Raw genomic sequence first — 72,089 nt, 5'->3', positions numbered from 1 at the left:
TTTGGACTCCGTAGAAATGTTGGAATACAGACCCTACGACTTATCTTAGAAGATAGATTAAGGAAAGACAAACCTACGCTTCTAGTATTTGTAGACTTAGAGAAAGTTTTTGACAATGATGGCTGGAATACTCTCTTTCAAATTCTAAAGGTGCCAGGGGTAAAATACAGGAAGCGAAAGGCTATTTACAATTTGTACAGAAACCATATGGCAGTTATAAGAGTCGAGGGGCATGAAAGGGAAGCAGTGGTTGGGAAGGGAGTGAGAAAGGGTTGTAGCCTCTCCCCGATGTTAATCAATCTGTATATTGAGCAAGCAGTAAAGGAAACAACAAAAAATTCGGAGTGGGGATGAAAATCCATGGAGAAGAAATAAAAACTGTGAGGTTCGCCGATGAAATTGTAATTCTGCCAGAGACAGCAAAGGACCTGGAAGAGCAGCTGAACGGAATGGACGGGTTTTGAAAGGAGGATGTAAGATGAAGATCAACAATAGCAAAACGAGGATAATGGAATGTAGTCGAATTAATCCGGGTGATGCTGAGGGAATTAGATTAGGAAATGAGACACTTAAAGTAGTAAATGAGTTTTGCTACTTGGGGAGCAAAACAACAGATGATGGGCGAAGAAGAGGGGATATAAAATGTAGACTGGCAATGGCAAGGAAAGCGTTTCTGAAGAAGAGAAATTTGTTAACATCCAGTATAGATTTAAGTGTCAGAAAGTCGTTTCTGAAAGAATCTGTATGGAGTGTAGCCATGTATGTAAGTGAAACATGGACGATAAATAGTTTGGACAAGAAGATATAGAAGCTTTCGAAATGTGGTGCTACAGAAGAATGCTGAAGATTAGATGGGTAGATCACATAACTAATGAGGCGGTATTGAATAGAATTGGGGAGAAGAGGAGCTTGTGGCACAACTTGACTAGAAGAAGGGATCGGTTGGTGGGACATGTTCTGAGGCATCAAGGGGTCACCAATTTAGAATTGGAGGGCGGTGCGGGGGGTAAAAATCGTAGAGGAAGACCAAGGGATGAATGCACTGAGCATATTCTGAAGGATGTAGGTTGCCGTAGGTACTAGGAAATGAAGAAGCTTGCAGAGGATAAAGTAGCATGGAGAGCTGCACGACACCAACATAAGGCAAACATACTCATGTTTTTAGTAATGACAGTGTGATGTTGTGACTCAAACTGATTTCACCCTAAGCAGTGAAGATGGACTGTGACAGAAACCGGTCGGTATTTGGCTTCCAAATAAAAAAGCAGCTAATGGTCAATCATTCATTTTATAAAGAACAGGGTGTCCATAATTAAAGATCCAGTTTCAAAATGCTGTATAAGGAGAATTACTACTCAGAATGACATCGAATGTGAACAGAGTTTTATTGATTCTGGGGGAAGCGTTGTGGAACAAGAAATTCAAAAATAAAAGAATTAACGAAAATTCTTCAATTTTTTAATTTCGAGAGGACAAAAACCGCGTTTTTATCAAAATGATATCTTTTTTTTCGTGATGGGGGTATAACCCGCATAAAGAGCAAAATGACATCAATTTTTAAACCTCCTGGGAAAAGCAAGATGAATCCGTTTCTAACTCTCGTGAACTTAACGCAAGACATTTTCAATATGCTCTCGACAGATTTTGGAACAAACAGAAATCGAGAAACAGCATGTTCCGCAACAGATCGGAATGTCTCGGGTATGGAGTTCAGAATGCGCTGCGCAATGCGTGCCTTCAATTCAGCTGCGTCCGTAACTGGAGCACTAAAAACCACGTCGTCCAAATAACCTCACAGCCAGAAGTCAGGAATTAAGTTCAGGTGATCTGGGCGGTCAGGCTGTACAGGAATTACGGCTGGTAACTATAGTATTTCTGAAATGCCTCTGCAGCAGCCGCTTCACTGGCTGTACAATATGCGGAGATGCACCATCTTGCATAAAAATTGTCCTACCTTCACGTCCACGCTGTTGAAGTGTTGGAATGACGTTAGAGCACGAAGACTCTGAAACATCCCCTTGGAAAGATTAATGAATTGGTGAGCTGATAAACCTCTTGCATTATTTGATTTTCGAACAGCTGAGCAGAACTGAACGTACTCAGACATTTCTCTCTTTACTTATTCTGGTCAACACTAAACTGACACACAATTTTTTTTTTTTTTTTCGCAACGCAGTCTGACTTTCAATAATCCCTACAAAAGAATGGCCCTGACTATCAATAACCTATACCTTTCATGAATCACTTACCTCACTAAAATCTTCGTTACTCGAACTACTGCAATACAGCGAGTTCCAATTCTGTCAGCTAAATAAAGACTCTAACTACTGAAGGCACTAACTACTGATAGGCATAGTTAGCAAATGAAAGATTTTGATAGAGAACAAACAATGTATTTACCTTAATAATATTCAAAAGTCATCGAATATATATATATATATATATATATATATATATATATATATATATATATATATATATATCAGTTCATGATATACAGTATTTCAAATTTACTTTTTCTGATGGACACACGTCCAGATCATCCGCTCTCAAAATTCTTCTATCTCTCTCCCCACATCCAATGCTGCTGGTGGCTAACTTCCAACTGCGCAACGATACGCGCTGTTAACATCCAAGTGACCAACACTACAATAGCAAAAATTCCAACAATGCAAATCACCCACAGACTGCACACAGCACAGTCAGTGATTTTCATACAGAGCGCTACGGGGCGTTACCAACATAAAAACCTAAACAGCGTACTTACAACTCATATAGCGCGTACCACTGACGGTACAGGTAACAGTACTCGCAGGACTCATCTCCTCGAAAAAATACGGTCCTACGATAAATGATGCCCTCAACCAGCACCACACAGCCACCTTTGCAGACTGAATTGGTACCGGTTGGGTTTTCCGTTGCCCATATTCTGCAGTTCTGCTTATTGACGCGTCCTTGGAGAAGGAAATCGGTTTCGCTCGTCCAAAGAGTGTTCCATGGCCATTCATTGTCCATTTCAGTGCTAGCAGTAAATTCTAGAGCAAACGTTTGTCTTGTTGCCAGGTCAGCAGGAAGCGACTCCTGAACTTGGGTGATTTTGTATGGGTAGGAATGCAGAAGGTTTCGTTGGATTTTATTCACCGTGGTCGTAGGCATGTGTAGCGTTCGGGTAGTTCCCCGCACACTGCACGTTAGCTCACCACATCTCGACACTTCCTGCAGTGCTGTGGCCACATCTCCGACAGGAGTCGGATCATTGCTTTCCTCCCTCTGCCACACTGCGCTTGAAAAGAACCTGTCTTTTCGAATCTTGTAATCATTTCGTCCATACCCTTAGCATACATCGGACCACTGCCATTTTTCGTGGCCCTGAGCCTGAACTTCCGCAAGCTTACTGGCGTGGCCACCGTTCTTGTAAAAGAGTTTTACCAGCGGTGCCAGATCCTTCATGGATGTCACATTGGGTGTCTCGGACGCAAACTGAGGCACATATGTGTGCTGCGGATCTGATGGCGTACACATTCTGACACTTACAAGGGCATCTGTTAGTCAAATATTCGTTAATTTTTTTTCCATGCGTCAATAATATGCTGTTCAAATTTGACGTTATTCAGAGCAGTGGTTCTCTTTCTACAGTTTTTGAAAATGGAGCTTCAGTTATGGACACACAGTATATTAACTTTCCAAAACATGATTACGCTCGATTTGACAGTTTACCAATGTTACAAGTACTGCAGAAGGTATCATGCTACTGGGCTTTGGGGTAGAAATGATTCTGTGACAGAACATCAGAAAGTAAATTACACATTATCATGGCAGATTAAGTGACTTTTATTGGATCATTTAGTACGCTTCAAAGTGACACAGATACATAGTCTTTGTAAACTACAGTCGGAAAGTTCTATCTATCGTTCAATACTTCGACAGCAAAAATCCGCTCCTAGGTCATTCGAGAATCGCCGTGAGAGCTAAAACGGTTATATAAAAATGTGTTGGTGATTAGTCTTATTTAAAATGATTGATACAGATCTACTGTCTGCCTAAATAAAACAAGGCCAAATAATGTAGTACTCAACTAAATGATACTGAAGACCATTGAATCCCGTTAACAGGACATTTAACTCTCCCTGTCACTACCTATAGCAAGCAAAACGATTAAAATGTCATGTGCTCTTACTAAATGTTTGCCTACGCAACCTGCAGTACTGTTTTCGCACATTCGTTGTCGGAAACTATCTCTAAAATCGATACATTTACAGTTTTCCACAGTTTCTCCAAAGTAATACATGCTAGATCGACGCTTGAGTTGAGGCTATCCACTCTTAGTCTCATTCCTGCTTTTGTTTATTACAGTAGACGTTAGATACACACAAGCACACATTCATGAGAACATATACAAATATGAAATGTCAATTCATGTGTAAATATAACTACTTGCATAGATGAACTGTTTCTCTAGGTTTTATTGAATAGCAGTCTAACAATATACTCGTATATTGACGACAAATCGCTGGAAATAGCATCTACCGTAAAATACCCATGAGTAACTATCCAGTGCGAACTTAAGTGGAATGACAACGTAAACAAACAACAGGAAAAGGCTATGCCAGACAAATTCAGAGGAAATATTTTGAGGAAAAGTAACTATTCCATGAAAGACTTGGCTTACAAGGCATTTGTTCGATAGATTCTCGAGCATTGTTCATATTTCTGGAAAAAAGCCTTACCAGATGGGAGAGATGGTGGAGACAGAGAGAGAAGACCTAACGAAGAGCGGCGCGTTCTGTCACGGGATCCTTTGTTGGCTCGAGAGCGTTACAGAGATTCTCAACGAACTCCATTGGCAGAAGCTACAATATAGGTGTTGTGCATCACGGAGAAAAGACTTACTATTGAAATTTCATTAAAGTACTTTCCGGGAACATACGGACAATATATTACTTCCTCTTACATGTTAAGAAATGACTAAGCCAGCCGGTGTGGCCGTGCGGTTCTAGGCGCTTCAGCCTGGAACCGCGCTACGGTCGCAGGTTCGAATTCTGCACCGGGCATGGATGTGTGTGATGTGCTTAGGTTAGTTAGGTTTAAGTAGTTCTACGTTCTAGGAGACTGATGACCACAGATGTTAAGTCCCATAGTGCTCAAAGCCATTTTTTAAACCAAGAAATTACTAAGATGAGAAAATTCGAGAAATTCGAGCTAATACAGTGGCTTACCGACAATCATGCTCCACACACGCCATTTGCAGATTGGAGCGAGAAAGGGGGGAGATCAGTTTGCTGTACCAGAAGTAGCCTCTGCTATACACCGTTAGATGGCTAGCGGACTATTGATGTTGATGTAGATATAGAGCACACTATTTAGAGTGTAGAACTAAAAGATTTACTTCGCAGTCTGTATTTTATGTGGTGATTTAAGTGAAGTTTGCCGTAGGGACTGCCTTTCGAAATATGGAAATTTTGCCTGTGGCTAAGTATGTTTTAAAGTTCTGTTTCCGTTGATTACATGTATGATTATCAACTACTGCATACGAATTTTGTTTATAAAACTCTTCCAAAATTAAGATATTATCTAATGCAGAAAAACTGAACTGGTTGTTCGGTTTGGTACATTACAGTCAAGCATTTACTCTGTGAAAGTCAATTTTGTTCTGTGACAAGAACTTTTAATGGCGAGAAAATGGAATGGAAATAAATTACGGAATGGAAACAGATTTCGTTATACCTATCCTGCTATTATTCTTATGGATGACTTGTTTTAAACTTCACTATCCGTTACATTTATCTAACTTTAGTTAATGTTCACTTGAAAATCTACTACGAGATACAATTTGTACGGAGCTGCAAAACCATGTTCGTTGCCAGAGATGACTTACTACAATGTTTTCTTATCTCACGTGCAATGCTGTTGCTGTAGCTGACAATCGCTGAAGTCGCAGCGTTGCAGATGTTCTTGATCAGTCGGGATATGTCAAAATGGCTGTATACTATCTTGTCAATGACTCGATTAACTTAAAATACAAAATACGGATGTACCGCCCTGTTACAAAATTATTACTCTCAAACTTCAGAACTATGTTCAAAAATAATGTGAGACTGGAATGTACTGAGGCTTAGAAACACAGTTTTATGGCCAGAACAACGGTGTAGTGGTCTAACGAGTTGCCTCTTTATTGATATTTTACCTTCGAAATTAATGTACACTGTGATCCTCGAGCAAATAAGTATAGCAAAACTGTTCACTGTTCCCTCTTCTCATGCACTAAGTAATCAGTGGCAGTCACTTTTTGTAATAACGGCCGTTTCACTGCTGAGGTTCAGAATTTTACTCCCCTTTGGGACTAAGTAATACCTTTAACTATTTGTTATCTCACCTCTGTTGGTGCAATGTACGGGGGCTATTCGGAAAGTAAGGTCCGATTGGTCGCGAAATGAAAACCGCTGTGAAAACCAAAAATGTTTTATTTGCAACAGTTAGCAACCCTTCCAGCCATTCCTCTTCTTAGTCACCGCTCCAATTTAAACTTTTGTCGTAACGTTGTACTAACTTTCCATATCCCTCTTCAAAGAAGGCAGCCACCTATGCTTTCCGCCACTTCTCTACGCTGGTCTGGAGCTCGCTGCCTGTGCCACATTGTTGTTTCCGTAGCCAACGGTTCAAGTGAGCAGAGATGAAACGCAATGGGAGTAAGTTAGAAGCTAAATTGTTAGTGATCAAACAAATTCCACCGAAAACGCTGCAAGAGCATAGTCACTGGCCATGTAGTGTGCTGCCGAGATTTGGCATGAAGAAGGAAACGCTTGACAACTGTGTTCAGTGAGCTGCATAAAATCAGAGGAAATCTCTCACTCTGCTCTCATACTTGGCGGGAAACACCATTTATCTAGGTATCTTTAGGGGCTCCCTATGCGCTCAGAACTGAAAAATGTGATGTGTTTCAACCGGTGGGCACAATAGAGACACTGCCCAACACATCTGTGTAGAGTGTCATCGGATTTTCGCTGTGGTTTTCATTTTGTGACCGATCGGACCTTACTCTCCGAATAGCCCTCGCATACTCGGGTTCTTTGGTGACGAATTATTCCTTCTCGTACGTTTGATTTTTTGTTAATCTTCTGATCTTCTACGTCGATCCTCAGCCCGATCATACAGTACCGAAATCTAGTCTCTCATGGGTCTTATTTTCATGCAGTTCTTCCCTTCTACGATTCTTCCTCTTCGTTGAAAGTATCAAATCGTATTTATTCCGAAACTTTAGCTTTTACTACAGCAGTGCTCTATGACAGTTTTCTGAAAGCTTCTGTGTTCCGCCCATTTAAAGTTGCTTCCTCTCGCGAGCTACTGCAATTCTTTCCCCCAAATACAACCATCTGACTTTCACCACAACGAAAACTCTCTCTCCTTCCGAAAAATTAAGATTTTCACCACCGACGTAAAACCACTTCACCTGTTCAGTCTTTACGTGACTCAGTCCCATCACCGACTACCTCCTTTTACTTGTCACTTCCTCGTTAGCAAAATTTTTCGCAGACATAACTTCTCCGACTGCACCAAGGTGTTTTGTTTACATATATGTGTTACATAACATTGTAGCATGTTTACAGAAAGCAATAAGCTTCATTTACACTTGAACACAAAATAAAGAAAATGGATTAATGAAATGGTTCATATGGCTGTAAGCACTGTGGGACTTAACTTCAGAGGTCATCAGTCCCCTAGAAGTTAGAACTACTTAAACCTAACTAACCTAAGGACATCGCACACATTCATTCCCGAGGTAGGACTCGAACCTGCGACGTAGCGGTCGCGCGGTTCCAGACTGTAGCGCCTAGAACCGCTCTGCCACCTCGGCCGGCCAAAATGGATTAATCTCCATAATACTTACAATCTTCAGTACACATGTCTTCAAACATTAGAAATGCATTAAGTTGCCTAAAGACAGAGAAAATATCGGTAATAGAGCGTTCTCATTGTCGGAAAAGCTGCTATTGCTGCGAATCGGTTCACCGATCGCCTGGACATTGTAATCTGCGGTCGATGTCGATGGTCTTCTTTCTCTGTCTTCATCACTCAAGCCCTGTGCGACCCTGGTCAAATTGTTGGCACCATTTCACTACGTCTGGCGCGACACTGCATTTGCTCCTTATACCACCAGAATTTCGGGTTGAATCTGTGTGCAATATAGACGTTCTGTCCACAAGAGCAGTACTGTACGTACTTCAACTTTGCAGTACATTTTCAACTGACTCGTTATTACACTCCAGCACTGTGATGCATCTATTATCCGAGCAGCGGCAGAACCGTGTCTACGTGTACTCTCTTCTGGCAATGCGCCACTCGTGTTGCGCAGTTGTCTTAGCATAAAACAACCTGTGTAATTTACCTTTTGAAGTTACCTGGTGTGATAAAAGGCATTAATTACAGCTTCTCTCAGTTGCTCACTACTGACACATTTACATCTAGAATAATATGCACTATTATCTCTCGTAACACACACGGTTTTTTCTTATTTCTTGAATGCAGTTATTTCTTGATGACACGTGGAATGTACAGTGGGATAATTCACTTAAACGTAAGTAATAGTTCTAGGGGAAAAGCGAGTCATCAGTAGCCTTGTGTTAGTTCACCTAGATAATCTAACCCAGTACTTATACACTCCTGGAAATTGAAATAAGAACACCGTGAATTCATTGTCCCAGGAAGGGGAAACTTTATTGACACATTCCTGGGGTCAAATACCTCACATGATCACACTGACAGAACCACAGGCACATAGACACAGGCAACAGAGCATGCACAATGTCGGCACTAGTACAGTGTATATCCACCTTCCGCAGCAATGCAGGTTGCTATTCTCCCATGGAGACGATCGTACAGATGCTGGATGTAGTCCTGTGGAACGGCTTGCCATGCCATTTCCACCTGGCGCCTCAGTTGGACCAGCGTTCGTGCTGGACGTGCAGACCGCGTGAGACGACGCTTCATCCAGTCTCAAACATGCTCAATGGGGGACAGATCCGGAGATCTTGCTGGCCAGGGTAGTTGACTTACACCTTCTAGAGCACGTTGGGTGGCACGGGATACATGCGGACGTGCATGGTCCTGTTGGAACAGCAAGTTCCCTTGCCGGTCTAGGAATGGTAGAACGATGGGTTCGATGACGGTTTGGATGTATCGTGCACTATTCAGTGTCCCCTCGACGATCACCAGAGGTGCACGGCCAGTGTAGGAGATCGCTCCCCACACCATGATGCCGGGTGTTGGCCCTGTGTGCCTCGGTCGTATGCAGTCCTGATTGTGACGCTCACCTGCACGGCGCCAAACACGCATACGACCATCATTGGCACCAAGGCAGAAGCGACTCTCATCGCTGAAGACGACACGTCTCTATTCGTCCCTCCATTCACGCCTGTCGCGACACCACTGGTGGCGGGCTGCACGATGTTGGGGCGTGAGCGGAAGACGGCCTAACGGTGTGCGGGACCGTAGCTCAGCTTCATGGAGACGGTTGCGAATGGTCCTCGCCGATACCCCAGGAGCAACAGTGTCCCTAATTTGCTGGGAAGTGGCGGTGCGGTCCCCTACGGCACTGCGTAGGATCCTACGGTCTTGGCGTGCATCCGTGCGTCGCTGCGGTCCGGTCCCAGGTCGACGGGCACGTGCACCTTCCGCCGACCACTGGCGACAACATCGATGTACTGTGGAGACCTCACGCCCCACGTGTTGAGCAATTCGGCGGTACGTCCACCCGGCCTCCCGCATGCCCACTATACGCCCTCGCTCAAAGTCCGTCAACTGCACATACGGTTCCCGTCCACGCTGTCGCGGCATGCTACCAGTGTTAAAGACTGCGATGGAGCTCCGTATGCCACGGCAAACTGGTTGACACTGACGGTGGCGGTGCACAAATGCTGCGCAGCTAGCGCCATTCGACGGCCAACACCGCGGTTCCTGGTGTGTCCGCTGTGCCGTGCGTGTGATCATTGCTTGTACAGCCCTCTCTCAGTGTCCGGAGCAAGTATGGTGGGTCTGACACACCGGTGTCAATGTGTTCTTTTTTCCATTTCCAGGAGTGTATGTTTGACGTAGGGGTCTATCTTACTCACCTGAAAGGAATGACAGAATTTATTTGTTTAAAGTGAGACGGAAGAACAATCCTTATACAATGGAACGTCAAAGAAACTGGTATAGGCATGCGTATTCAAACACAGAGATATGTAAACAGGCAGAATACGGCGCTGCGGTCGGCAACGTGTATATCAGACAATAAGTGTCTAGCGCAGTTGTCAGATCGATTACTGCTGCTACAATGGCAGTTTATCAAGTTTTAAATGAGTTTGAACGTGGTGTTATAGTCGGCGCACGAGCAATTAGGACTCAGCGTCTCCGAGATAGCGATGAAGTGGGAATTTTCCCGTACGACCTTTTCACAAGTGTACTGTGAATATCAGGAATCCGGTAAAACATCAAATCTCCGACATCGCTACGACCGGAAATTGATTCCGCGACAACGCGACCAACGATGACTGAAGAGAATCGTTCGACGTGACAGAAGCGCAGCCCTTCCGCAAATTGCTGCCGATTTCAAGGCTAGGCCATCAACAGGTGTCAGCGTGTGAACCATTCAACGGAGCAACTTCGATATGGGGTTTCGGTGCCGGATGGATGTTTACGGGTATGGAGACAACCTCATGGTTCAAATGGCTCTGAGCACTATGGGACTTAACATCTGAGGTCATCAGTCCCCTAGAACTTAGAAGTGCTTAAACCTAACTGACCTAAGGACATCACACACACCCATGTCCGAGGCAGGATTCGAACCTGCGACCGTATCAGTCACGCGGTTCCGGGCTGAAGTGCCTAGAACCGTTCGGCTACAGTGGCCGGCAGACAACCTCATGAGTACATGGATTCTGCATGTCAGAAGGGGAGTATTGAAGCTGGTGGAGGCTCTGTAATGGTGTGGGAGTGTGCAGTTGGAGTGATATGGGACCCCTGATACGTCTGGATACGACTCTGACTGGTGACACGTACGTAAGCATCCTGTCTGATCACCTGCGTCCATTCATATCCATTGTTCATATCCCGGGCAATTCCAGCAGGACAATGCAGCACCACAGACGTCCAGAACTGCTACAGAGTGGCTTTTCTGATTTAAACACTTGCGCTGGCAACCAAACTCCCCAGACATGAGAATTATTGAGCGTATCTGGGATGCCTTGCAACACGCTGTTTAGAAGAGATCTCCAACCTCTCGTACTCTTATTTGATTTCTGGACAGCGCTGCAGGATTCACGGTGTCTGTTTCTCCAGCACTACTTCAGACATTAGCCGAGTCCATGCCACGTCGTGTTGCGCCAGTTCTGCGTGCTCACGGGTGCCCTACAACATATTAGGCAGGTGAACCAGTGTATTTGGCTCTTCACTGTATTGAGGATAGGCCCCAAAGAACTCCTTAAATTCGGCAATACTTCGCAAAAGATAAAGGCAACACATATAGGCAACACGTATAGGCCCCAAAGGGCTACTTAAATAAATTCGGCAATACTTCGCAACACATATTTACAATCGATTTCCGTAAGGTTAATGACAATATGCAGATATTCAAATCCAATTTGAATGTTTTCCTCCTGAAAGATTTATTCCTTTTCTTACGAGTACAGGAATGCTTTGCGTCCACTCAATTTCGAAAGAGGAAGACAAGTCACTGCAAAGAACAGAACAGTAGATTCAATACTGTTCATACATCAATATCCTAATGTCAGTCCTAATACAAGAAAATATGTTTACGTTAACAGTTCCCCACGTTATTTATTGCATTTTTTTCAAATTATACGTGGCAAATGGCTGCCTACTGTTTGGACTCGATAGCTTCGTATCAGCTTCTTCTTCAACATGAAACTTTGAAAAATAAACTACATTCTTGAGGTATACTTTTTGTTATTATAATATTTCATTGTTAGTTTCGTTTTGGCATTTCATAGTTCAGAGTTTTACTATTCTGGTTATGTTTACGGTAATGCATTGTCGTTAATGTCACTTTATACGATAGACATATTTTCTTCAGACAATGAGTTGCATCTCGCTTTCGTATATTTAAGGATTCTGAGCAAACGAATACGACAAGAAAATGTTGTATATGGAACTGTACTAAATGCTTCCTATTACGCGATAACTATGAGAGCAAAACTCAAGGACTGAAACAGAGTAACATGTTCATAAAAATTGTTGTTGACTCTTCAGACACTTGTGTTGACTACTTCCTCATACTTTGTCTTCTACCTTCCGTGTATAAGGGGTGTTCAAAAAGAAATGAGCCGGAGACATAATTACAGAAACCGGTACCTGTATATTAGAAGTACTGACCCTGGCTGTTGAGACACTTGTCCCACTGTGACAAAGGCGGTGAATGGCTGCCTCATAAAATTCCCGGGGCTGCTACGTTACCCAGTTCCACACGTACAGTTGGACGCCGTCATCCGAGGTGAATCATTTGCCCCTCAGAGCCTTTTTAAGGTGGCCGAAAATGGCCTAATCACAGGGAGAGAGGTCAGACTGTATCGAGGATGGCCGGGAACCTCCCATTTCAATTTTTGCAGGAGTGCCGCGGTTGCGTAGGTCGTATGAAACATTACATTGTCGTGGAATAGATTGACTCCACGGATGAAATTGCCTCGTCGTTTTGATTTGATCGCTTGGCGAAGGGTGGTCAAGGATTGCGAGTAATGCTGGACATCCACTGTTGTCCAGTGGTGCAGGAAGTGAATGAGAAGGGGCCATTTTTGCTCTCCTTACAAATACTCTGAAGGGCTAAGGATTCATCTCTGGCGACGGCGTCCAGCAGTACGTGAGGAACTGGTTAACATCGCAGCCCTGGCAATTTTACGATATAGCCATTCACCAGCTTGTGTCACAGTGATATAAGTGTTTCAACAACCAGGGTCAATATTTCTAACATACAGGTACTGGTTTCTGTAATTATGCCTCTTACAAGTAACACTATGAGAATAAAGCAGAAGAAGGATTTAGACTGTGCGGCTTGTCCCGGCGGAGGTTCGAGTCCTCCCTGGGGCATGGGTTTGTGTGTTTGTCCTTAAGATAATTTAGTTTCAGTAGTCTGTAAGCTTAGGGACTGATGACCTTAAAAGTTAAGTCCCATAAGATCTCACACACATTTGAACATTTAAGGATTTAGAAACAGACCATACATCATAAGAGGCAATGGAGTAGCTTGATGTAAGAGCATGCCTCGTTGTAGGACACGCCTGAATGAATGTTACATGTGCAGTCACGCTGTTTAACATTGAAAAACCCATCATTGCACTCTGGAGTAAGCAACATTACAAGATCCTAAATTACAAAATGAAGATTCAGGGTCTTATCCCCCCAGCGCTTAACACTTCGTATCGTAAACCTCTATTCCTGTTGGCACACATGCATTTACAATCGTATTATCTTCCTTATATCAATCGCAGGTTCTATCATTTATATGTTGGAGTCTGCAAGCATTAGTCTTCAATCCATGCTGAACAGAATGTACGTATTTCCTAGCGTGCTTGATACATGCCATCCATCGCAGCCTACCACAGGCGACTCCCAGTACTGACCAATGGCAGTAATGGTGTGCTGGTAAAAAGGCGAGTGTCTAAACGTTGTGCGCAGGCAGAGGTGCAGAATACTTTGCGGTGTCACCAGTGTGCTATCTGTCTTCGTCCCACGCCACACCCTCCCGCCGTTGGCTACCTGGTCCTTGGCAATGCTGCGATGAGCGTCATACTGGGCCAGTGGTTATGTTTCTAACTCTCTCTAAAATAACTATTTGCTAGGAAAACTATAACTACCGCTTTTTAACATAGTACTATGTTCGAAATTCCTCATACTGAGAAATCAGAAAGAGCGATATGATTTACTTAGTAAGAACTTTCTAAAGCCGAGGCCGCATATATATTTCTTTATTTACAAAGAACCGTTATGACATATTTTTGTTGGCATCTTCAGGTCTCCAGAAATTTATGTTATAAAATGTGTTCATTTTGTGTTGGGCTTCACGCAAAATGAAGAAACATTTGAGCGAGCTTAGCCTTAGAAAGCTTTATCCAAGTAATATTATACGGTGGTAGAATTATGCGACCTATAATGAACACTTCTACCTTCACCATACCTAAGTTAACACGAAAATTTACGCTGTAAATGTTTTATTCGCACCCCGGAGTGTAGACTGTAGAAACTCATGACAGGGGTGTCAGATGGTTTACTGTCCTCTGACACTACCCATGGCGCTACCTCCAGTCTTCTCACGTGCTCATCATTAAAGTGAAGTCGCCGGAGGTATTCGACCCATTTCTAACAAGCACATAACCCAACTAAGGGCGTTCCTGAAAGGACCAAACACTAAAGAGGCCAATCTGTCCAGCAAATAGTTGAATATCTCCAGACACTCTGCTCTTGGAAAAATCACAAATTTCCTTGGGTGCTTTAGTTGTTACGCCACTACAGAGCGGACAACCTGATCCCGCATAACAAACTGTGTGGAAGCTTACACCGTAGTACCCGAGTAACCCACATTTCCCTTCGCATCAGCTATTCATCTTGAAGGCTGAAAACTCAGTCTTAAACTCTGAATTCATCGTTCCCAAACATACAAACACACTCACACACATACACAACCAGCTAGTTTATTTAACAAACGGTCCTTTCGAAAGGGAAGGAACTCTCCGGCAATGACAGAAAGTATTAAGGAACTGCTTGAAAGACCAAACAGCTGCCGTTACCACCTTGTGGGAGAGGTATTGGGGATTTCCGCTTTCAATGAAGTGCGCGACAACATCTCGCTTTGTGGCTTCCGGATTATCCTCGACCCTCGTCAGGTGCCGACAGAGACGGTTTTCGATTAGCTCCATTTACACGCGAGTGTCACGGAGCTGTTGCCGCCAGCTGTGTGAGCGCGGCAGTCCTTTTGTAGGGGGCTTATTGAGCCCTCCGATCCTCCGCAGGCGCTGAGGCAGTGACGGGTCGCTGCGGCAAGGCGAACCCGCTACCCGCTGACAAGCAGGGGGTGGCGCGGCGCGCTGACGGCTACGTGAGAAGTGGCCATGCATTATGCGCCGCTGAAAAGAAAATTTAATCCCCGGGCGAGCGACGGCGTCGCCTCCTCATGCCTTGGTCCGCTGACAGCCTGTGATTATGGATTTATAAAGCGGCAGAGGCCGACCGCCGGGCACCGGGAGACTGGTAACCATCTACTCGCGGTGGAGTTTTGAACCCGCCTTGCGGAAAATGAGCTGTGCCCCTTACGGAACTCCCAGGTGCTAGTCTCGTCACCTCACAGCAGGGCGCGTAAGTAGGGTATGATTGCGAACAAATACTTTCGGGACATCACTTTTGTAAACACGTTTCCAGACTTCTTGCAGCCTCAGTTCCAAGGTGGTGGTGGTGGTTAGTGTTTAACGTCTCGTCGACAACGAGGTCATTAGAGACGGAGCGCAAGCTCGGGTTAGGGAAGGATTGGGAAGGAAATCGGCCGTGCCCTTTCAAAGGAACCATCCCGGCATTTGCCTGAAACGATTTAGGGAAATCACGGAAAACCTAAATTAGGATGGCCGGAGACGGGATTGAACCGTCGTCCTCCCGAATGCGAGTCCGGTGTGCTAATCACCTCAGTTCCAAGTATTACCTTGTAAGAGGTCCATGATTAAGAAAATTGTTGCTAGCGCACTCGAGCAGATGTAATTTCGATGGATTGCTCACGCGCTGCCTGCGATATGTAAGCTATAAGAGGATCTCAGACCAGAGAGCAGTGTTGTCAGCAGTAGGAACTGTGTAGCAGATGTAGTAGTAGTAGCGAGCAGTCGTGTGTATCGTGTTGGCTGGGCCGGTCGTGGGGAGCGATGGCGGAGAATGAGCGTTGTAGTATAAGGTAAAAGCAGCCTCGCGAGTATGTGGTATTGTTACATCAAGTCCCATGTAAATGTTTTTAAAAAAATCTCTTAATAATAATCTTTCTCATAAAAAGTAACTTTTGACAATCATTCATTTCAATTTACAGAATTTACTAATTTCTCCAATCCTTGGTCATCCCGATTATTGCAAAGAAAAATCAGTTGTTCTTTTTATAGATGACAAATCTATCCACCAACATTGCACTGGGATGTGCCAGAAAAATTTCTTATAGGAGCAGATATATATGCTTAATCCGGCGATCTTATTGAGGTAAGAATTTTCAATTTAGTCAGCATGATCTTTCAGGGCCATGACGTAGCACTGCTGACGTCCAAAATTTACCATTTTAAATTCACAGTCAATTATTGAAAGTTTATGTATGAGTCACATTTTTTTATTAGGAGATTAGTCACATTTTATTGTTCCAAAGTTACAGAATTTATCTGTGGGAGGTTACGCTGAATGTGAATTATATACATACATATTTTGCTGTTGGGAGTTTATTATATAATTATCTTTGGGAGGTTACACTAAATGTGAATATTATTTATATTATTTTTTTGTGGGGAGGTTACAACCTCAATCTTTCGATGATTACCGCAGTCGTCTTCGTCAAATGCTTGTCGAAAGCTTGTGGTATGACTTCTGGGGCGCTCCTCTGAACACTGATTCTACTGGGGGTGCAGTTGTGTGATGGGCGAGGAATGTGGAGAAGAGTAAAAGAAAATGAGAAGAGGGAGAGCGAACTATGAGAGAGAAGACGTAGTAGAAGAGGAATGTGGGAAAGGAATGAAGTCCTATGAAAGGGAGTGGGGCCGGGTGAAAGAAAATCATTAGCAGGGACTGACTGTGTCAAGGAATAATACCGTAAGACCTATTTTATCTTTTCCTGGTACGGAGAAGTTTGTTTCTTTCGTGATAGCTATACTGACTATTCTTGGCGAAATTGAGACAGTGAAATAAATGGAAAACTTAGTAACGAAATCCGTCTACTGTCTTTTTATTGAGCTTTAGCTAGGCCATTTCAAAGACACTCACTACATGTTTGATTTTAACCTGTGCACATAACTGTACGACCTCAGTTTTAGTGGCCTGAAAATATTACACTTTTTACACTTAATTTTGACACACCAATGAACAACAACGCTTTCTGACTGTTTGTTATTAATGTACGAGGGTGAGTCAAATGAAAACCTTGAAACGTCCACTTTGAAAAATTGTACAAGACTGTGCTTAAACTGACACAATATTTTTAGCGCAACGCAATCTGACTTTCAAAAATCGCTACGACGAATGGCCCTGACTAACATTAACCTATACCTTTCAGAAATCACTTACTCACCAAAAATCTTCGTTACTCGAACTACTGCAATACAGCGAGCGCCACTACTGCCAGCTAACTAAAAGATTAAAACTACGGAAGACACTAACTACTGATAGGCATAGTTAGCAAATGAAAGATTTTGATAGAGAACAAACAATGTATTTACCTTAATAGTCATAATATTTATATCAGTTCATGACATCCATTCTTACAAATTTCAAAACTCCGCCATCTCTCTCCTCACATCCACCACTGCTGGCGGCTCACCTCCAACTGTACACCGCTACGCGCTGTTCACATCCAGCTACCGCTGCCCAACACTGCAATGGCAGGCAACAATGCAAATCAGCCACAGACTGCACACAGCACAGCCAGTGATTTTCATACAGAGCGCTACATGGCGTTACCAATGAGAAAACCTAAACAGCCTACTTACGTAGCCCCCACGCTCCCCACAAAAAATTTTACAAATTGTTTTGGGCAGTGGCCAATACAGTTTGAAAAAAAAAAATTCGTAATTACAATAACAAAGAAATCAAATGCACACACTTATAGATACGATGTTCGTCAAAAGCTAAAATTTTCTCACAGTCCATAAAGACAGTCCTGAGCGTTCATCGCACTAAAATAGCAGTGTTTTTGCTCAATGTCTGAACAGTAAAAGAAAATGCACACGGAAGTAGTGGATTTCCATGCGGTCTTGAAGAAGCAGTGTTATCCTTCCAACGGAAAGACAGTGCTGACTCTTGACACGCTGACAGGCAATGGGCCACAACAGAGCAAACCCACAGCAGAGACAGTCGAAGTTTTGAAGAATATTCGTGCGTTAGTCATCACAGAGCAAACCCACTGTAGTCCTAGTAGAGATTATGGTATTGGTGGGGCACCAGAAGTGCAGACCCACTGCAGTCCTTGTAGAAATAATGGTATTGGTGAGTCATGAAAGGTGTAGACCCAATGTAGTCCTTGTAGAGATGGCTATCAGCCAACTGTTGCGACTGTGAAGGTGCTCAATCACCATCGAACAGTCTTGTGGACAATATAGCAATTCCATAAACCACCACTTGTCCACTCACAAAGAATTTGTTTGAAATGTCCTTAGAACCAGCAATGCTGTTATCCAGTCCCTTGCTGAATTATTAACACACGTGCAAACACTATCAGTCCCTACTTCTCACATATTGTCCATATACTATGACCAACAGAAACGTGTGCAGTGAAATGTAACTTACAAGTTATTTAATTTGATGAACTGGTGTCAATCACAATTTTATAACATAAGAATACAATAACAAAGGTACAAAATACATCATAAAGAACATAAAAATACAGATAATATTTGTAGTAATAGGGGCTTTACACAAGAATAGAAATAAACATATACCTCAGTGTTACAGGAATTATGACATAAGTAAATACATAAAATATCGGAATAACTTTTGAAACATCAACTTCACACGTGAGCATTAAAACAAAACAAAACAGAACAAATAATGTCTAAACATCTTTACGAAGTAAATAACATATTATTAATGCAAATTATATTTGAGGATAACAGTATTCCTCATCATATTGAATGTAGCTTAGAATTAGAAGAGAAAAAATTCTATGAAACAGTACACAGAGACAGGAAGAAAATAAATACACAAGGGTACACCAACACATAGTGGGATAACACAAAAGGAAAGGACAGGGTTTGTTTTCAGTGTAACATTTGGTACTGCAGCCCAACCCAAAACTTCATTCCATAGATCGTCCCTCTTATTTCAACATTTGCTCCATCCAAAAAACAACCTATCCAAGCATGCTTTCTGTATTTATATATTCACGTATTTCTTACCTCATTATTTATTTTCCATCATCTTACCTCATCATCTATTTCCAAGAAAATCCTACCTAAACCTGTTGTCCCTGAACCCTACATTTTTTGTTCCTACCCTCTTTCAAAATACTTTTTTGGCCAAACTATTTTCTTATAGCTTGTCAATGCATTTCTTTCAATTCATCGCAACTCGTTCTCTTATATAGCCTACCCCATCTTAAGCTAACTTAAATCTACTGAGCTCAGATGCTAAACTAAGGGACGAGGCAATGCAGCAGCACAAAACAATTAACAAAAAGAGCAATGACAAAAAAATGGAAATTGGCAAATCAAGCTACAGTAGATCTAAATTACCAAGCAGTGCAACATTACAACTAATATGGGCCAATGTGCGGCAACAGGGAAAATAAAACAGTAGTAAAACAGGCTTAATAGAGTAATACAAAGTGAAATTTAGTAGCACTATGCCTGGCAAACAGCAGCAGCAAATGCAATAACTTATATCTAAACATGACAAAGCTCAAGCAGAAAATATATTACACTAAAGACAACAATGCAGATAAGGGAAATGTATATTCACATCTTAATGTCTATATAATTAAAGTGGTGCACCACAGAAACTTATTCTATGAAGTAAATTACCAACTACTTGAAAAGAAAATTATGTATGCAGTTCCTGTGAAGGGAAATGTCTTTTTGTGCTCCCTCATTTTTTTGGAAGTATATCACGACGTTATTCTTTGAAATTTGTAAGAATGGATGTCATGAACTGATATATATATTATGACTATTAAGGTAAATACATTGTTTGTTCTCTATCAAAATCTTTCATTTGCTAACTATGCCTATCAGTAGTTAGTGTCTTCCGTAGTTTGAATCTTTTAGTTAGCTAGCAGTAATGGCACTCGCTTATTGCAGTAGTTCGAGTAATGAAGATTTGTGGTGAGTTAAGTGATTTGTGAAGGGTATAGGTTAATGTTAGTCAGGGCCATTCGTTTGTATGGATTTTTGAAAGTCAGATTGCGTTGCGCTAAAAATATTGTGTCAGTTTAAGCACAGTCTTGTATAATTGTTCTAAGAGGACGTTTCAACTTTAAATATTATTTATTGTGCAGAAGTGGTACAAAACTGTATCACTTTTCAACAAAATCTCCCCCACGCTCAATTCAAGTCCACCTGCGATTACAAACTGGATAAAGTCCTTTAGAAAAAAAATCTTTTGGTAGTCCGCGCAACCACTTACGCACCGCGTGGAGTACCTCTTCATCAGAACGGAACTGCCCCTGACTAATCTTTAAATATGCTGCAATGTCATTCAATGTCACTCGGCGGTTTTCCTTAACTATGGCTTCAACTGCTGCAATGTTCTGTGGAGTAACAACTCGTTGATCCTGACCTAGACGAGGAGCATCTTCCACTGAAGTCACACCATTTGCGAACTTCCTACTCGATTCGTAGACCTGCTGATGTGACAAACATGCATCACCGTACTGAAACTTCATTCTTCGATGAATATCAATAGGTTTCACACCTTCACTAAGCAAAAACCGAATAACAGAACGCTGTTCTTCCCTGGTGCAAGTCGCAAATGGGGCGGCCATCTTTGTACTGGTACTGCGACGGTATGTGTGCATCTGCACTATGCTGCCACCTACAGGCCATTCTGCCCGCTGTTTATAGCACGCGTACCAACTTACATGATAACGAAATTTCGTTTTGTTATTATAAATTTAAGGTTTTCATTTGACTCTTGCGGTAGTGTTCTCGCTTCCCGCGCGCGGGGTCCCGGGTTCGATTCCCGGTGGGGTCGAGATGACTGGGTGTTGTTATGTCATCATCATCATCATCATCATCATCATCATCGTTTATCCCCATTACGGTCGGAGGAAGGCTATGGCAAACCACCTCCGCTAGGACCTTGCCTAGTCGGCGGTGCGGGTCTCCCGCATCGTTCCTTACGCTCATCGGAGTATGGGACATCATCATCATCATCATCACCCTCGTAATACTCGGCAGCAATCAAAACTTTCATAGTCCAAGGGAAAATATAAAGGCGTCTTTAACACGTGTCTAAGTAATCCAAAATTATGACCAAGACTTTCAATAATTCTAACATAATCCGAAGACGTAAGTGCTTTTTCTCTTATAGAGAGCACGTGTCTGAAAGTTCTCTGCAGTTCAAACCTACCCAATGCAGGTTGTAATATGCAGCCACAGAAAGAGAAATTATATCTGCGAATGTCAGTTAACTGCGATAGCAATTCCGCTAACAGCAGAATGTGTTCTGTGAATTGTTCCCGCTTCAGCTACGATCGTAGACATCGGATAAGTGAACACACGGGAAGTCAACATGAAAATCGTAAAATTTTATGACATGGGGCTGAAATACGGGGTGGTTACGTTTAAACTTTCCCTATTTAATACGTTATAATACGTAAACTAATTAACATTCGAAAACCACATTTGTTAGCATTGATGCCAAGAAGACGAGGAGGAGGAATGATGCAGAATCAGCACAACTGAAACACTTTAATGTGGTGTTACGGTACATCATACCATTACATACAAAAGGGGCTCAATACGGAGCCCATCAGGGTCCATAAGAGTCTGAAAGCGTAGGATTGCATTCTGCAGAGCACAACAAAGAATGTCCGTAGGTATGCTGGCTACCTCTCTTGGTATGCAGCGCAGTCATACAACCAGAAATCACAGAGATGAGATCTGGTGACTGTGCTGGCCAAGCATTTGGAAACGATAGGTTGATAATTCGGTCATTTCCAAATGTGTCTTGGAGAAGCAGGTGAACTGCACGAGCGATGTGCGGTTGGGCCCCATCTTGCGTGGAAACTGTTGAGTTCAATGCGTCTCTCTCCTGTAGGGCAGGTATAACATGCTGGCCTAATATACGAGGGTTGTGCAGAAATTAAGTTTCTATCGGTTACGAAATGGACACCACAGTGAAAACCCGACGAAGCTCTGCGCAGATGTGTTGGGTAGTGTCTCTAGTATGATTGTCGATCGCATCAAGACGCTCTTATCAGTTGTGAGCACTACGAGCGAGTAAAGATGCCTATGACAACGATGTCTCCCGCCAAGTAGGAGGGCCTGCTGAAATGCTTCGCGTTAATGAATGCAGCCCACCAAACACAAGTGCCTCGCACTTCCTTCTTCACGACAATTCTCAGCCGCACTCTGCAGGGGCAGTGAAGACGCTCCTGCAGCCTTTTCGATGGGAAGTGTTCGATCACCCACAACGCAGCTCTAATTGGCTCGTCCTGAGTATTTCCTCTGTTCACATGAAACGTTGGATACGAAGACAACAACTAGGCACAGGCTACGCACTATAAACCAGCGTAGAGAATTATCGGAAAGCACAGGCGGCTGCCTTCTATGAACATGGTGTTGGAAATTTGGTATAACGCTCCGACAAATGTCTAAGTCGGAGCAGCGAATATGTAGAGAAGTATCTGGCAAGTGTAGCTAACTCTTGAAAATAAAATGTTTCTGATTTTCACTGTGGTTTCCATTTAGCGAACGATTAGAGCTTAGTTTGTAGACAACCCTCGTATCACAGTAACTGGCCAATCACACTGCATGTCTCTGGTCGTTGAGCGCCAACCTATTCAAAAAATAATGGACCAATGATGAACGTAGCTGTGAAGTCACACGATACGGTGACACGTTCGCCACACAGAGCAACTTTATGGACAGTGAATGGAGGTGAAAATCCCCGCACTCGGCATTTCTGTGTGCTCACGTCACCCATCAGGAAAAAATGAGCTTCGTCTGTCTATAGGATAGTCCAGGGCAGCCCTCATCAACTTCAGTTCTTGCAAAAAAATAGAGACCGAACACGTTGTTGTGCGTCCTCTGATGCTAGTTGCTGTACGATATGCATCTTGTACGGATGCCATTTGAGAATGGTTCGAAGCAACTTCCGTACAGGGGACCATGGGATGTTCAACTGTCATGACACAGCACTCGCACTGCCTAACTACTGGGATTTGTGCACAGCGTTGTCTGCCATAGCAACAGCGATTTCATCAACCACCTGTGGTGCAACCGGTATTCGGCCTCTTCCCGGAACGAAGCACAGTTCTCCAGTGGATTCGAACTTCTTCAACACGCTCCGGACAGCAGATGGAAAAAGAGAACCCCTCTGTAATCCTTTCAGCCGGCGATATTCTCGAAGTGCAGTTGCAGCATTGCTGTTGTTTTGATATTGGAACTTCACCAATAATGCCGTGTTCCTTTTGTCCAAGCTCAAGTTGACTCGTCAACAAGTGCACTGCGACTGGTCAGGTGTGTGATGTGAGACTATGCACACGATGACTGATCGTGGCACCTGGTGGCCATAGCCGGAACTGGACGGTGGCGCTGTGACGCATGGAAATCATGCACCCCATACTCTGGACGTTAATACTACCAAGCTTTGTACTCGTACGGTAATTAGTTCCCCTGTTATAACGTGTTAAACAGGGAAAGTTTGATAATACCCACCCGGTAATTAAGGAGAATCAGAAAATCAGCTCCTTTTATTATTCGATAAATAAGCGTGAGAATCTACCAACAATGTTATACAAGTCTTTCAGGGAACGACTTACGAGTACAACACCACTTATTATCGAAAGTTCCCCTACGTAACCTCATATATTCTCCAATCCCAGTGTTATTATTAAACAAGTGGAAGAATAACATGAACCGTGACCGTACCGACCGATGACTTAATGAAAGATCGATAATGTTACTTGCACAATGAACAAAGTCTGGATCTCAGCAACAGATCTATCCTTGGTCACAAAGTAACACATCCGCAGAACAGAAAAATCGTGTAACAGAGTACTACGCCAAAGCAGGCTAGCGAGCAACGCTCTCACCACAAATTCCTGAACGTTGCAACATAGAGCAGGCTATCTCGGCAAAACACGAGACAGAAGCATTTGAAGTTAACTCATAGAACCATGTTAGATGCAAGTGCCTTTCACGCGAAGAACCAGGGTAGAGTCAGGCCCAGGGAAAGAGGAAGAAATGGTTCAAATGGCTCTGAGCACTATGGGACTTAACTTCTATGGTCATCAGTCCCCTAGAACTTGGAACTACTTAAACCTAACTAGCCTAAGGACATCACACAGCACCCAGCCATCAGAAAGAGGAAGAGAATACCTTTTGTGTGCTCATCCGCACGGCCAAAAGATCTCAAACTTCAACCACCCAGTTACCGGCTGGTCAGCAGGGCACCACGCTCAAAGCACACCATGCAGATATTCTTTTACTGTGCAGACAAAGATTTGACTTCTCTAGCAGACGAGAACACCACACAGAGGCTCTCTGCACCGTGCTAGTGACTTACAACTTCCAAAGCGATGTTTAATTTGAAAGACGATTCTAACAGACTGCTTCATAGTTTAATTTGAAAGACGATTCTAACAGACTGCTTCATAATTGACAAATCTATTTCGACGTCACGTGCTCGTCATCAAGGCTTCTGTTGTGGTGCAACTTCTTTCGTTGTGATGTCAACACGCTATTGACGTCTGAATCAGAGTTCTTACATCACAAGTGAAGCACTGATGATAAAGCTGTGACTGCGAAAAGAGCATCGGCACAAGAGAAACGCTAAAAAAAATACATTAGAAGGACTACACTAATAAGTTTGTTTTTCTTCTAATAGATGCAGTCACTCTCGTTCTTCTAAGTGTGCCGATGCTTCGAGATTATAAACAGCGTATTTTGAGTATATTGTTTTGATTGTTACGGCCTTGCATTGATCAGCAATGACACAAGGGTCCCTCATCGCGACTCCGACTTTGCACTGTGTGTTGTTCCATGATTTGAAGTGAATCACAAAAAAAGAATTAATGGAATGTGTAAATATTACTTTAGTCTATGATCATACTGATCCCAATAAAAGAATAAATAGACTAAGAAGCGGAAGAAAGCAAAGCAAAAATTGAGAGATCTTGGGAGAGCATAGGATGAAGTGCGGAGGGGGGGGGGGGCGAGGAGGTAGTCATAAATATGAAATTTGCTATTGGCGCCAGTTACAGCTGATATCGTCCGGAAGACGGCTCAACACAAAAGTTTTGTCTCAAGTGCAGATAGTGTTGAGGATCAGTGGACAAAGTTCAAAACCATGGTACAATATGCGTTAGATGAGTATGTGCCAAGCAAGATCGTAAGAGATGGAAAAGAGCCACCGTGGTACAACAACCGAGTTAGAAAACTGCTGCGGAAGCAAAGGGAACTTCACAGCAAACATAAACATAGCCAAAGCCTTGCAGACAAACAAAAATTACGCGAAGCGAAATGTAGTGTGAGGAGGGCTATGCGAGAGGCTTTCAATGAATTCGAAAGTAACGTTCTATGTACTGACTTGGCAGAAAATCCTAAGAAATTTTGGTCCTATGTCAAAGCGGTAGGTGGATCAAAACAAAATGTCCAGACACTCTGTGACCAAAATGGTACTGAAACAGAGGATGACAGACTAAAGGTCGAATTACTAAACGTCTTCTTCCAAAGCTGTTTCACAGAGGAAGACTGCACTGTGCTTCCTTCTCTAGATTGTCGCACAGTTGACAAAATGGTAGATATCGAAGTAGACGACAGAGGGATAGAGAAACAATTAAAATCTCTCAAAAGAGGAAAGGCCGCTGGTCCTGATGGGATACCAGTTCGATTTTACACAGAGTACGCGAAGGAACTTGCCCCCCTTCTTGCAGCGGTGTACCGTAGGTCTCTAGAAGAGCGAAGCGTTCCAAAGGATTGGAAAAGGGCACAGGTCATCCCCGTTCTCAAGAAGGGACGTCGAACAGATGTGCAGAACTATAGACCTATATCTCTAACGTCGATCAGTTGTAGAATTTTGGAACACGTATTATGTTCGAGTATAATGTCTTTTCTGGAGACTAGAAATCTACTCTGTAGGAATCAGCATGGGTTTCGAAAAAGACGATCGTGTGAAACCCAGCTCGCGCTATTCGTCCACGAGACTCAGAGGGCCTTAGACACGGGTTCACAGGTAGATGCCGTGTTTCTTGACTTCCGCAAGGCGTTTGACACAGTTCCCCATAGTCGTTTAATGAACAAAGTAAGAGCATACGGACTATCAGATCAATTGTGTGATTGGATTGAGGAGTTCCTAGATAACAGAACGCAGCACGTCATTCTCAATGGAGAGAAGTCTTCCGAAGTAAGAGTGATTTCAGGTGTGCCGCAGGGGAGTGTCATAGGACCGTTGCTATTCACAATATACATAAATGACCTGGTGGATGACATCGGAAGTTCACTGAGGCTTTTTGCAGATGATGCTGTGGTGTATCGAGAGGTTGCAACAATGGAAAATTGTACTGAAATGCAGGAGGATCTGCAGCGAATTGACGCATGGTGCACGGAATGGCAATTGAATCTCAATATAGCGAAGTGTAATGTGATGCGAATACATAGAAAGATAGGTCCCTTATCATTTAGCTACAAAATAGCAGGTCAGCAACTGGAAGCAGTTAATTCCATAAATTATCTGGGAGTACGCATTAGGATTGATTTAAAATGGAATGATCATATAAAGTTGATCGTCGGTAAAGCAGATGCCAGACTGAGATTCATTGGAAGAATCCTAAGGAAATGCAATCCGACAACAAAGGAAGTAGGTTACAGTACGCTTGTTCGCCCAATGCTTGAATACTGCTCAGCAGTGTGGGATCCGCACCAGGTAGGGTTGATAGAAGAGATAGAGAAGATCCAACGGAGAGCAGCGCGCTTCGTTACAGGATCATTTAGTAATTGCGAAAGCGTTACGGAGATGATAGATAAACTCCAGTGGAAGACTCTGCAGGAGAGACGCTCAGTAGCTCGGTACGGGCTTTTGTTGAAGTTTCGAGAACATACCTTCACCGAAGAGTCAAGCAGTATATTGCTCCCTCCTACGTATATCTCGCGAAGAGACCATGAGGATAAAATCAGAGAGATTAGAGCCCACACAGAAGCATACCGACAATCCTTCTTTCCACGTACAATACGAGACTGGAATAGAAGGGAGAACCGATAGAGGTACTCAGGGTACCCTCCGCCACACACCGTCAGGTGGCTTGCGGAGTACGGATGTAGATGTAGATGTAGAAGACGTAGCAAAGCGGCCAAAGTGTCATCTAGGATTTGACTAGACGTAAACTGGACGTTTTGAAAGCGCTTAAAAGAACGCAATGGAGACGTTTTGTCGCACTTGGTGAAGAAATCTGTCCTTTTTAACTTGTCGTTTATGAGCATGGCATTTCACATCGTACACAATGCGCTTTAGCCGTATATAACATTGCCGGACAGTGAAATTACAACATAGGAAAGATAGCAAATAAATTTCACTTACCGTGCTTATACAGTATAATAAGAAGAAAATATGAGTAAGTCCCTGCTGTTGGTGACTGGTACCTGTCGGTACTGACAGCAGCTCCGTGAACCTGCTCCACACGTAATCAAATAACTTGTGATCCGGATAGATTCACTTAGACCGAAACCGGTAACCGGAAATAATAAATGAATAATGATTGCGATCTCGACTGCCTTCTTCTGTTACACTGTTAAATCGGTATCTTTCCGTTGTTCTTGTTGCGACCTTCAATCCGAAGACTGGTTTGATGCAGCTCTGGATGCTATTCAACGTATGTGAGCCACTTTATCTCCGAGTAACTACAGCAACCTACATCCTTCTGAACCTGTTTACTGTACTCATCTCTTGGTCTCCCTCTAAAGATTTTTAATCCCGTCCTCGCCACACACACTTTCCTAAAATACTAAACGGCTGTTCAATTGATGTCTTAAAATGTGTCCTATCACCCGATCCCTTCTTTTGGTCGAGTTGTGTCACAAATTTCTTATCTCTCCAATTCTGTTCAGTACCATCTCATTAGTTACGTGATCTGTCTATTTAGTCTTCAAAATTCTTCTGTATCACCACATTTTGAAATATTCCATTGTCTTTCTGTCTAAACTGTTTATCGTCCCTGTTTCATATCCATACATGGCTACACTCCAGATAAATACCTTCAGAAAACTCTTCGATGTTAACAAAAATCTCTTCTTCAGAAATGCTTTTCTTGCCATTGTTAGTCTACATTTTATATCCTCTTTCCTTCGACAATTACCAGTTGTTTTGCTGCCCAAGTAGCAAAACTCATCTACTACTTTAAGTATCCCGTGTCCTAATCTAATTAACTCAGCATCACCTAATTTAATTCGACTACATTCTATTATTCTTATTTTGTTTTTATTATTGGTCATCTTATATCCTCCATCCAAGACAATGTCCATTCCGTTCTACTGTACTTCTAAGGCCTTTGCTGTCGGTGACAGAATTACGATGTAATCGGAGAACCTCAAAGTTTTTATCTTTTTCACTAATTTTTAAAACTTACTCCAAATTATCCTTTGTTTTCCTTTACTGTTTGTTCAGAGTACAGATTGAATAACATCAGGGATAGAATACATCCCTGTCTCACTCCTCACTCCCTTCTTAACGACTGCTTCCGTTTCATGGCCCTCGACCCTTATAACTACCTTCTGGTTTCTGTACAAGTTGTAAACAGCCTTTCGCTTCCAGTATTTTATCCTACTACCTTCTTTCCGACATGAGACCAAAAGTTATTAAATATCCTCTGCATCCAAATACGTCAGGACATGAGCTGTTTTATTTGGTTGAAGTTAACGTCACGAAGACCTCGCATACAGCGCACGGACAGCGATCTACTACCTGTCTTGATGTTACGGAATGCCGTTGGGTACACAACACGAACATCTGTGGTTCACTTAGGAGAGCAGCCGTTACATTTATGACGTGATAAGGCGGGTGCACAGTAGGCCAATGGAGACCAACCGCCTCGTTGGCAATGACGTGCTCAGTGTGGGCGGTCGGCAAAAAGGAGCCAGAGAAGTGGTTGGTCTTGCTGGCGTTTCGGATTTCCCGAAGTAACATCAAAGCGTTGGCGCCGGATTGGTCGTGAGGCTCCTCCCCTAGTTTATACGCCAGGTAAGAGCGTTGTTTGGCTCAGTTACGATTTGCTGTGCCTGCTGAACGCCTATCAACGCATTGTGTTTAGAAATACTGGAGAATGGAGAACACGGAAATAGCGTTAAAGCTGAAGAGTTCTATCATGGACGGAAAAGTTTATGGGACCCTACGAACAGCGAATATAAAAACAAACTGATAAGATTAGACGCTTGGAGAGAAATAAGTGAACTGTTGTGAAGTAAAGTAAACGATGTGAAAAAGAAAATGGGGTCATTATTGGCATCTTTTCGCTGTGAATGACAAAGACTAACGAACAAAACTGAGACTTGATGCTGATGAACTCAACAAATTGACATGGTTTTCCTTTAGTAGTAAAAAAAAGCTCTGAGCACTATGGGACTTAACAGCTACGGTCATCAGTCCCCCTAGAACTTATAACTACTTAAACCTAACTAACCTAAGGACATCACACAACACCCAGCCATCACGAGGCAGAGAAAATCCCTGACCCCGCCGGGAATCGAACCCGGGAACGGGAAGAGAGAAGGCTACCGCACGACCACGACATACGGGCTTCAGTAGTAAAGAAATGTATTAAATACAGAGATAAGTGAAAAGGTATTATTTTACTTTTGAATATTCTATTTAGGGAGTTATTATTGTAATGAAAAACCGTCTTATTAAACAAAAACCTCGTTTTTGAAATCAGTAGGAAGCACTGGAAGTGTAAAATTACATTACTTGTAATTACTGTAATAAGAATCAGAATAATACCAAACATGTGCAGATTCAGTATGCATTTAATTTTGAATGGCCATTTCAAATATAGAGTTATGTTGTATTCCTTTCACTTAGATTTTTCAAGCTTATATATTTTGCCATTGTACTCTCTCTCCGAATAAAAGTAGTTCCTCCCTGATTGGTTTTCCCTTCGTTTTCGCTGAATTTTTTTTTTTACGTAAAGATTGTTACTAGCTATTTCGGATTATTGTTTTCCAGGTTCCTGGAATTACTTCTCCTGCTTCATCTTCAACTGAGATACCCGGTGTCATGTAAATAGTGGATGATGCTTTGCTTTTTCTTAATAAGTTTGCAGTTATACACATGCCAGAACTACTGTCGTAACTTTGTCTGAAGTCGTAACATTTGTTTGTGAAGAGCTCAGAAAACAACAAACATAATTCCTAAAACGTTATCGATAATGCAACGTGTACTGTCTAATCGGTAACTAAAAATTCGTTTCTTGGAACCTTTTTACTGATTACGGGACAACCTTTCATTGGGTTATCGAGTAGAGAAAAAAACGTCACCCACGAAGATTTATAGAATTTCATTTGATTCCTTGGTAGCATTTTTAGGAGGCAAGTTGAACTTATTATTTTATAATGATTTCCCTAGGTGCGGAAGTTTTAACATATCTCCATTAGAAATTCTTCCTTGACAACCAACGTCGGAAAACAAAAACAGTAATCTGCATCTGCAACACCTTAAGAACCATATCAAAATATGCTTCATTAAAGGGATGTCTTTGTTTACTCCAATTCATGATAACATTTTCTATGTGGAATTATTTTCTTCTGTATATCATTACTTTTCCTACGTCTACGCCTACGAATAATTATAAAAATATGAACCCAATAAAACGATACTGAAATTTACCTTCTAGTAGTAATATTCATTTCCTCTGTTTGTCGGTGCCTGTATTCAGCAGTGTTTTCGATAGAAGGCCTCGTTGTGGTTGGAAAAATTCTATTTTCTTCCGAATTTGCTTGCTACCTGTGACCATTCTTCTGCATTGGAAGGCCACTGTCCGAAAAAAAAAGAACAATTTGAAACCATATGGTGCACCAAATGTAAAATGCCTCATAAAATGCCACTCATTCACATTACCAAATTTAAAGCAGCAAAAGAAGCAACCGTATCCAAGCAACCTTTTCCTGTTTTTAAATATTGTTAATTCCCATTCAGGAGTTTTCGTCTCGGAACACTGAGAAAAGACGTATCAATAAAGAGGAAAACTGCAACTCTGCTTCAAAACGAATCCTTAATCTATAGCTAGATGGCGAGAACACAGACAAACATAAACCAACAACAGCATGAAGCAGCTGTAAGAAATCTCGTATCCCAGATCCCTCTGATCCCTCTACGTCGAAACAATGTGACCAATACAAGGCAGACAAGGCTTACAACTGAATGATAGAACTCAACGACAAACAGCCTTCACGAGACGAAAGCTCTATATCTGGGGAACAACTGCAGTCAAGTACACAAAATGAAATTAACGTACAAATACTGTTGTAAAGTATTTGATCGTACAAATCCTCTTAAAAGCCTATATAGGTTTATACGAACTGGTATTCAGTACACCACATTCACAGTCCCAAAACCGATTTTATAATTCTTATATGCAACATGTCGGTTGGCCATGTGTTTTAATCCCACACAAATCCAGTTCCCAGACTCCGCCATCATTCAATGCTTCTCAGACCAGTGATGCTGAGTTACACAGAAATGCTTATTTGGCTACTATCGACACACCATCTCTCCAATCGATTCATCAGGTTTCACCAACTCCCCCTGAATGCACAGATTTCTCGCATCTGGCACTGTTTGTCCAAATATTCTCACCACAGTAACCAGATAGTACGAAAATAAATGTACCCAGGATGATGCTCATTTTTTTTATAAATGAGTCCTTGCTTTTCACTGCATATGTATACAATTATTGCTTTTATTGTGTTCCGTATCGTGAATAACTGCTACTAAACACTAGAATAAATTTGTTTACTTACCTTAACATATTCCTATAGATTTTGAATTATTGCTGAAAAAACTTCAGGTTCAATCTTGCAGATGAACTGTTTTAACCTCACAGTGATGATTAATCTTTATGTTGCAGGCACACCTCTCCTCAAGGAGTTGTCGCCTTTGGAAATTTTAGGGTTTACACAGTTCAATAAAAATCTGTAGCTTTCATTCGGAAAAAATGAAATAGCCAATATTCCAATTCAGCTTTAAGGTCAGAAATTAATGTTGTCCCACCACACTGCTCCCTACTTCTTACAAGGGAAGTCGACCACCAGCGTTGTTTTTTCTTCTTGTTTCTCTGACAATCAGCTCCCTGCAGTAAAATAAATGCTGCACATGCGACGACTGTTAAATCTTCTTCTTCCCTCATAACATCGGCCTGTGAAATCATAATTAAAACACCACTTTAGAACAAGAAGAAAAAGGGAGCTCCCTATAAGAGCCAACTGCGATACCACATAGCTGGATCCCTTGGCTCCAACTGACTGATTTGGTGAGAATGAGAGGCCGACAACGCCCGACGTTCGACCGAACCCATTGGCTGTCGTTGTTTAAGTTAGCGTGTACTTGCCTTAAGACAAGGTCGAATGTAGTCTCGAAACGTTCGTTCTACTCGGTGTCTTTCTACACGGAGATGCCCATCATGATGCTGTACATAGAACAGGGACTACTCTGAAGAAGCGACACTGTGCCTCCTTCTATGTACCCAGTGTTGCTGTGCGACCACTGTCGCACAATGGGCGCCGTGCTGACAGTCCATGGTGCCTTAGACGTCATCGCACCGTCCGTGTCTCACTGTAAACAAACATATTTCCTCGGTGAAACTACGAGGCGTGGCTGTAAGACCCCGTACTGCCAAGCGAATAATGTTGCTTTTCTCTCGGGCCTAGTCTCACGAGGCCGTTGACGACGTATGCTAAGTATGGCCCTCTACGTTTCATATTTGCATGGCAGTCGTGGGATTACGACTAATGTGACTAGCATTTTCGTGGGACAATAAGCCACGCCCCTACCGCTTTCTAATTCCGACATGCGATGGTAGACGTTTCTCCTTCTTACGCGATGCATAACACAGTCTTCTCACAAACAAACGACACTCTGATTCTATTCCTGTAAGAGAAACATGCTGCGTAATCTTTTCCTGCATGTAGAATGTAGATCGCGTAATTCCTACGTACTTTGCGCTGATACGCTAATCATCTGCATATCCAACCACGTAGTACATATCATGCCGATTGGACGATAATTACTTGTATCATTTACGGTACATCAATTTTAATTGCCAGCAGAATACATAATTTGTTCTCTCATGTGAGTTTCCAGTGCGTCTTACCATTAACTGTTCTTTACATGTGAAGTTCTGCATCCAATATGAGCTACGAAATCTTTGAGTTCACATATATGTTTATTATGAGAACAACCTGAAATGCTAGTTTCAATAATTCGTCTACGAAAAGGTCATCAGAGACGAAACAAAAGAATGTGCAAAACAAGAATAGAGAGCCATTCTGGTATTTGTCTTATGTAATTTAGGATACCCACGTAAAACTCAAATGCTGATTGCGATGCGAAGATTTGAATCTTGGTGCACCCGACAGTAAATCAGGTTAACAACTATGCCACCTAGCTCTGTGAGGCAGAGGGTCAACGGGCGAGACTCTCGTCGAAGGTCAGTTTCCTATCTAGAGACATCCACACCGTTGTGTCTTTGCTGTACTGAGACGATGCTTTCGGGTAATAGAGCATATTGAAAGAAACAGCAGTGACATGGAATGTTTTGGGTGATGTGATAGAAATTTTTATTATATCACCCTATTAAAATATCCGGGTTGTTGTGTCGAGATCGAATGAACATTTTGGAGTAATCCCTACGTTTTGTCCCGGTACGCCGCGATCCTCTTAAAGGAGGTTTGTGATTTCTATGGTCAGGTTCACACCCTGGAACTCTGCTAAGAAAGTAAATGGAAACAAAATTTTACTGCAGTCACTGTTGATACAGAGAGTGTGAATCAGGTCTCAGAAGCTACAACCGAACTTCAAGGTTTCCTCCATATATGGGGACGAAACGATGGATAGCTACAAGAAATTCATCCTGTTACTGTAAAATGGTGTGGGATATGTTAATAACTGTCACATTTCTGTACTCTGAGCACAGGTAACGTGATCATGTGGAAGTCATACGTTTCAGGCGCTAAGACCACTGGTTTTAGACCCCATATTTCTTCTCATAAACGCAAATAGAAGGGAATGACTGATACTCGAAGCTTAGGTGTACAACTGAGATTCAGCTCTAGCGGTAATTAAGAAAATTTACAAGCTACATTAAATGAGATAGAGGAACGACTAATGTAAGAAGCTTAGGATCAAGTATATTAGGCAACGGGCAATGGTATTTAGTAGCAAGAAGAATAGCAACCTGTAAGGAGGGGAAGAAAGCAAGGCGAAATTAATGTCTCTCTGATGTACAGGTCATTGAACATTATTTGGATGGAATAAAAAAGTCCACATGACATTGTTGAAACAAACATTGTCGAGTTCATGCCGTCCAATTGGAAGATAGCACTGAAGATTTAAACCAGAAGAACCGACTTAGGTCTACTCCATCTACACATGAACGCAGAGCCATAATCTTAAAATTGAGGTTCAATGCAAGATACACTACACAAGAGATACAAAGACACGTAACAAAAGAATGAGCACAGAAGAGAAATATATTCTTCCATATGAACAGTTAGTTTGGTAAAGGACATGCGTAAAGGGAAACCCAGTTTAGAATACAAAATGGTTCAAATGGCTCTGAGCACTATGGGACTTAACTGCTGTGGTCATCAGTCGCCTAGAACTTAGAACTACTTAAGCCTAACTAAACTAAGGACATCACACACATCGATGCCCAAGGCAGGATTCGAACCTGCGACCGTAACAGTCGCGTGGTTCCAGACTGTAGCGCCTAGAACCGTTCGCCCACTCCGGCAGGCAGTTTAGAATACAATAAGGAAACTCTAGTGGTTGTAGTTTGTAGTTATTATGTAGAGATAAAAATACTTCCACATTACAGATGAGAGGAAAAGCTGCAGCAAAACAAGTAATGAGACTGTAGGTAGCAAGTAAAGCACCAATTATATATTGTTTTCTGTAGTTTTGTTTTACAGTATGTTTAACTATTTTTGTACCTGTAAAGTGTACATGTAAACCAGTGAAAGAAAGCAACGCCTGATTTCTTCTCATTATCTTCATACTTAATAAATTTGTCAGATTTCTTCACACCAGTCTTGGTATCTTGGATATACACTATGTGATCAAAAGTATCCGGACACCCCGAATAACATGTGTTTTTCATATTCGGCACACTGTCCTGCCACCTACTGCCAAGTACTACATATCAGCGACCTCAATTGTCATAAGACACCGTGAGAGAGCAGAATAGGGCACTCCGCGGAACTCACGGACGTCGAATTTGGTAAGGTGGATTGGGTGTCATTTGTGTCATATGTCTGTACACGAGATTTCCACGCTCCAAAACATCCCTAGGTGCACTGTTTGCGATGTGATAGTGAAGTAGGAACGTGAAGGGACACGTACAGCACAAAAGCGTACAGGCCGACCAGGTCTGTTGACTGACAGACACCGCCGACATTTGAAGAGGGTCGTAATGTGTAATAGGCAGACATCTATCCAGACCATCAAACAGGAATTCCAAATTGCATCAGGATCCACTACCAGTACTATGACAGTTAGGCGGGTCGTATTTTTCATATAGGGGGCCTGCACACCTTAATGTTTTGCGTGGCACTGTCGCAGCACAGATCTACATTGATGTTTCAAACACTTTCTTGCTACCCACTGCTGAAGAGCTATTCGGGGATGGCGGCTGCATCTTTCAAGACGACCGAGCACCTGTTCATAATGCATGGCCTGTGGCGGAGTGGTTACCCGGCAATAACATCCCTGTAATTCACTGGCCTGCACAGAGTCCTGGCCTGAATCCTATAGAACACCTCTGGATGCTTTGGTACGCCGTCTTCGTGCCAGGCCTCACCTACCGACGTCGATATCTCTACTAAGTGTAGCACTCCGTGAAGAATGGGCTGCCATTCCCCAAGAAACCTTCTAGCACCTGATTGAACTATTGCCTGCGAGAGTGGAAGCTGTCATCAAGGCTAAGGGTGGGCTGACACCACATTGAATTCCAGCATTACCGATGGATGGCGGCACGAACTTGTAAGTCATTTTCAGCCAGGTGCCCGGATACTTTTCATCACATAGTATATCATTAAATTAAGCACTGATATCTTAGTCATGTAATTCTCAACTGTCATCATGATTTCGTAAATTCCTGTGCCCCCTGACGCATTAAGTGTCTCCATTCTTTTTGAAAATCTACAGTCGTACTAGAAACAATGACGAGGTAGCCAGAACGCTCGCATGACGACAGAATACACTGAAATCCCGTAAGCACTAATTATCTGATAACAAAAGTTCTAAATGCTTTGCAAAGACTTTTTACTATAAACTTTGATGTAATACCGCTGTTGTAACGTCATAATTGAAAATGCAACTTACTCCGAACTTTTGGGTGTGACAGTTTTCCGAAAACTTAAGCCCGTAATTTGTTTCTAATTGGCTGTGCACAGACCGTAACACGGGTAACATACAGTGTTGTCGGTAATAGAAACCTCTGGGTGGCCGCTGCCGTGGAATATGAATTAGAAGGACGCAGGAGATAATAATGAATGGTTGTACACGTAATGATGTGTACCTCATACACACATGAAGTTCGCGACTTGTGAGATGTGCATTAATTGCTGCTCATATCACAGAAGTCACGAAACAGTATTGGCCTGGATCAGTGATTACTACTGTAAATTTCTGTTAATCAAAACAGACATTAATATTCTCCTTCAACTATCCTAATTTAGATTTTCCGGGGATGAACCCTTCAAAATGTCCAAGCGCATTTTCTTCCTCCATTCTTGCCCATTCCAATTTATTGCTCCGTTTCGAGTGACATAGCCATGACTGGAGAGTAAAATTTTAGCTTGGCTTCCTTCTGTTTTGGGGGAAACTTAATGAATTTTCATCTTAAGTTGTATAGGATCTCTGTAGGAGGTGTCATTTAATGCTGCAAAAACGTGACAGGGCGGAAATACTACATCCACGGTTTATACTGTCATCCAGAAGTCAGGAAAATATCAGCAAAAATGTCATTTATTCAGAGAAAATGAAATTGATAGTACTGTAGTGAAACAAACCCAGCTTTGTACTTAAATGCCTAAGCCCATTGGTGGTTGATATTTTCATCACCAATATGTAGCCGGCCGGGGGAGGAAAGGTGCTGGTATCAAGTTTCAGATAAAGAGACTGTGCGTCACATCCATGCCCGAGGCAGGATTCGAACCTGCGACCGTAGCGGTCGAGCGGTTCCAGACTGAAGCGCCTAGAACCGCTCGGCCACTCCGGCTGGCTTACATTAATCCACTAACTTACCTGCAAACTACAGTGTAATGCTCCTATGTCGTAAATTACACTGAGGTGAGAAGGTCATGGAACAGCGATAAGGACTTATACAGGTGGCGATACTATCGCGTAAAAAAGGCATAAAATGGTAATACATTAGCGAAGCTGTCATTTGTACTCCGGTTATTCGTGTGAAAAGGTTTCCGACGTGGTTATGGCCGCCCGCGGAATGGTAGTTTGAGCTAGGCGCAGGGAACATTCCACCTTGAAAATCGTTAGGAAATTCAATATTCCGAGACCTACAGTGTTAAGAGTGTGCTGAGAATACCAAATTTCGTACATTACTTTTCACCCTGAACAACGCAGTGGCCGAAGACCTTCCCTTAACGACAGAAAGCAGCGGCGTTTGCTTAGAGTTGTTAGTACTAACAAACAAGCAACACTGCGTGAAATAACCGCTGAAATCAATGTCGGATGTAGGACGAACGTATCTCTTAGGACAGTGTGGCGAAATTTGGCGTTAATGGGCTATGCAACCTGACGGCCAATGAGAGTGCCTTTGCTAAAAGGACGAGCACGCCTGCAGCGCCCCTCCTGAGCTCGTGACCATATCGCTAGGACCCTAGAGGACTGGAAAACCATGGTCTGGTCAGATGAGTCCCGATTTCAGTTGGTAAGAGCTGATGGTAGGGTTCGAATGTGGCGCAAATATCCCACGAAGCCATGGAAACAAGGTGTCAACAAGGCAGTGTGCAAGCTGGTGGTGGCTCCATAATGGTGTGGGCTGTGTTTTCATGGAACGGACAGGGGCCTATGTTCCGAATAAACCGATCATTGAATGGAAGTTGTTATTTTCGGTTACTTGGAGAGCATTTCCAGCCGTTCGTGGACTGATCTTAAAAGCACTCTGGACAATTCCAGTGAATGATTTGGTAACCCAGATCGCCCGACAAGAATCCCATCTGTGATACTCTCTCCCATTGCGCGGTAATACGAAACGTGCTGCCTTCCTTTAAACTTTTTCGATGTTCTCCGAAGGATCCCACACCGCGCAACAGTATTCTAAAAGAGGACGGACAAGCGTAGTGTAGGCAGTCTCCTTAGTAGGTCTGTTACATTTTCTAAGTGTCCTGCCAGTGAAACGCAGTTTGGTTAGCCCTCCACACAACATTTTCTATGTGTTCCTTCCAATTTAAATTGTTCGTAATTGTGATACCTAGGTATTTAGTTGAATTTACGGCTTTTAGATTAGACTGATTTATCGTGTAACCGAAGTTTAACCAGTTCTTTTTAGCACTCGTCCAGATTTTGGCAATACGGATGAGCAATTGTAAGTAACATTTCATTCACGTAAAAATTATGGTGTGAACTGCCTCGAATCTATAGATAAAAACAAATCTCTGTTTTCTAGAAGAAATCTACTGAAAGCTTCTTTAAAATGAAATTTGAAAAGGGTTCGGATCGTAAATAAATATTATATCGCAGCTAGACAAGATATTTTGAAGTTTCAGAACGAATTTAATGGAACTTAGCCGTAGTTTGAAATTCATGAAACAGTGTAGATAAATAAAAACAGTGATCGATTCTGGAACAAGATCTCCTGTTACGAGGTAAAATATATTTTGTGGGTTCTAAATTGATGTGTCAGTTGGTATAGCACATATAACGACGATAAGGAGTGTATTATTATCCAGAGCACCACGACAGCACTACAAACGAAGTGCTTTGTTGACTGTAAGACTCCTTTTCTCCTTGCAACGCAGCTACCAGCGCAGCATAAAACTGCGAATACCAGCGCACCCCTGAAGAGTATATTGGAGCTGGAGCCAACCGTCCTTCCGCTGAGTATGCTTCCAAATGCATTCGTTCTTGCACTTTATGGCTGAACATTTTGCATCCCAACAGTAAAATGTGGTTAGCTACTGTTAATACAGTCCATGGACAGCAGAAGAACGAACGGGGTGACTTTAAATTACCTCTAATCTGACATGCTCCCCATCGCTTCGACGCCATTCGCTCAAGTTAATTATTCCTCTCACCTTCTCGCACTGTAGCAACTCCGGCATTCAGGCATACTGCTAAACCTTTGCAGGGGACTTCTAATGACTTGTTGAGTCCATGCTAAGTCGAGTTGCTGCACTACGCCGGGCAAAAGGAGGTCCGATACGGTATTAGGAGGTTTCCCATGATTTTCGTCACCTCAGTGTATACTCGGCAAATTTCGATTCTTGGCCATTCCGTAATCACAAAAACAATATTCTATATATCATTGTACTTCATCTGCAATTTTATTTCCCTTCCACAGACAGTAAGATTTCGCGTTTTGGCCGATTTTAAACGCATGTTTACATCTAAAAAATAGAAACGAAAAAAATACACGATATAAATACATGTGGTGTAAGTGGGCTGCTTCTGTGTTGGCAGTGCTGTGTAGCGCTTTGCATTGGATCTCTGACTGCGCTTTCTTTGCAAGACACTCTGTGGCATGTCGGACTAGTTGTTGGACGTTAATCGCCAGCACTGTTGGGCAGTTGGAAGTTAGTCGCCAGCAGTGATGGAAGTACTGTTGGGAAGTTGGAGGTGAACAGCAAGCAGTGATGGATGTTAAATGTGAGAAGTTAGCATTGATGGAGGGTAGAGGTCTGAAGTGTTAGCGTAGGCTAACGACCTGTACATGTTCGACTTGGAGACTGAATATTATTCATGAGTATAAATCCTTGTACTAGATATCAATTACGATTTATATTCGTGTCTGAACTGGATGGCACATTATTAAGGTAAAGAAAACATTATTGGGTTTGCAACAAAATCTTTCCTTTGCTAACCACATGCCTATTAGTAGTTAGTGGCGTTAGTAGTTAGAATCTTTTATTTAGCTGGCAATATTGACGCTCCCTGTATTGCAATAGTTCGCGCAATGAAGATTTTTTTGAGTTAAGTGCTTAATTAAATGTAGTCCTTCAGCAATTTAAGTAAAGCCACACTCATTTAAATAAAGAAGTTTCAATGGCGCACAAAGTATGTTGCTACTACATAAAAAAGTTTCTGATACCCATACATAACAGCAAGCTTTTGGCTCGTTGAGTACCTTGCATTGCTGTTAAATCTAGAAAGTGCCTTTTTTTCCTAGATTTTACAGTCTTTTGCGAAGACCGAAGGATAAATAGGTTCTACGAGGGTCAGTCAAAAAGTAATGCCTCCTATTTTTTTTTCTACGTTTAATTGTCAGGAAATTTAAATGCAATTACATAGGTTGAAAACCACAACATTGAGGATCATTTTGTCATTTTTCAATGCAATCTCCTCCCATCTCTACAGTTTTGGTCCATCTTTGAACAAGGGCATGTATCCCAGCACGGTAAAAATCACAGCTCTGCTTCCTAAGCCATTGACGCACGGATGTTTTGACGGCCTCCTCATCTTCAAAATGAATCCCACGATGAGCTTCTTTTAGTGGCCCGAACAGATGGAAGTCTGATGGTGCCAGGTCAGGGCGGTATGGGGGATGAGGCAAAACTTCCCATCCAATTTTGACAATCTCGTCAGAGGTGTGACGACTGGTGTGTGGTCTTGCATTGTCATGCAAAAGAAGAACATCTGCCATTGATTTTGTTGGGCGAACTCGCTGAAGACGTGCTTTAAGTTTTTTGAGGGTTGTGACGTATTGAACAGAATTTATTGTGCATCCCTGCTCCAAAAAATCAACCAGAATCACACCCTCTGTATCCCAGAAAACTGTTGCCATAACTTTCCCTGCCGATCGCACAGTTTTGAATTTTTTCTTCCTCGGCGAGCTTGTGTGACGCCACTCCATTGACTGCCTCTTTGATATGGGTTCAAAAAAATGCACCCATGTTTCGTCCCCGGTCACAATTTTTTTCAGAAACTCATCTCCCTCCAAACGGAAGCGCTGCAAGTGTTGGGAGGCTATTGTTTTCCTTGCCTCTTTATTCTGATCGGTTAACATTCTTGGAACCCACCGTGCACAAACTTTTGAGTACCCCAATTGTTTAATAATCGTGATCACACTGCCTTTACTAAGAGAAATAATGCGACACACTTCATCTGATCTGCAGTCACCCGACGGTCACCACGAATGATGTCATCAACTTGCTGAATGTTGTGTGGAGTCACTGCACTCACCGGCCTGCCGCTCCGCTTTTCGTCAGTCAACGGTGTTTGCCCTTCAGCTTCCTTACAACGACGAACCCATCGTCTAACAGTGCTGACATCCACTGTCACAACACCATACACCTTCTTCAGTCTTTTATGAATGCGTATGGGCGTTTCACCTTCTGCATTCAAGAATTCAATCACACAACGCTGTCTCAAACGAACATCGATGTCGGCCATCTTACAAACTTGTGCTGTGCTGCCACCTGTTGACACAGAAAGTTACTACTGCAGTGGATTGCAGAAGAAGGTTTGAGGAATGGCGCCAAATTCAAATTTTTCACTTAACTTAATTTTTTTAAGTAGAAAAAAATGGGAGGCATTACTTTTTGACCGACCCTCGTATATTTCAGTCTAGCTGTGGAAATAAGCTGATTAAGAAATTTCATTCTGCAATGCGTGAAAGAAATGTATTCTGTAACGTGTGTCACATAACCAAATGTAACAGGCTATATGTTTTTTTCTTTGACATATTCTACACTTAACATAGAATGCACTGACATTTTATAAACATGTAAACCACAGATTCAAATTTTATTGAGATACTTCGTGTAACTATACGCATATTATAGCTTCCCCACCATATTTGTTCCTATATGAAATTTAGCCCAACTTTACTTCCCACTGTATTAAATGTACGTATTACTGAAACTATGTACTCAGAAACTGTCATCCAACTTACACTCGTATGCTAACCTTTGACTAAACAGTACATAATTTGATCTGAGCTGTAACTGACCTGAATGCAACTTGTCTTTATATTAAATGCGCAATTGAAGTAAAGCAATTATCTGGCCCTAATCAAAATTTCCACTTACCTCGCGTCATGGCAACGTTGTTGGATAATTGTCTAAAGCTCAATAGCAAAAAAGCAGCGGCTAAGCTACATTTCTATTTCTACACAAATATTCAAATACATCTTATTTATCCTTGCTCCCCTTTACAATAAACCTTTCTTCATCTAACAGTAACAAATCAACACAGCAGAACAGAATACGTCCATCACCTACCGCACTTCAACTAAGAATGCGCAGAGGCAAAGACTGTGCCACGACAAAACCAAAGGTTGTTTAATAGCAACACAACTTGCTCTCCCTCTGACGTGCTCATCGATAACAGAAAAATCAAGATAACATGACCACCACACAATACATGTCGCAGAATCTCCAGTAAAGTGTGGGAGAAGTACTGGCCTAATTCCACTACACGACTCTTACTCTTTGCCTGGTGCCTCATCTGTATTGTAGACTGTATCGCCTTTGTTAAATGCCAACTTCAATGTTCTTCGCAGACAACTGTAATGCCTTAAAATGGTTTTAGGACTAGCAATTGAGACAGAGAACTGTAAAAGGTAAAGAACTGTGTCCCACAATTCGGGTCAATTTTGGCAGTTTGCGGTGATCCCCACCGTGTTTTTTACCTCCTGCTTTCTACCTGCAGAACCGCATGTAGTACCGCCGTTAGAACTGCAGACCAGATTATATAAAAGAACAAGGTGCCAGTGAAAAGACAAATGTCAAATAAAGGAACACAGTGAAGGAAGATATTATTATATACTACGGCTCAACGTTCCCTCAAAGCCCTAGTTTCACAAAAGTACAGCAAGTAAAAAGATTATAATGGACATTTATAGCATACATGATGTTTAGTTATGGATCATTCCGCAGTCTCTTTACCAAATACACGTACGAGTTATTGTTAACGTGGTAAAATAAATATCGTCAGTATCCAAAACAGCAAACGGTTTTCTTACTACAGTCAATAAGATGTATGGTCAGTGTCCAAAATAATAGGAGTTATCTGTTTAGTGTTGAATACTGTAACTGTATTTAACTGAATTCCTCGCTCACAATATGAAAACTGTTTTACTTGTAAATTCCGATCACAGATTCAGACCTAGGGGCGGTATCGCTACCCTGCTTATGATTATGACCTTATTTATACAGATTCATTGGAATGATTGTTGAAAGTGAATGTTTTACGCATTACTCGCTTGCTGAACCTATTGCCGTTTCACCAGAGCCCCGTTGGCCGTCACTGTTCGAAGTTCCTGTAGGGTCTTCACAGCTACCTTACCAGTCTCGTGGACACACAGTGCCCATTATACTTCGCCCCTACAGGCAATCCCCTGCTTAAAACCACTGCCCATCTCCCAAGACGTGAAGGAGAGGTGGGCTTTTTCGACCTGTAACATCTACTATATATGCCATACTTACAGCCAGACAAATTGTATGAGAAAATTGCGAATTTGGAAAAGAACCATAGCCGTATTCACAGATGTAAAAAGGCACTGTTAGAAGGGAAGAGATATGTGACGGTACGAACAGATCCAACTGACGCCAAAAGTTGGAACTGTTTACAATGGACAGTGGTGTTCAACAAGGAAATGTGCTCTCACCAGCACTTTTTAATATAGTCATAGGGAACATCATACGAAAAGTTCGCCAAGGGTTAACAGGAGGTGACATGAAACCAATCACATGCTGATAATGCGATGATTTGGGAAGAATATAAGCAGAAACTGGAAGAACAGCTAAATACCTGGCAGACAGTACTTGAAGAAGCAAGCATCGAAATAATTCAACTCCATCCGAATAGGGCCGTGTCATCCTCGGCCGATGCATGTGGCCAGCACATCGGTCTCCAGCCGATTGTCAGTCCTAGAGACAGGGGCCGCAACTTCTGTCACGTAGCTCTTCAATGGGCCTTAAAGGGCTGAATGCATCCCATTTGGCAACAGTGCTCGGCAGACCCATCCAAGCGCTAGCCAAGCCCGACAGCGCTTGACTTCGGTGATCCAACGGGAACTGGTGTTACCGCTGCGGCAAGGCCGTTTTTCAATAGCAAGATTTAGGGTTAATGATTATAATCAAACGGTTTCATACAGATGGTAATTTAAAAATTTGGTTAGCAAAATTTATTTTGCTATTGCGTGAACTGGACCTCCTTCAGTTATTGAAACTGGACTGCTTATTTTTTATGTTTAAGGTCTGACCATATTATTACACATTCGTATTCTCTTGGAACTCTATTGCAGTTTGGAAGAAGATAATGGGGAAGGCTAAGCAGAGAAAGTGGAAGCCTCCTAAAATGACTGCAGCTGTTGATGCAGTTCAGCAAAAGATGATGGATTGGAAGAAGTCCAGTAAATGGTTCATGTTCCAAAAATACCTATGACGTTAACCAACATGAAGTACGGTACGCCAAGGAAGAAGCAAAAACAAAATGGGCAGGCCTATAATTTTGAGTAAAGACCTTGGAGAGGAGAAAACTAGCTATTGCTCTGTAAGCGTCTTTCTTGAGGCGTACTCGGAATGACTTGTGAAAAATGGCCGTACGGTTTGTAGAGTGAAACGACATTGAACACCCTTTCAGAGACGAAATTTCTGGAGAAAAGTGGGTTAGTCTTTTTCTGAAATGTTACAAAAACTAACTGCCAGAAAGGGAATCTACAGGAATGTTTTACAGCAAAGCTCTTAGGTTCAGCAAAGGAAATATTCTAGAACTTACTGGGAGATGTTATGTTATGCCTACTTTAAAGCTGGAATATGTTTTCTGTTAGTACTTTTTTTAATTTTGTTTGGTGTTATTCTGCTTACTTTTTGAAGGGGTCCGATTTTGGCAACTCTTTTTCAATCTCGCTAAATGTAAGGGTTTTGGAAATAATTTTTTCTTGTTGTTGTTGTTGTGATCTTAAGTCCTGAGACTGATTTCATGTAGGTCTCCTTGCTACTCTATCCTGTGCAAGCTTCTTCATCTCCCAATACCTACTGCAGCCTACATCCTTCTCAATCTGCTTAGTGTATTCATCCCTTGGTCTCCCTCTACGATTTTTACCCTCCACTCTGCCCTCCAATATTAAATTGGTGATCCCTAGATGTGTCAGAACGTGTCCTACCAACCGATCCCTTCTTCTAGTCAAGTTGTGCCACAAGCTCCTCTTCTCCCGAATTTCTATTCAATACCGCCTCAATAGTTATGTGATCGACCCACCTAATCTTCAGCATTCTTCTGTAGCACCACATTTCGAAAGCTTCTATTCTCTTCTTGTCCAAACTAGTTATCGTCCATGTTTCACTTCCATACATGGCTACACTCCATACAAATACTTTCACAAACGACTTCCTGACACTTAAATCTATATTCGATGTTAACAAATTTCTCTTCTTCAGAAACGCTTTCCTTGCCATTGCCCGTCTACATTTTATATCCTCTCTACTTAGACCATCATCAGTTATTTTACTTCCTAAACAGGAAAACTCCTTTACTACTTTAACTGTCTCATTTACTAATCTAATTCCCTCAGCATCACCCGATTTAATTTGACTAAATTCCATTATCCTCGTTTTGCTTTTGTTGATGTTCATCTTATATCCTCCTTTCAAGACACTGTCCATCCCGTTCAACTGCTCTTCCTGGTCTTCTGCTGTCTCTGACAGAATTACAATGTCATCGGCGAACATCAAAGTTTTTATTTCTTCTACATGGATTTTAATACCTACTCCGAACTTTTCTTTTGTTTCCTTTATTGCTTGCTCAATATACAGATTGAATAACATCGGGGAGAGGCTACAACCCTGTCTCACTCCCTTCCCAACCACTGCTTCCCTTTCATGCCCCTCGACTCTTATAACTGAGATCTGGTTTCTTTACAAATTGTAAATAGCCTTTCGCTCCCTGTATTTTACCCCTGCCACCTTCAGAACTTGAAAGAGAGTATTCCAATCAACATTGTCAAAAGCTTTCTATAATTCTACAAATGCTAGAAACGTAGATTTACCTTTTCTTAATCTTTCTTCTAAGATAAGTCGTAGGGTCAGTATTGCCTCACGTGTTCCCACATTTCTACGGAATCCAATCTGATCTTTCCCGAGGTCGGCTTCTACAAGTTTTTCCATTCGTCTGTAAGGAATTCGCGTTAGTATTTTGCAGCTGTGACTTATTAAACTGATAGTTCGTTAATTTTCACATCTGTCAACACCTGCTGTCTTTGGGATTGGAATTATTATATTCTTCATGAAGTCTGACGGCATTTTGCCTGTCTCATACATCTTGCTCAACAGATGGTAGAGTTTTATCAGGACTGGCTCTCCGAAGGCCGTGAATAGTTCTAATGGAATGTTGTCTACTCCCGGGGCCTTGTTTCGACTCAGGTCTTTCAGTGCTCTGTCAAACTCTTCACACAGTATCGTATCTCCCATTTCATGTTCATCTACATCCTCTTTCATTTCCACAATATTGTCCTCAAGTAATTCGCCCTTGTATAGACCCTCTATATACTCCTTCCACCTCTCCGCCTTCCCTTCTTAGCCCAGAAGTGGGTTTCCATCTGAGCTCTTGATATTCATACAAATGGGTCTCTTTTCTCCAAAGGTCTCTTTAATTTCCCTGTAGGCAGTATCTATCTTACCCCTAGTGAGATTAGTCTCTGCATCATTTGTCCTCTAGCCATCCCTGCTTAGCCATTTTGCACTTCCTATCGATCTCATTTTTGAGACGTTTGTATTCCTTTTTGCCTGCTTCATTTACTGCATTTTTATATTTTCTCCTTTCATCAATGAAATTCAACATTTCTTCTGTTACCCAAGGGTTTCTACTATCCCTCGTCTTTTTACCTATTTGATCCTCTGCTGCTCTGACTATTTCATCCCTCAAAGCTACCCATTCTTCTTCTACTGTATTTCTTTCCCCCATTCCTGTCAATTGTTCCCTTATGCTGTCCCTGAAACTCTGTAGAACCTCTGGTTTAGTGAGTTTATCCAGGTCCCACCTCCTTAATTTCCCACCTTTTTGCAGTTTCTTCAGTTTTAGTCTGCAGTTCATAACCAATAGATTGTGGTCAGAGTCCACATCTGCCCCTGGAAATGTCTTACAATTTAAAACCTGGTTCCTAAACCTCTGTCTTACCATTATATAATCTATCTGATACCTTTCAGTATCTCCAGGGTTCTTCCATGCATACAACCTTCTTTCATGATTCTTAAACCAAGTGTTAGCTATGATTAAGTTATGCTCTGTGCAAAATTCTACCAGGCGGGTTCCTCTTTCATTTCTGAGCCCCAATCCATATTCACCTACTATGTTTCCTTCTCTCCCTTTTCCTACTCTTGCATTCCAGTCACCCATGACTATTAAATTTTCGTCTCCCTTCACTACCTGAATAATTTCTTTATCTCATCATACATTTCTTCAATTTCTTCGTCATCTGCAGAGCTAGTTGACATATAAACTTGCACTACTGTACTGGGCGTGGGCTTCGTGTCTATCTTGGCCACAATATTGCGTTCACTATGCTGTTTGTAGTAGCTTACCCGCACTCCAATTTTTTTATTCATTATTAAACCTACTCCTGCATTACCCCTGCTTGTTTTTGTATTTATAACCCTGTATTCACCTGACCAAATGTCTTGTTCCTCCTGCCACAGATCTTCACTAATTCTCACTATATCTAACTTTAACCTATCCATTTCCTTTTTTAAATTTTCTAACCTACCTGCCCGATTAAGGGATCTGACATTCCACGCTCCGATTCGTAGAACGCCAGCTTTCTTTCTCCTGATAACAACGTCGCCCATAGTAGTCCCCGCTCGGAGATCCAAATGGGGGACTACTTTACCTCCGGAATATTTTACCCAGGAGGACGCCATCATCAGTGAATCATACAGTAAAGCTGCATGCCCTCGGGAAAAATTACGGCTGTAGTTTCCCCTTGCTTTCAGCCGTTCGCAGTACCAGAACAGCAAGGCAATTTTGGATAATGTTACAAGGCCAGATCAGTCAATCATCCAGACTGTTGCCCCTGCAACTACTGGAAAGGCTGCTGCGCCTCTTCAGGAACCTGTATCGTTGAGGCACGCAAGCCTTCCCACCAACGGTAAGGTCCACGGCTCATGGGGGGGGGATTTTTCTTAAGTCAATAATATTTTCTAAGCTTGAAATGTAAATGATGCGTAACATTATAAAGTAAATGTTACATGCTTATAAACCGTAACAATCTCCCTGTTCTATTTTTGAAAGATCAAAAAAAAAAAAAAAAATGTGTGTGGACTGATTTTGAGCACTTTCTTTTTTAATATCCACTGCTTCCCTATTTTCAGGTTGTACTTAATTCATGTAGCACAGAAATACGGTCACGGGATGAACGCGTAATATAATCTCTTTTGATTTCAAGGAAACGTGAAGTAAACATGCTCCTGTATTGATTAGGAATGTATTTGCTTCATAAATCATTCATGGAAGAAGATAGTTGTACTGGTTGTCTAATAATCCTTCCAAAGTTTAATCATTCGAGCTAATTTAAAGAGTGAATGTATAAAATGAATTGTAGGATTTATTTAAGGATGACAGCGACTCTTTGTTAACCATAAAATTCCAAGACCAAAAAGGAACAGTAATGGAAAACAATAATGTCAAAATGATGTACAAATGTCCACTCAATTGAGGAAAGTTCAGGTCGATAGGCTTAAACTGTGAAAGGCAGAAAAAGAAGAAACGTCCACTGTTGTGGGACACTTTGGCAGAATGGAATTGTTTTTGTATATTCACTCATGGAAGAATAGCGGTCAGTCATTTCTGTCACTTCATGCGAAACATTCGTAACTGAATTTCTAATGTTCTGCTATGTTTATATTTTCGGCGATCAATTGTTTTTAAATAGAGGAAATAGTGACATTATTCAATGAGATAATATAGTGGCAATAAGAGCGAGAAACTTGAAAAGTATATGATAGTTCAGTAGCCTACTAGCAGATCCGAAAGACGGTGTTTATTGTCGCTGCACTAAGATAATTTATATCTAAGTCGATCTCCTATTACTGAAAGTGTACAGCAGTCTTTGTGCAGCAGTGACTGTGCAATGGCCCATGATGAATATGACCATTCACTGATACCCAACATGGCAAGCGTAACTGCAATCTCCAAGAGATGGTGAAGCGAATGCAGTCCCAAATCGACTATGTTTGTTTACTATTGGCTTCAGATTTTGTAAGATGATACATGTTAACGCGACCAGTTACGCAAAGCTCTGATCAAAAAATTTCGCTACGCCCCTTAGTATTCCTCCGAAATTTTTCAACGATGTGTCATGCTCAGACATTAGCGAACAGTCCTGTAATCGATTTATATTGCTCTCTTTCTCCATGTTATGAGAACTATGTTGCATTTATCCACATTTAAAGAAAAATGATATCCATTGCAGCAAACGGAGATTTTGTCCAAGTTTTTCTCCATATCCTTCTATTACATTCTTCGGCAAGGCGCAGTTCGTCGTCGTGTTGTAACAGTCAAAGAAAATGTTTATATATAATTCATAAGCTGTTTTAATTCATGCACTAGGAATTATTTGTTCTTTGTTGATGTATTTAATTTAGTTATTTGATCGATTAGAAATGATTTGGAAAAGTTTGTTCCTGTCAAAATGATCGGTTTGTTTATAAATAACTTTTCTGCTGACAGTCACAATTTTCTTTTACTTTTATTTTACACGATACGTTCCAGGCTTGATTCCAATTGTGAAGTGCGATTTCCTTTGTGTACTAGGCCATTTTATCGTAATATTTTTCGTGTGTGAGGTTCTGGGTTGTTCCGTTGACTTTACTGCAATATACAAAACACTGCAATTTTAATTTTGGGAGAACTTATGGTTTCCTTATAGTCCTTATCTGCAGAGTCTCACGCATATTGACAGTTACACATGAATTTCTGTTCGTAGTATACATAGGGAATAACAAACTTGCGTAAACAAACAGTTGCGAAGATGATTTTAGATGCAGTAAACAGAGTTAATGTTACAGGTTTTCCAAACACACTGATATACTTTTGTACAGGATGTATTTCTCTTCAAAATCTGGATCATAAGCCGCTTACATCTATTCGCAGTGGTGCTTATTTCCATATGTTACTACATTTTTTTTTACGTATACTGTCGAAGTATTTGAAGAAATTCACTGGTTCCAGTTCAAGCAGATAGAATTCAACGTTGTTCCCATCAAACGAAATCGACAGATGTAGAGGTAGTTTTCGGGGGTGCCCCTGGGTAGTGATACAGAGGCGTTACTGTTAACAATTTAATTGTGTAAACGACCAATTCAAATGACATCGGCATCTCCAAGGTGCATTTTACACAAATCAAACGGTTCAAATGGCTCTGAGCACTATGGGACTTACTGCTGAGGTCATCAGTCCCCTAGAACTTAGAACTACTTAAACCTAATTAACCTAAGGGCATCACACACATCCATGCCCGAGGCAGGATTCGAACCTGCGACCGTAGCGGTCGCGCGGTTCCAGACTGTAGAACCTAGAACCGCTCAGCCACCCCGGCCGGCGCATTTTATAGGCGATGCTGTTTTCTGTCGGAATGTTGCGACCTCAGGGAAATGTAGCGAAATTAAGAAATATCTGCGGAGGGGCGATGTTTGTTGCAGGTACTGGCATTTGACAAAAAGTAAATACATCTAAGTATTGTGCACAAAAAGGCGATAACACCCATTAGTGGCTGATTACGCTTTTTGTGAAATATCGCTGAAAGAAGATACCGCAATACTGCGTATGCTGACAGTTTAGAACGCCGCCGTGAAATTCCGATTAAAATTGTACGTACCGTTCTCAAATCACGTTTCCCGCTAAATTTGAAACATACAGCTCTATTTAAAAAGAGATTAAAGTTTTGGGTTACAAAATTCCAAATTAATTAATTTAAGGATACCTCTAGTCATTGATCTCTGGACCATACAGCAATCATTTCAGATCCAACAGTAGGCCTTCCTCCATCTTCTTCGTGGGCATGGTTGCCCTGCGGGTCTCTTTGGCAGCTTCTGATATCCTCTGCTCTGCTCGCTCGATAAGCTTTTCATCCGCTTTTGTGCAGAAGATGAAATAGACTGGTTAGATTTCTAGTTGATGCACGTTCTTATTTCTATAATGTCTGTTAAACCGTCGTTGAAAATATAATTTTCGGAGCCACTTTTCCACAAACTGCCTTGTAACTCGATAATGAAGTATTGGAGAAATTGGGATGGTCACTGCAGTAAGGTAGACATTCGAAACAACATTTTAAGCAAACAAAAACTATTTTTGGAAATTTGCTAAGTTTTTTCTGATCTATCGAACAAAGTGGCACTATGGTTAAGCCTATGGATGAGCATTCGGGAACAGCAGACATCAAACCAGGTTTTATTTTTCCATAGTTTCCTTCCTTTCCTGAAGGTAGATGATGGAATTATTCTTTTCATATATTTATCATCGATTTCCTTCCCAACCTCATTCAATCCATGCTTGTGATCTGTTTGAAATAAGACTTTTGTCGCCCAAATGTTTGACATAAATAGTCTTTTCCTTCGCTACCTAGGTATCCAATTAGCTGTCCTTATGAAGATAAGAGTGCTTTAACACACAGCTTCCAGCCCAAGGCGAGGTGTACAGTGGCAAGATTTACTTGCCAAGACATAGGTGAAATATCATTGGCAAACAGTAAAATTTTTAGAAAATAAGGCATAAAAATAGCTCACCAAATCATCAATTCAATTCAAAAATACTTTCCAAGAGCAACACAAAATTATATCCATGTCAGAAATCAGGTGTACAGTAACTAAAATATAATAATGTGATAGAAGCATATAGGTCAAATTAGAAAATTTGACACGAGGTACAAACTGCATGTAAGAGCATTGAAGTGTAGAAAAAAAATTATTCAACTTTTTCTTAACACTTACACCAACTGCAGGATCACGTTACCGCCAGACACGACACGAAATCGAGAAGATGAACAACAAAAAAACAATTTCTCACCCTGTAAGCAAATATCTAGAAAACCGTAACCACAAAAAAACTCATGAATGATCAAACCAACCTGTCAAGCCTATACTTATTAAATTATTACACCACGTAGTGGCCTCATCTCTACATATGTCACCCATTCACTACCAGCGGACTCCCCCACCTTCAGTTCTCACCACTATCATCTCCTCCCAGTCGCTTTTCCTATAATCACTGCTCTCCCCCTCCTCTTTCTACTCACAACTCTGCTGAACGTCTAAGTCATTATTCAGCATTATTCAGACTCACGCCCCCCCCCCCCCCCCTCCCAAACACACACACAGACTACTTTCTCTCTGGATTATATATATATATAAATATATATATATATATACACTCCTGGAAATGGAAAAAAGAACACATTGACACCGGTGTGTCAGACCCACCATACTTGCTCCGGACACTGCGAGAGGGCTGCACAAGCAATGATCACACGCACGGCACAGCGGACACACCAGGAACCGCGGTGTTGGCCGTCGAATGGCGCTAGCTGCGCAGCATTTGTGCACCGCCGCCGTCAGTGTCAGCCAGTTTGCCGTGGCATACGGAGCTCCATCGCAGTCTTTAACACTGGTAGCATGCCGCGACAGCGTGGACGTGAACCGTATGTGCAGTTGACGGACTTTGAGCGAGGGCGTATAGTGGGCATGCGGGAGGCCGGGTGGGCGTACCACCGAATTGCTCAACACGTGGGGCGTGAGGTCTCCACAGTACATCGATGTTGTCGCCAGTGGTCAGCGGAAGGTGCACGTATCCGTCGACCTGGGACCAGACCGCAGCGACGCACGGATGCACGCCAAGACCGTAGGATATTACGCAGTGCCGTAGGGGACCGCACCGCCACTTCCCAGCAAATCAGGGACACTGTTGCTCTTGGGGTATCGGCGAGGACCATTCGCAACCGTCTCCATGAAGCTGGGCTACGGTTCCGCACACCGTTAGGCCGTCATCCGCTCACGCCCCAACATCGTGCAGCCCGCCTCCAGTGGTGTCGCGACAGGCGTGAATGGAGGGACGAATGGAGACGTGTCGTCTTCAGCGATGAGAGTCGCTTCTGCCTTGATGCCAATGATGGTCGTATGCGTGTTTGGCGCCGTGCAGGTGAGCGCCACAATCAGAACTGCATACGACCGAGGCACACAGGGCCAACACCCGGCATCATGGTGTGGGAAGCGATCTCCTACACTGGCCGTACACCTCTGGTGATCGTCGAGGGGACACTGAATATTGCCCGGTACATCCAAACCGTCATCGAACCCATCGTTCTACCATTCCTAGACCGGCAAGGGAACTTGCTGTTCCAATAGGACAATGCACGTCCGCATGTATCCCGTGCCACCCAACGTGCTCTAGAAGGTGTAAGTCAACTACCCTGGCCAGCAAGATCTCCGGATCTGTCCCCCATTGAGCATGTTTGGGACTGGATGAAGCGTCGTCTCACGCGGTGTGCACGTCCAGCACGAACGCTGGTCCAACTGAGGCGCCAGGTGGAAATGGTATGGCTAGCCGTTCCACAGGACTACATCCAGCATCTCTACGATCGTCTCCATGGGAGAATAGCAGCCTGCATTGCTGCGAAAGGTGGATATACACTGTACTAGTGCCGACATTGTGCATGCTCTGTTGCCTGTGTCTATGTGCCTGTGGTTCTGTCAGTGTGATCATGTGATGCATCTGACCCCAGGAATGTGTCAATAAAGTTTCCCCTTCCTGGGACAATGAATTCATGGTGTTCTTATTTCAATTTCCAGGAGTATATATATATATATATATATATATATATATATATATATATATATATATATATGTGTGTGTGTGTGTGTGTGTGTGTGTGTGTTTCTGTCTTCACACGTCTACACACACGCACACACACACAGAAAAACACACACACACTCACACACACACACTCACTGTCTACAAAAAAAGAGCGTTCATAGGCTATCAACACCCACAACCAACATCAAAAACCAACGAATAATCATAAACACTCTGATTGAGGAATACGTGCAACTACAGCGCTACCTCAATTGTTAAGATTTGTAATAGAGGTGAAGCAGAAATATAGCTAACGCTGGGTTCGAAAAAGATGAAAACTAGCCAAGAGTGAATGTGGAACCAAGTTTTTCCGACCTTAACTTGTGCTACCGACGAAGCAAAAAGCAATGGTGTCCAGAATATGTAAACAAGAGCCAATAACATCGTAAGTAAATTGTACGTCACTTTTTTAGGGGAATAGTATTTTTAATAAATAAACACCATCCACATTTCCAGAATGACTACAAAAGATGCAATATAAACTAAGGAGAAAGGCGTTTGGTGAAAAATACTTTTTATCCGCAGTAAGCTTAAGCAGGAAATACAAACAATAATTAACAGCAAAGATTATTCAGTGCTAATGCTTTGCGGTAGAAGCAGTGTAAAAGTATCCATCAGCTACGATATATATATGGGTGTCACTATATAGATCTTCGCGTAATATATCTGTTTTAAGCTGGTATTTTATACACCGCGTTAATAAATCGTAAAACGAACTCGTGATGTGAAAGGAGCAGCCTCCCAGAATTTATTGCTAAATCGCAGGTGTTCATCAAGTTTACTTATCGAAATCGTAGACTGTAATTAAGTTGGTGACATTTACGAAGAGCTTGCACGTTAATCGAATTATCCATCAGCGTTTGATTAGTTCCTTGTCTGACTAACCCGCCGGCAAGGACAAACACAGGCAGTGGCACTGCGTTAGGGTGGGCGGGGGTAGCGCAGCTCAGACTGTTGACAGCAATGCTTATCAGTCACAAAAGTCACCCTTCCACTGTGTTCTCTTCAGTTACGGGCACGCTGAGATAAGGTTCCCCACCGGGAGTCCGTTATTTTTTAGATTGCTGTGTCAATATAATTACGTTTCTGCCAATCAAAACGTTTGTTTGGGGTAAAATTCTTATATCAGATTTTGTAGAGTTTGTAATGAACGTGTCACTTCGTGCTGTAATTCGAACGTCCATCACACTTCGCACAAATAATAAAAAAAAGAAGTAATGAAAAAGGGATAAACCTGGAAGGGAACACAATTACAGAGCTGTCAGAAGCACGACACGGAAATGTACCTTCAGTCAAGTCTTTCAATACGTTCATCATTTATGGTTTCGGGCAGCGATAAAAAATGAGTCTTTCTGTCGGGCTCGTGACGTACGTCGATCATGGAAACGCGCTGCGTAAGAAACTGACGCTCAAAGACAAAATTCGTTGAGTATTTTTTAAACAGACATTTCCGACATTACCGATTGACATGGATACGGATGCAGGCGTTACAAAGAGGTAATGGGACTTCAGAAGGTACACAGTCACGCAACACGTTAGCCTAACTTTGAATTTAAAGATAGTATGGCTTAAACTGAAACTGACAGAAAGACTTTCTTCACTCAGTCGAAGCTTACATATACGAATTGGCTACTAGTGACAAAACTTAACATAGGTTGTCAAACCAGAAGAACCTAAACAAAAATATTGCGAAGCGTAATCTACTAACTGAGTGAAGCGAGTACAGCTCAGATTAAGGAAATCTGTGTTGCTCTTTCTTGTCAGCAACGTTAAGTTCTCAGTCCTTTACACAGTACTTACAACAAAATAATGATAGTAACTGGTAAACAGAGAGACACGTATCTTTGCCTACGCGATGATTGGACTTCCAAAATAATCATTCTCGTATTTTTGGTGCACAAAAGAAATAAGTTGTGGAAAGAAAAGTAAGGAACGGATTGCTAATCGAAGCCGTGAGCTTGATTGTTTACACTAACACACATGTAAATACACCTGCGAAAAAAGTCGGTAACACCACAAAATAATTAATGTAAAGTAATGAAATTTCGGGAATACATTTGTCTAACTAATATATTTAAGTAAAACAATAAACTGGTAGCCAAGATCGCAGGAATTCTTTTTATTCCATGACGACCTGTTTCGGCGAAACTGAAGCCGCCATCATCGGATCTAGGAAGGATAGAAAATACTATAAAAGTGGGCTTGGATTCCACATATATAACATGTCTGCATATAAATTTAGGTACATACCTTACGACACATACAGTCTGCCTTAATGTTGTAACTTGTATGTGTCGTAAGGTATGTATCTAAATTTATATGTATACATGTTATATAAGCGGAATCCAAGCCCATTGTCGTAGTGTTTTCTATTCTCCTTACCTCCGATGATGGCGGCTTTAGTTTCGCCGAAACCGGTCATCATGGAATAAAAAGAATTCCTGCGATCTTGGTTACCTGTTTATTGTTTTGCAACAATCTAGATCGCTCCCACATGACCACAATGTGCTCCCTACCAAATATATATAGTTAAGTGACTGACATTGAAAGGTCATTTGTTTATTAAGCCCGAGATAAATCATTGCAGATGTGAATTGATGGTGCACTAATAACCGGCGTAACCGCGAGGTTGTTGAGTGGTAGTATGAAAATGTGCGAGCGTTGTGCTGTACAGGTGTCGGGTGTCTGTTTGTGGGATGGAGCTCCGTGCCTGTTGCACTTGGTCCGTCAGTACCGGAACAGTTAATGCTGGTTGTGGATGACACTGGAGTTTTCCTCCGATGATATGCCATACGTTCTCGATAGGAGACTGATCTGGTGACAGAGCACTCTGTAGAGCATGTTACGTTACAACATTGGTCTGTGGACGAGCGTTATCTGTTGGAAAACACCTTCTGGAATGCTGTTAATGAATGGCAGCACAACAGTTGGAATCACCAACTTCACGTACAGCTTTGCAACCACGAAGTGTGGGATAACTACGAGAGTGATCCAGCTGTCATACGAAGTCGCAGGCCAGACCATAACACCAGGTGTAGGCCCATTCTGTCTAGCACGTAGACAGGTTGGTTGCAGTCCCTCAATTACTCCCCTTCTACCCGACGAGCGACCATCACTTGCAGCGAGGAGAACTAGCTTATATCAGAAAATACAGTACGTCATGCCAGAGCCATGCGCCGAACACGATGGTCTTTCCTATCGGCAGTGCCACGTGGCCGTGCAGAGCCGGCTCTTCTTGCGACCGCACATTTATATGACCACCGTCGCCAGCAAATCATGTACAGTGTCTACATTCCTGTCAAGTCTTTCTGAAATATCGCTGAAGGAGCATCCAGCTTCGCATGGCCATATTACGCGTCCTCGTCCAAACTCAGTGAGGTGTTGGTAATCGCGTCTTCGCAGCCTCAAAGACATGTCATCACTAACATCAACCCACCACATCCAGTCTCAAAAGTAACTAACACTCGCGATCCTCACAGAGTGTATTAAAGCAAACCTTAATTGGAGGGCTTATTTCAATAGTGGTACAAGTCCATTTTTGTTCATTCTGAGATACAGAGCCCTAAAGTTAAATGAGCGCCAAAAAATCTGCAGTTGAGTACCAGAAATATTCAAGCATATCTCTTCTTGCTAGAGATGAACATTTCTTTCTGTTTGTTTCTGCCATTAATTTCAGAAGCATTACAGGTAGGAGGTAATGAACTTGTACCACTATTGGAATAAGCCCTTCATTTCCATCCTTATAGAGGCGCTACTACCGCCATTCATACGCGACTTTCGTGAAATATGAATAGACATCATCTTTCAGATACAGAAACACGCCGACCAACTTTCGTTTGCACAACTCTATCTTGGTGTTGCGATATTTTTTTTCCATCAGTGTAGCTTGTCACACAGTCGGTGGTAAGCGTTCAGTCATACGCCATGATCCTTAATAAGCTGTTGCAATTCCCGTAACCTCTCTCCCTCTATGTGTTCTACATATGCCTCAATGAAATACTGTAGATCAATTGGTGACTCTGGGACTTGCGTGAGGGATGGTTGCAAAATCTGACCGTGTTGCCTCAAACGAAAAACGTGTCTCTTTACGTTACTATTGTAAGAGCTCTTCAAATTTGAGTGGAAAATTGTCACTGTCAAAGGTACACAGTGCATATGATTTTTACTTAGATTATTGTGTCCTAACCGTGCTCGTATTAATAGTTAAAATACTATCTCCGAAAACGACAGAAGTTGGATAAATGGTTCTGCCTTCATTTTTACTTTTCTTACCCTCTAACCGCGTTCATATTATCTGCGATAATGATATAAACTGGAAAAAAGGAATTAAAGTTTGTGCGCTGGATGGGACTTGAACACAGGTCTCCCTCTTATAAGATAAATGTTTCAGCCATTATACCACCATATCATCTTCGTAACAGAGCAGCTCGGAATACCATAGAGAAGTGCTCTCCATAACACAAAACTTCCTCGATTAAGAGCCAGGCGGTGACAAAAACTTTAGCTCTCTTTAGCTTCTATCAATATCAAAGATATTGATTTCACACTGAAGTTTGCCATTGATGTGTTATTTACCCAAATTAGTCTTTCGCGCTGTAATTCTCCACTGTGGCCTCTACAAATGTTCATATTATGTTCCGCTAACAGGTGCTACTAACTAGAAATGATGGTGCTGTTTTGTCCACTGTTTTCGTTTGTAACCACGTGCATCCTCCACGAATAAACTGATTAAACACTGGTTTTTGCCCTAGCAATGGAAAGAAAACTTTTAAACTCATATTCCATCACGCTAGTGAACTGTTTTTTGTGCGACTCGACCGCTCGCGACTATTTCGCGCGAAACCTGAACAACGAATCCCCACGTGCATTCCCTAGGTTACCGGTAGCGGTTGGACATTGTTGCACAGTTCCCTGCCAGAAGAAAGGCGTTCAGCTCCTAAAGTTCCGGCTAACCAGTAATGTGTAAGTGGTGTGATTTACTATGTCACACCACTGTCGACAGTAGTTCCCCTTACCTAGTGAATGTTATTCTCTAACAAACATAAATAAATTATTTTCTTGTCGAGAGCACGCCTTGCGACTGCTGACGTTGACGACACCGACACAAGCAAAAAATGGTTGAAATGGCAAATGGCTCTAAGTCCCCTAGACTTAGAACTACTTAATCCTAACCAACCCAAGGGCATCACACATATCGATGCCCGAAGCAGGATTCGTTTTACTGTACCCTTTATTTCTTTTTTACTAATTCTCTTGACAGTCCTATGTCTGTTACGCAGTTTTTTTTATCGTTTTTAACGTGTGAGAATGTCTTCAGCTTCTACTATGAGATTTTCTATGTATTTCTTGTTTAGCTCGCTGTTGGTGCAGTGTTTCAAGCCTTTTCCCCAGAGCATTTTTTTTTCTTTTTCGTCTTGTTGTGTCTCTACCGCGGTAACTAAACGAGCGTGAAATCTGTGTAGGTGTTTCTGTGATTTCACATTCCTAATGTAAATGTATATTTATGTCTTTTTTATTGTTAGTTCCTTTACTTCCTGTTGATACTTGTCTTGTAAATGTTTCACTGCTGTGTACGCCTTGCGTTCAGTTTTTCCATGAGTCCATGAGGACTATGATGCCTCCTATACAATATAAATAGACATGAAATGCATAAATTATATAGTTCTGTTAAGAATTGGCTCCTTACTTTTCTTGCCTTTTATTCGCATACATTTGAATATCGTGGTAGTGGACCAATACTTAATTTTACAAGGATATACCGCAGAGATCAGTCTTCTTCTTCTTTGCAGCCATCATAGGCCCTGTAGACCACGTACTGCATCAACTATCTGCTTCCATCCTCTTCTATCTCTCGCTGTCCGTCTCCACCCTATAGGGATTCCTAATGCCGCGACGTCCTTCTCTATCTCATCTTTTCACCGTGTGTGAGTCCAGCCCATTAGTCTTGGAGAGTGCCTTCAAACGCCTTTTCAGGAATCCTGTTGGTTTCCGTTCTAGCCATATGCCCAGCCCATTGCAGTCTCCTATATTTTTATTTCTGGGTGAAAGTGGCCTGCTACATTGGCTGGTAAATTTCAGTTTTCATTTGGACTCTCCATATGCCATAATCCAACACAAATCCCCAGATTCTTCTCATCAGTTTTCTTTCAAAAACATTCAACTTTTCTCTTTCTTTCTTGATAAGCGTCCAGCTTTCTGAACCATACACTACTACTGGGCAGATGATGGTGCTGTGCACTGAGGTGCCACAGAAGCATAGGAATGCTTATTCAAACACAGACATATGTAAACAGGCAGAATACGGCGCTGCGTTCGGCAACGCCTGTATAAGACAACAAGCGTGTGGCACAGTTGACAGATCGGTTACTGCTGCTACAATGGCTGGTTATCAGGATTTAAGTGGGAATTTAGCTGTACGACCATTTCACGAATGTACCGTGAATATCAGAAATTCGGTAAAACATCAAATCTCCGACATAGCACCGGCCGGAAAAAGAACCTGCAAGAACGTGACCTACGATGACTGAAGAGAATCGCTGAACCTTTCGGTAAATTGTTGCAGTTTTCAATGCTGGACCAGCAACAAGTGCCGGCGTGCGGATCAATCGACGAAACATCATCGATATGGCCTTTCAGAACCGAAGAGCCACTCGTGTACTCTTCATGAATGCACGACACAAAGCTTTACGCCTCGTCTGGGCCCGTCAACAACGACATTGGACTGTTGACGACTGGAAACATGTTGTCGGGTCGGACGAGTCTTGTTTCAAACTGTATCGGGCGAATGGACGTGTACGGTTATGGAGAGAACCTCATGAATCCATGTAGCCTACATGTCAGCAGGGGACTGCTCAAGCTGATGGAGGCTCTGCAATGGTGCCGGGAGTGTGCAGTTGGAGTGGAATGGGACTCCTGATACGTCTAGATACGACTCTGATAGATGACACGTACATATGCATCCTGTCTGATCAGCTGCATCCATTCATGTCCATTTTGCATTCCGATGGACTTCGGCAATTCCAGCAGGACAATGCGACACCCAAGACGTTTAGAATTGCACAGAGTGGCTCCAGGAGCACGCTTCTCAGTTTAAACACTTCTGCCGCCCGCCAGACTCTCCAGGCATGAACAATATTGAGCATATCTGGGATGCCTTGCAAGGTGCGGCTCAAAAGATATCTCCACCTCCGTCGTACTCTTACGGATTTATGGACAGCCCTACAGTATTCATGGTGTCAGTGCCCTCCAGCATTACTTCAGACGTCAGTTTCTTTGACTGTTCAGTGCATATCTTCAGGAAAAACCAATATAAAATTCTATTAATAACTGCCTATGGAATTTTAGAAAAGCACTGCACAAAAAGTGCCAGGCATACAGAAAATGACACATATCACTGGCGACCTCTTATTTATACACAAGAGCGAATATGCTAGAATCTAGGTCATACTGCTACGCAGTTAATAAGAATGTCCCAGAATCCTAGAACACATGAAAGCAAACAAAAAAAAAAAAATGTTGACAGGATGTGAACCAACAAACTTCCAGTTCACAGTTTGCACTTCCAACTACTATAGTAGATCTGACAGATGTCTCTGATATTATTTCCTTTTGAAGGTTTTAACCACTGATATGTAATTAACTGACATTTAATTACAATAAGTCGTACAAAACTATGCGGTTTTGTTAAATCTTCGGTAGTACAGCGAAAAATGCTGTGAATCAACATACCTTAATACAACATATAACACGACGTACACAAAACATCTTTTCTTTTTTCTAGAAAAAAATAAAAATAAAAGCAGTATGATGTTTCCTGTCAATTTACAATAGAAAATCGTACAGAAAATGATGCGTTTTCCAGATATTCTCAACGTACGGATGCACTAAAGCAGTATACCTTCAAAGCACATAAATTATAATCTAAAAGCTACAAAATACAGGCTTGAATTTCAGGCAACTTCATCCAATACGGCCTTCTCGTAAGCGTACATGTATAGTGGAAAGCAATTTTGCATCTTGTTAATCACGTTCCTTTGTGCGGAGGAGAAATGTGATGCGTCTTATCAGCCTTTCAGTCCTGTAGCGACGAGACAGAAGAACACTAGCTTAACGTCCACGTTCGCTTTCACTGCCCGTGCGAGGACGCAGAAATCAGAAAAAAAGCTCCAGAAACATGCTGCTACACCAGGGCGTTCACTTTAGTCCGTCCTACGCTGTAGGTGTCACGCTGAGGTAATGTGGGCCCTCACGGTGACTTCGGTGGAGACCTGCATCTGAATGCAGGTGTCTCTCGTTTCCTCGCGCGCCCCTGCTCCTCAACGTACGCCGCCTGCCAGCGCTTTGCTGGCCGCTCGGCGCCGTTGTCCCGGGTTTCACAACACAGAGCTCTGTTTGACACGTCGCGGTGTCAGGCGATTGTTTTAACGGTGCGCAGTGGCGTGCCCTGCTCTTTGTTCCCGACGAGGCGCGGAGGCGTGTGGCGGACAATGGCCGCGCCGTCACGGCGACAGCTGCATGGAACCAAAGGCGAGGGCGCTCCTCTAAGTAGCTCACCGTGTCTGGCCTGTGGCCTAACCCGCGCCGACAGCCGCCACCGGCTGGTCAGCCAAACGAGCCGCACCCCGCTAACGCTCATCAACAGGAAGGAAGCGCACTTACTAGTTCACCTACATCCAGGGTCATCTTTAGCCACACAGGATTTGGGCCCCTTCTTTGTTAAAAAAAATTGAATGAAAGCTTGATAACGTTTAGTGGCTTTATTGGTTAACACTGTACAAATCAAATACAAGTGACCGCTACGGTCGCAGGTACGAATCCTGCCTCGGGCATGGATGTGTGTGATGTCCTTAGGTTTAAGATGTTCTAAGCTCTAGGGGACAGATGACCTCAGATGTTAAGTCCCTTAGTGCTCACAGCAATTTGAACCTTTTTTGTTTTTGTTTTACTAGTTCCGCAAACTTGACTTGCATTCAAATTAATGGTTTTTTTAGACATTTCCGAAATGCAATTTCATCAGTTGCGTCCTCAACGTCCAATTTTTGAATGATGTCACTTTTTATGTTCATGACGTCCGCCCCCGGTAGCTGAGTGGTCAGCCCGACACAATGTCAATCCTAAGGGCCTGGGTTAGATTCCAGGCTGGGTCGGAGATTTTCTCCTCTCAGGGACTGAGTGTTGTGTTGTCCTAATCATATTCATTTCATCCCCATCGACGTGCAAGTCGCCGAAGTGGCTTCAAGTCGAAAGACTTGCACCTGGCGAACGGTCTACTTGACGGGAGGCCCTAGTCGCACGACATTGTTATCATGTACATGACAGGCACAAAGAGTACGGAGCCCTGCAACAGAAAAAAAGTTTACATTGTATCAGCACATCAGAGTGTATATTTACTTATGGACTTCATTGGTTATTACAGTTAGCATTGCGCAAATCATAATCAAGCAATTACTGTTTTGCAAATCGGACTTACGTTGATGTTAATGCTTTCTTTCCACGTTTCCGGAGCTCAAAATCTCCTATTACATCCTCAAAGTCCAAACGTGGAATGATGCCACTTCCTGTATACATGGTTGACAAATTAAAAGTAATTTCTGTTGGGTTGGGTTGTTTGGAAGAAGAGATGTAACAGCGAGGTCATAGCTCTCGTCGGATTAGGGAAGGACGGGAAGGAAGTCGGCCGTGCCCTTTTAAGGAAACCATCCCGTCATTTGCCTGGAGGGATTTAGGGAAATCACGGAAAACCTAAATCAGGATGGCCGGACGCGGGATTGAAGCGTCGTTCTCCCGAATGCCTGTCCATTGTGCTAACAACTGCGCCACCTCACTCGGTGTAATTTCTGTAAATAGTCATTAGTAATAAATTTTTTATTCTCTTTACTTGTGAAAATGAACGCTCTCCACTGCAATTGATTATCATTGGCCAAAGAAATATCCTGGTGGCAACTTCTACATTCGGGAAAGTTTCTTCTGTTTTATCTACTTTAATTAGAGACTATTCATAACTGGAACTGATGAACTCAAAACACAAATTTAACCCTGTAAGTCAAACATGGGCTCCGTTTCTAAGCTTTGTATTTAGCGATATCTTGTCTTGAGTTGATGATGCAGATGTCCGCACCTGGTAGCTAAGTGATCAGCGCAACGTAATGTCATACCAAACGCCCCGGGTTCGATTCCCGGCTGGGTCCGAGATTTACTCCGCTCAGGGACTGGGTGTTGTGTGGTCCTTATCATCATCATTTCATCCTCACCGACACGCAAGTCACCGAAGTGGCGTCAACTCGAAAGTCTTGCACCAGGCGAACGGTGTACCCGATGGGAGGCCATAGCCGCGTGGCATTTCGATTTCCATGAAGCAGATCAATCATTCTGCTTGTTAGTTTCTTCAGCTGTAAAACATGAAGTTAGATTAGGTAGGCTGACACTTTCTTTCCAACTGAAGGTTTTTTTTCCTTTCCCTTGAACCACTCAAGTATGTTCTTTCCGAAATTATTTAAAGAGATTACAAGACTAACAGATACACACACTTTGAGCCACTTCCTAATTAAAAGCCAAGTAGACGAAGCGAATCACGTACAATCAAACGGCGCTTCACAAGCACCTCAGATAACGAACTGACGGTTTTTAAGATAGGAACTCCAACAATTCCGAATGCAGCTCACGTTACAATTGTTGTTTCCGTTAACAGCGCACCGGCGATGTTGCACACTCTCTGCAACGATGTTGAACGTTTCTTCTTCCTTCGACTTATTGCTTTGCAGTATCTGATCATCTGTACCGTATACGAAAACGGATTTACTGTATTCTAAACAAAGATTACAGTACACGTAGTATAGCTTACTACAAATCTGTTTGAATATAATTTTCGAAATGTAACACTTCATCCCATTTTACGTGGATTCCACTTGAAAATTTTTTTTCGCTCAACGAGTGATTCCAGGAACGAGTAAAGATGCAGGAACGAACTGTGTCCCTTAAGCCAGGTGCTACGGTCAAGCTTATAAAAAACAAGGGTGTTCTCATAGTACTCAAAAATCATTGGGAGAATTGCGATCTAGTCACTGAGAAGTGGTACGGATTGATGGACAACCTGATTTACATAAGACAATACCCCACATAATTTAATGGTTACAGAAGAAACTTTTTTATTTAATTTTGACGAGCACTGTTGTGGTGTGTCTGCTGGGATAACATATAATGATGAGTGTGCGTGTGTGTGTGTGTGTGTGTGTGTGTGTGTGTGTGTGTGAGAGAGAGAGAGAGAGAGAGAGAGAAATCTAGAAAGGGGGAGGAGACTGAGAAGCAGATGTTTTTCAATTTTCAAGGATGTGTAAATAGCATATTTCATATAGGAGGGTGTCTTTTTATAATTAACTGAGAAATGCAAACTGTATTTGTATCACAACTTTTCTGTGTGTGCTAGCTCTTCACTGCTGTGACATTTTAATAGAGACTATCACTTCCTCTGAGCGTCTTGAGATCAGTCCCAATGTTGTTTGGGTCGTCGTTTCATCATGTGGAATATCTACAAAACTGGGCTGTGTACTGCCACTTTTTAGGGGTCTGAGGTGCTAAGAATATCTAGTTTTAAAATTTCTGCTTGCTTGGCCAATGTAGACAGGTATCCATGAACTACAGATTAACTGATACATTACACTTTTGTGGAAAATTTGTGCATGGAGATGTTCTTAGTATTTAGAATTTTCTGAGCTGTATTGTTTGTGTGGAGTGATACTTGTAGTTTTTGTTTCTTCAGAATGTTCTCCAGTTTTTGTTGCTGTGTGTTAGCATGTACCGTGCTGTGTACTTTGTAGGATGTTCCTGGTTCCCTGTGGCCTCTGTGTTTGTATGTACTGGTGGTCATGGCTCTTTGTTGGCGCCAGTAATTTATCCATGAATGCTTGCATTTTTATTTTGTTATTCAGTTTATTTATTATTTTGTTGTTGTATCTATTCTCTCTGGACATCTATCGTATCGTATTTAGTCCTCGTTTAGAGCTCAGTTTGTCGATGGGTGTTCTATTAAGTCCGTGCATGTATCTGAAACTTTGGTTGTGAATGTTTGCACTTTTGACTGTGGGTGTCCTGAATATGGTGATACCTAGGAAATTAAGTTTCATATCTGTTTCTGCCTCAATGGTCAATTTTGCTTTAGCGTACATTATGTTTGTGTCTGTTTCATCTACCAAACAAATGATGTCTTCCTCGTAACGCTACCAGGATCTAACCTTGCATTGTTTTGGCTCTACAGCTTCATTCAATATTTTGTTTTAGTGTGGTTCAGGAATATGTTCAAAAAATGGTTCAAATTGCTCTGAGCACTATGGGACTTAACTTCTAAGGTCATCAGCCCCCAAGAACTTAGTACTAATTAAACCTAACTAACCTAAGGACATCCCACACATCCATGCTCGAGGCAGGATTCGAACCTGCGACCGTAGCAGCATCGCGGTTCCGGACAGAAGTGCCTAGAACCGCTCGGTCACAGAGGTCGGTGCAATGATACGGTGGCAAATGCAAAACTGTATGTCCATGTTCCTGTGCAATACAATCGACTTCATACTCTTACACAGGGGACTTACGAAGCCCTACAAGGTTTAACAATTTAGCCCGAATTTGACGAGCAGTGTACGGTATCTTTTTACTTGCAACCCACAGCACGATATCGGCTTTTTGTACTTGTTGTGGAAGCGTAGTCAACAACAACCGAGAGATAAGCCGCATAGTCCATAAGAATCGCTGAGTTTGCAGGCAAGTAAGGGAGAAACTGTTTCCCAATCCATAATGTAAATGCGTCTGAGTTCATTTCAGAATAATAATAACCTGCATTGCTCTTTTTTCCGGAACACAATCAGTCGTCCCCTTTATGAATTGGTGCCAACGGCCTTGTCGCAGTGGTAACACCGATTCCCGTTAAGCGCTGTCAGGCTGCGCTAGCTACTTGGATGGGTGACCGTCCGGTCTGCCGAGCGCTGTTGGCAAGCGGGGTGCACTCAGCCCTTGTGAGGAAAACTGAGGAGCTACTTGATTGAGAAGTAGCGGCTCCGGTCTCTGAAACTGACACACGGCCGGGAGAGCGGTGTGTTGTCCATATGCCCCACCATATTCGCATCCAATGACGCCTATGGGCTGAGGATGACACGGTGGCCGGTCGGCACCGTTGGGCCTTCATGGCGTGTTCGGAAGGAGTTTTACCATCACTCAGTTGTATGATCTGATTGCCAGATTTCCTTATTTCAAGAACACCTCTTAAAAACTGTAGGCTTACCCTTAAAGCATCGATATTACAACGTTCCATTAAAAATGTTCGTTCGTCATTTGCATTTACATATTTGAACCCATGTTTTCCAGTATTCTTCGCACTGAGGTAACACTACCTTTTAAAAATTCATGGTTTCGCACATTATCAACGTACTATTCCTAACCAGTAGTAAATTCGCCTGTCTTGTACATACTTAGCACTGTTTGTCTTAGAACATCATTGTCAAAATGGTCTAAATTCGTGACAAGCTTCTCGCGATTATGAAGTATCTGTTGTCGCAGTGGCCAAGACGTTCACAGCATAGCGCTGAGAAAACTTCTGAACGCTCATTGACGTCGGAGGATGACGTCATGTCAGGTGCGCAGAACGAGCATAAAGTCGACCGCCATCGTTCGGCGCTCCAGCTGCAGTTTCTCTGATTTTTGCTCTCCACAGACATTCAGACACTTTGCTGAATGTGTCCCGAGCAGAGTTTGAGCTGTCATGAAGGCGAATGGTGGATATATTAATATTTGTGTCCACTAACAGGTGTTCAGCTACTTTGATCAGATAGTGTACGTTACTAACAAAGCATTGTATGGCTTTTCGGAAAAGAAAAGATTCGAGGCATTAAAGATATGTAGCTATAGAAGAATGTTGAAAATTAGGTCTATTGATAAGAAATGAAAACTTCCTGCAGATTCGGTGAGGACAGTAACGTGTGGAAAACAGTGACAAGAGAAGGGATACAATTATAAGAAATGTCTTAAGAAGTCAAGGAATAACCACCATGGTGCTTCGGGGAGCTGTAGATGAGAAAAACTCTAGGGGAAAACAGAGACTGGAATACATCCAAAAAATAATTGTAGGCGTTGAGTGCGATGAAAAGATTGGCACACGAGAGGAATTCATGGGGGGCAGCATCAAACCAATAGGAAGAAAACAGAAATGCTTGTCAGCTATGTTTCAGTTCATATCTACAGAGTTCGTATGCATCTTGTAATGATTAAACCCTTATGGTTCGCCAGTGGCTAGTCGAATGTCGCAGTATCAGGTTTCCATCAGTCACCATTGAGCTCCACGTCAGGCTTCCTTAGGCTTCCCCGACATGAACGTGGCGACGTTTTACTCTCTGATTACGGTTCTATGGAGAGTGACACGAAAGCTGTTCAATGCAGCGGAACTATGTAGCTTCATGTTAAGACGCATTTTACTTTCTAAAGTGAGCTGCAATAATGACAAACAATTTCTGAAGGAAGAAAGGAAGATTTTATCTAACGTCCCGCGGACATAGACGTCATTAGACACGGAAATATTCTTGTCTGTGTAAGTCAAAGCTTGCAACGGCAGGCAACCCCCATATCCATTTGTGTAATTCGAGTGATTGTAACACCGGGAGTAGTGGTGACCTTCTTGTTCCATCTTGGCGAGAACAGGGGAAGAACACACAGATCACTGGGTGTGTTTCAGAGTAATGCCTAATAGGGATCTCGCAGATCATCAGAGCTACACACCCTCTGCTGAGTTAAATCGGCTAAGCTTGGGATGATTTCTTGGAGAAGTCACATTTCTTCACATACACCATCCTTTCGAACAAGGAAAGAAAACACTTTTACCTTCAAATGTCTTGTAACGTATAAGAGGGGTTTGCAGATAAACGCAGCTGTTTGATCCTACGTTGCTGCTTGAGTCTCCAGACAAGGCAGTGGGATTCTTTGCTATTTACTGAGTACGCCCAAGGTAAATTACAGCTTTTCACTAAGACTGCTTTTCATCAACAGGTTAGTACGAAGAGGTGTTTTTCAGAAATTAAGCTGCTGATAAGGAAGACAATTTCTCAAAATGTGTTACTTCATTCAGTCCTCCAAGTTTCTTTGAGAACTTTATCTGTATCTTAGGTATATAAGAAACAGAATTCAGGAAAGTTTCTGGCGGGACAATGTTGTTAGCTAAACGATTTATTCTAATCCATCAGCAGCAAGAAGAGCAGCTGCTTTTCCTGTTAAACTTTATCTCTGTCCTTTGTGATGTCACAAAGATGTTGCAGATTTGTAAGTGGATATACATGTAAGGTTCCATAAGCTCACACCTGATGTCGGTTGAACAGCTGTGGTCTGCAGATGATCTTGGAATTTATAGGCCTACAAGGGACAATTCCACCTTCGCCCTAACTATCAAGTAGGACCTCTTTTCCTGCATCTGTTTACATTGCATTACTGAGACCTTACCTTTCATTCATCGTTTATTCTGCGATTCCGAAAACATCCCTGGCCACTGGCAATAAAAAGAGGGTAGCGTATTCTTGTGTTTTTTGTTTTTTGTTAAATCACAATGTTGTTGTTGTTGTTGTCTTCAGTCCTGAGACTGGTTTGATGCAGCTCTCTATGCCACTCTATCCTGTGCAAGCCTCTTCATCTTCCACTACCTATTGCAACCTACATCCTTCTGAATCTGCTAAGTGTATTCATCTCTTGGTCTCCCTCTACGATTTTTACCCTCCACGCTGCCCTCCAATGCTAAATTTGTGATCCCTTGATGCCTCAGAACATGTCCCACCAACCGATCCCTTCTTTTAGTCAAGTTGTGCCACAAACTTCTCTTTTCCCCAATCCTATTCAATACCTCCTCGTTAGTTATGTGATCTACCCATCTAATCGTCAGCATTCTTCTGTAGCGCCACATTTCGAAAGCTTCTATTCTCTTCTTGTCCAAACTAGATATCGTCCATGTTTCACTTCCATACATGGCTACACTCCATACAAATACTTTCAGAAATGACTTCCTGATACATAAATCTATATTCAATGTTAACAAATTTCTCTTCTTCAGAAACGCTTTCTTTGCCATTGCCAGTCTACGTTTTATATCCTCTCTACTTCGACCATCATCAGTGTCTCATTTCCTAATCTAATTCCCTCAGCATCACCCGATGTAATTTGACTACATTCCATTATCCTTGTTTTGCTTTTGCTGATGTTCATCTTATATCCTCCTTTCAAGACACTGTCCATTCCGTTCAACTGCTCTTCCTGGTCCTTTGCTGTCTCTGACAGAATTACAATGTCATCGGCGAACCTCAAAGTTTTTACTTCTTCTCCATGAATTTTAATACCTACTCCAAATTTTTCTTTTGTTTCCTTTACTGCTTGCTCAATATACAGATTGAATAACATCGGGGAGAGGCTACAACCCTGTCTCACTCCTTTCCCAACCACTGCTCCCCTTTCATGCCCCTCGACTCTTATGACTGCCATCTGGTTTCTGTACAAATTGTAAATAGCCTTTCGCTCCCTGTATTTTACCCCTGCCACCTTCAGAATTTGAAAGAGAGTATTCCAATCAACATTGTCAAAAGCTTTCTCTAAGTCTACAAATGCTAGAAACGTAGGTTTGCCTTTTCTTAATCTTTCTTCTAAGATAAGTAGTAAGGTCAGTATTGCCTCACGTGTACAAATATTTCTGCGGAATCCAAACTGAGCCTCCCCGAGGTCCGCATCTACCAGTTTTTCCAGTCGTCTGTAAAGAATTCGCGTTAGTATTTTCCAGCTGTGACTTATTAAACTGATAGTTCTGTAATTTTCACATCTGTCAGCAGCTGCTTTCTTTGGGATTGGAATTATTATATTCTTCTTGAAGTCTGAGGGTATTTCGCCTGTCTCATACATCTTGCTCACCAGATGGTAGAGTTTTGTCAGGACTGGCTCTCCCAAGGCCGTCAGTAGCGCTAATGGAATGTTGTCTACTCCGGGTGCCTTGTTTCGACTCAGGTCTTTCAGTGCTCTGTCAAACTCTTCACGCAGTATCTTATCTCCCATTTCGTCTTCATTTACATCCTCTTCCATTTCCATAATATTGTCCTTAAGTACATCGCCCTTGTATAAACCTTCTATATACTCCTTCCACCTTTCTGCTTTCCCTTCTTTGCTTAGAGCTGGGTTGCCATCTGAGCTCTTGATATTCATACACGTGGTTCTCTTCTCTCCAAAGGTCTCTTTAATTTTCCTGTAGGCAGTATCTATCTTACCCCTAGTGAGATAAGAATCTACATCCTTACATTTGTGCTCTAGCAATCCCTGCTTAGCCATTTTGCACTTCCTGTCAATCTCCTTTTTGAGACGTTTGTATTCCTTTTTGCCTGCTTCATTTACTGCATTTTTATATTTTCTCCTTTCATAAATTAAATTCAACATTTCTTCTGTTACCCAAGGATTTCTAGCAGCCCTCGTCTTTTTACCTACCTTATCCTCTGCTTCCTTCACTACTTCATCCCTCAGAGCTACCCATTCTTCTTCTACTGTGTTTCTTTCCCCCATTCCTGTCAATTGTTCCCTTATGCTCTCCTTGAAACTCTGTACAACCTCCGGTTCTTTCAGCTTATCCAGATCCCATGTCCTTAAATTCCCACCTTTTTGCAGTTTCTTCAGTTTTAACCTACAGGTCATAACCAACAGATTATGGTCAGAGTCCACATCTGCCCCTGGAAATGTCCTACAATTTAAAACCTGATTCCTAGATCTCTGTCTTACCATTATATAATCTATGTGATACCTTTTAGTATCATAATATTTTCGTAAAATATGATGTTTTCCCGGGAGATAGCGACAGGCGGTTTTGTCAGTACATTTTACATTTTTATTGTGGAAACACTTGAAAGTTGTACAGTGTTTTGTTGTAGGTCAGCAAAGGTTATCAGCGGAAC

This window comes from Schistocerca gregaria, chromosome 4, assembly GCF_023897955.1.
Source record: "Schistocerca gregaria isolate iqSchGreg1 chromosome 4, iqSchGreg1.2, whole genome shotgun sequence".
Classification (NCBI taxonomy): Eukaryota; Metazoa; Arthropoda; class Insecta; order Orthoptera; family Acrididae; genus Schistocerca; species Schistocerca gregaria.
The sequence above is the reverse complement of the archived record's forward strand: the minus strand, read 5'-3'. Positions refer to the sequence as shown.